The following is a 71,527-nucleotide window of genomic DNA, read 5'->3' on the forward strand; positions in this document are numbered from 1 at the left end:
ACTCTCAGAGTCCTTGCTCCCTTCAATATCAAGTCAGTGTCATCACAGTGGCCCCTTCTCATCCTTCAAATCAATGATTTCTGCTGGGGACACACGAGGCTTCCAAGGGCTCCCCTGACCTGTCTCCATCTACCGAGGGTAATCTCCCATCTCAACATCAATTGACTTGGGACCTCTGTCTTTGAGATCCCTTTGGCCATTTAACGGAATCTAATCACCAAATTCAATCTGATATTCATGGGTCCAAGATGTACGCAAGTGCAGGAGTCATGTGGAGATGAAGGCCAGTGAGCATCGCCTTAGGATTCTACCTCCCATCCCCCTAAATCCTTGTGATCTTGCTAGAGATTGCTATCTTGGCCCACATAAGGGCGTCATGAAGGCTCTCCTGTCCCTTAGCAGTGATGTGCGTGCCTGCCTGCTCAGAAAATGCTGCTTAAGAATGTTATCAGGCTTTGGATTTCTGCCAATCTGATAGGGGAAAAATGGAATGTAAATGTATTTTAAATTTGTGATTATCTTATGCATAAGAGTAAGCATTTCTTCAAGAGCATAAAAACAGTTTCCATTTCTTTATGGCTTCTAATTTTTAAATTTTTAAAAATGGATTTGTGGGAGGAGGTTGGAGTTTGGGGTGTACGCAGAAGCCAGAAGAAGAAGGCAAGAAGAAGCTATTATTCCTTTGAGGCAGAGTATCTCCCTAAACATGGAGCTCATAGTTTTGGGCTAGGCATGCAGCCAGCAAGCTGCAGTAATTTCCATAGCATGGAGGTAACAGACACATTCCAGATCAAGAAGTCCTGGCCTGAGAATGTCTGAGTCCGGGGACCTTCGGACATCCAGATCCGGGCTAACTTATTCATTACATACGGAGAAATCAAGTCTCAACGAGGTTACTACTAGGAGAGGGGAAGGAAAGGCTGGACCTGGCATGCGCCAGCCCTACGTTTACTGCACGGGTGTGGGGTCCAGATTCAGGTGCTCATCGTTGCAGAGCACACACTCTTAACCACCGAGTCACTTCTCCAACCCTAGTGTTGGGGTTTTATTGCTCTTTCTTTCGTTTATTCTTGCTGCTTTTATGTTTTATACGGGTGAGTGTTTTCCCTGATGTATATCTGTGCGCCATTTGCATGCCCGGTGCCCGTGGAAGCCAGAGAGGGCATCAGATCCCCTAGAACTGAAACTAGAGATGGTTGTGAACTGCAGTGCGGATGCTGGGAATCAAACCCTGGTCCTTTGGAAGAATACCCAGTGCTCCTAACTGCTGAGCCATCTCTCCAGCCAAACCAATGGAGCCTTGTTAGTTTTCAGCCTAGAAAGGCCTTCTTTCTAACTACAAAATTAAGTTATTTTTTCAGGCATATTTATTTTCTTTTATGTATATAAGTGTTTTTTTGTCTGCATGGATGTGTACCATATACATGTCTGATGCCCAGAAGAGGGTGTCCGATCTCTTGGAACTGAGGTTATAGAGAGTTGTGAGCCACCAGATGGTTGCTGGGAATTGAACCTGGGTCCTCTGCAGGAGCAGCCAGTGCTCTTAACCTCTGAGCCATCTTTAACTTTTCCAAAATTAATTTTAAAGAAAAGGAACCTGTCCTCTGTTTCCTTCCAGTGTTTTTTTTTTTTTAATAGTTCCATCATCTGCCTTTGAGACAGAGTCTCATGTAGCCCAGGATAGCTTGGAACTCACTACACAGGGCAGGATGTCCTTGAATTCCTGCGCCAGACCCTTCTGCTGCTGATTCTCCTGCCTCGGCCTCCCAAATTCTGGGATTACAGGCCCACGTGCCTGGTTTTATGTGGTGAGACTGAACTCAGGGCTTCCTACATATCATACAAGTGCTCTATAAACCGAGTTATGTCCCCAGCCTCTAGGTGGCTGCTTGGTTATAAAGCCTTGCTGCGTAGCCCAGGCTAGCCTCAGACTTCTGATCCTCCTGCTTCTGCCTCACAGGTGCTGGGATTAGAGGCCTGTGCTACCACGCCCCATTGGTTCCATTTTTTTTTTTAATCCAGTGCTTCCTGGAGCTTTCTGGGAATTTTTCTCTTTATCTTCTCAGCAGTGTGTGTAGAGCTGGACCTTAAAAGGTATGGGCTTTGAGAAAGAAGCAGCTGTGGGAAACTCTCTCAGTGATTTTGACCTCCATCAGGTCTGCCACACACCCAGCCCAACTCCAACTTCCCTTCCCCACGAACTCACTAAATCACGGGCTGGCAGAATGGGGCAGAGTTGAGGGAAACCCTCCCCTGCTTGGGAAGCCCTCAGCCTGGGGGAAGAGGCTAGCTCATGGCCAGCTGAGGCACAGGGAGGCCGGACTGCTGAAGCAGAAGGCAGTTTTGAGAGGGCTGTTGGGAGACTTCTGGTGGGGGGGAACCTTGGAGCTGAGCCTTAAGAATGAGGGGATGAGCTGAGTGTGGTAGCTCATGACTTTAATCCCAGCACCTGGGAGGCAGAGGCAGGCAGGTCTCCTGTGTTCAAGGCCAGTCTGGTCTACATAGTAAGTTCTAGGACAGCCAGAGCTACATAGTGAAACCCTGGAGAGAGAGAGAGAGAGAGAGAGAGAGAGAGAGAGAGAGAGAGAGAGAGAGAGAGAGAGAGATCCTGATGTGGTGCTGCACGCCATTAATTCCAGCACTTGGGAGGCAGAAGCAAGCAGACCTCTGTGAGTTTAAGGTTCACCTAGTCTATAGTGAGATCCTGTATCAAAAACTAAAAAGAGGGAATGGAGGAGACAAGTTTATCTCTATGGTGTAGGAGCAAAGACAGGCAGGTGTAAGAACCAATGAGAACTCTGGAAAGGGTTAACAGACCCCAGATCCTCAATGGTGGGCACAGATCCTCACTTACCTCTGTGTTAGAGGAGGCATCTTCCAGAGTTTGTTAAATGGGGTGAAATGGGGGAAATGAGGTTCTGAATCCTAAGCTAAATCATGTTCTCTTTATTCCCACAGCGGGAAGGAAGGAAGCAAAGACCACTAAAGCAGCCTGGGCTGCAGTCATCACAGACCGGGCTCTCACTGCACACCACTGCCACCTTGTGGGCGTCATGGAATTCTCCGTGACGAGCTTCCTGTGTCAGGTCTGTGTGGAACTGAAGGTGTGGCCGCGTGGCTCACAAAGAACTCAACCGCCAGGAAGCCCCGATTCGAGAATTTCTGAACTCAGTGACCTTCAGAGACTCAGCATGCACCGCCTTCCTCGTTAGGTATGGAGAAATCAAGTCTCAAAGAAGACACAAGGGACTAGGGAAGAAAAGGCTAGACCTCCATCTAAGCCAGCTGGAAGTTTACAGCTCTGTTTTTGTTTTGTTGTTTAATTTACTTATTTCTATTTTATGCACATTGGTGTTTTGATATGGGTGTCAGGTCCCGTGAAACTGGAGTTATAAACAGTTGTGGGCTGTTATGTGTGTACCAGGAATTGAACCCAGGTCTTTTGAAAGGGCAGCCTGTCAGTGTTCTTAACCACTGAGCCATCTTTCCAGCTCCTGTTTTTTTTTTTCTTTTAAAAAAAATTATTCACTGACTTTATAAGTATGAATGCTCTTCTTGCATGTATGTGTGTGCACTCACATGACCAATGCCTAGGGGGCTCAGAAGAGGATGCTCTAGGACTGGAGCTACAGTCTGTTGTGAAACGCCATGTGGGTGCTGGAAATTGAACCCAGGGTCTCTGGAAGAGCAGCCAGTGCTCTTGACCTCTGAGCATCTCTCCAGCCCTTCTAGTTTTTATTGGCTGGAAGAGCCTGGGCAGGTGACCTCACCTCTTGAGCTACAGTCTCCACCTCTGTAGAGACTACTCTTCCAGCTATATAGCAAGTTTGAGGCTAGCCTGGGCTACATGATATTCTTTGTGAACCCTGCCCTGCCCCCTCCTAAATGAGAAGACAGCTGAGAATGTCAGGGTTCTGGGCAGCCAGGGTCAAGGAGTTCTCAGAACAAAAGCAAAGGGAGGCAGTGGCCGACATAAGCCAAGCAGGAAGTTCTCCTTTTCTGTGACATTTATTGGACATTTCCTGGTTCTGGACAGCTAAGGCTGATGTTTTCATGACTCCACTGGGAAAGCAGTACAAATCAAAACTCAGAGTGTGGTGGTGCAGACCTGTAATCCCAGCACTCAGGAGACAGAGGCAGGTGGACTTCTGTGAGTTCCAGGGCAGCCTGGTCTACAGAGTGAGTTCCAGGACAATCAGAGCTACCTAGTGATATCCTGTCTCAAAAAAACAAACAAACAAAAATGTAATCACAAAATCTGCAGGAAAATGGATAGACTTAGAAGATATACTATTAAGCTAGGTCACACACTCTCAGAAAAAGCTATGTCCTCCCTCGTATGTGGAATCTAGCCCATAATATATGTATATGTGTAAGTAAATGTACATGTGGACACGGATGACATGTAGAAAAAAGGGAAGAAAGGCTGGACACTGGGGGATGAGGAAGGGGTGACTGACAGACGGAAGCTCACTGACCTGTGGAGCTTCCGGTCTGATTGATTTTGGTGTGGGATGTTTTTCAATAATGAACGCTTTGTAGTTGCTGTTTGGTTCTTGTCCAACAACAACAACAAAAACCTTCTAAAATAAGACAAAGAAAGGGTACAGGACAGGGAATAAGTGAGAAACACGTGCCACTGGCCTAACTGGAAGTTCAGGAGAAGGGGGAAGTCAGCCGTTGGAAGCCACACGCCCCCAGATAGTAATTCACTGAGTCAAAGAGTCAGACTAATCCCCGCCAAGTATTTGATTTTATTGTCATAGATGCACTGCGTCCATCGAGGATGCTGACGGGGAGGAAGGCTGATTATGGAGGGCGGTGGGACAACTCTGCACTCTTTCCCTTTATACAGCTCTTTACAAAGTCTGCTAATTAAGAAAAATGCACCTAGACACATCAGGGCGAAACCACGAAATACTAAAGACAAAGAAAACATCTTAAAAGTGTCCAGGAAGTAAAAAGATTATCTCCAGAGATCCAGAGATTTTTTGAACGAAGGGGTTGGCCACCTTGACTCAATTGACAGAGTCCAGATGCAGAATTTCAACTTCCGATGATTTATGAACATGGACTGTACCCTGTCGCCATGGAGAAGGTCAACAAACTCAGAGGGTGGACGCTTTCTGCACACACTGAGCTTTTGTGCACAATTCAGTTAAACTCGAAAACAATAATGGAGTACTAAATACTTGTAAATTAAGCAATGAGCTGTTAAATAATGCATGACAGAGTCAGGAGAGAAATTCTAATTAAGACAGAATATGGGGAATGAGCGGCTGTGACTAACGCGGCCTCATAGGGCAAAGCAGGTTTGGGTGATGTTAGGAAAACGAAAATTGAAAACGGAGTGGCAGCCCCAGCAGTGGAGGGAGGGTCAGCGACACAGAGAGTTCAAGGCAAGCCTGGGCTACATGAGACGCTGTCTCAAAGGTTAAGAAAAGAATAAAAAGGCTTTAAAAAAAGAGGAGTAAAACACAGAGTGAGTGAGAAGAAGGGAAAGGCTGGACATGTTGCCTCACACCTGTAAACTCAACACTTGGGAGGCTGAGGCAGGAGGATTGCCAGGAATTCCAGACCAGTCTGAGCTATGGTGTGAAACCCTGTCTTAAAGTAAACAAACAAATGGGTTAATTAATTAAGCAAAAAAAAAAAGCTTTAAAGTTCTTTCAATATAACTCATAATATGAATAAACCTCTAACAAGAATAAAAAGAGAAAAAAATCAGGGGCCTGGAGAGCTGGCTCAGCAGTTGAGAGCACTTGCTGTTCCTGTAGAGGACCTGAGTTCAGTTCCCAGCACCCACGCCAGGGCACCCTCTTCTGGACTCCTTGGGAACCCCCACACATGTAGTGCACGCACGCACACGCACACACACACACATCTACCAACAGAAAGAAAAATAAAAGGGTTGCACGTGGTGGCACACGGCTTGAACCCCAGCACTCAGGAGGCAGCGGCAGATGGATCTCTGAGTTAGAGGGCAGCCTGGTCTACAGAGCGAGATCCAAGGCAGGCAGAGCTGTGTGGTAAGACCCTGAGAGAGGGAGGGGGAGAGAGAAACAGAGACAGAGAGAACAGTGCCAGCATTGAGATGCAGGAGAGAACATTATTACAAACCCTAAACACAAAACACGAGAAGGAAATAGGACGAACTCATGTCACACAGTGAAACAACTTCAATCAAATAAATCCTTTGAAAGGAGTAACAGCAAAATCAACACAGGAGGAAAGGAAACCTGAGTCGGTCTTTGATCAACCAAGGTCACCCCAGCTCGAATGGCATTGCTGGTATTCCGACAATAAAAGAAAAAATACACCAATCTTACACAAACTCGGAATACAGAGGAAGGAGGACCATTTCCCAATATATTTTGAGGTCAGCATAATCTAACGCTAAAACCGCATTATTTTCAAACCACGGGGCAATATCCTACACGCGCACAGTGGCAGAAATCCTTAACAAAACGCTAGAAAACCAAGTTAGTAGTTCAGAAACAATAACAGAGAACAGGTGTAGACAGGGTTTGTCCTGGACTTTTAAGATTGTGGGCCAGCGAGAGGGTTCAGTGGGTCAGAGTGTTTGCTGCTAAGCCTGACAGCCTGAGCTGGACCCCTGTGCTGACAGCTGATCTCAGCTTTCTGGGCCTCCCAACAGGGACTGAAGCCCAGTGGCTCCCCAGGAATCCTCCAAGCCTTCAGTACCAGATTGGAGCTGCTGAGGCATGGCATCTCTTGGGCTGATCATTGGCTAGTTCTCAGCCTCTCCAGTGTGCAGACAGCCATGGTTGCAGTACCCATCCTGTATTGTGCAGCCAATCTATTAAATCCCCTCTACTATACATTTATTCTATTGGCCCTCTACCGCTAGAGAACACTAATATACTTGGGGACCACAAGCCCGGCCTCCAGCTGTGCGGGCCATTCCAGCTGACACCAGACATGTGCGGTAACTCATCTCTGATCTTTGCCTGGTCTACACCCACAGACTGCAGTCCATGCCATCCGTGGTATTGACCCAACTTCCTAGTTCCTATCACAGGACAATGAAGCAACACTTGGCTTTATTTTAAGCATTTTTTGGTGGGGGTCCCACAGGTTGTTGACACTTTGTGGAGGATGCACAAATGACCAATCAGTGCTCGAGAAGGAATTAGCACAATTGTCTGTTCAAATCCCAGAATCCTGGCCCTCAGAGGCCTGAGGCTGGAGGGGCTACAGGTTTGAGGTGGCCTAGTCTACATAGTAGGTGCTTGTCAAAAAAAAAGAAAAAAAATCTGTTTAGTTAAATGATGCAACAAGTATTATTTTAAAAAGCATAATGATTTAGTATTTCATAGAACTAAAATGGCTGAGAAGAAAAACAGCAATTTTAGCTTTGGAGCAACTAGGACTTTTGTACATCACCAGTGGGAGTGCACGTAAGTGCAAACTGTTAGACGTAGTCTTAGGAAGTTAAGCATTTATCAGCAATGTTAACTAGCAATGCCATTTATAGCTACTTAGCAAGGTAGCTGGTTCAGTTTTCAGATCTGCAGTAAGAAATTCACAATGAGAGAGGAGGAAGTGGAAGGAAGGGAGAGAGGGGAGGAGGGAGGGGAGGAGGGAAGGAGGGAGGGAGGGGAGGAGGGAGGGAGAGAGGGAGGGAGGAAGGGAGGGAGGGCAGGAGGGAGGGAGGGAGAGGCAGAGAGAGAGAACAATGTAATGGGTTTCCTGATGCTGAATATGCTCATATTGCTTAGGCTTGTCAAAATGGAAACAAAAAATCAAACTTAAATGGGATTAAGCCTGTAGTAACTATGCACCAGTGAGCAGGGAAGTCAGTCCCGGAATCCAAGCCCGGCGCGGTGGGGCTGCTCTTGGCAGCGACGGTGGGAAACCCTGACAAATGGCCTGTTCTCACTAACAAATGACTTACAAGAGGAAGAGAGCTAGAAAGGGAACCAAAGGCTAAATAAGATGCGAGCGTACATCAGAGCAAACACAACTCTAACTGTTCACGACAACGAGGGACCTGACACTGCCTTCCCCGGAGACTGTTTAAACCGCGCTCTAGCTTGTTCTCTCTGCTGCGATCAAACAGGAGCAAAAGCAACTTGGGGAGGAAGGGGTTTATTTCGGCTTACACTGCCAGGTAACCACCGAGGGGAGTCCGGGCAGAAACCTGGAGGCAGGGGTGGAGGCAGAAACTACCCGGAGCACTGCGCACTGGCTTGGCTCCCTCTGGTTCATGCTCATGTTCCACCTGCTTCCTTATAGAACTCAACCTAGGGGTGGCACCACCCACAGTGGGCTGGACCCACCCACGACCGTCCCCGAAGACACAGATTAATCTGATCTAGGCAAGCCCTCTATTTAGACTCCTTCTCAGGTCACTCTCCTCGGTTGTATCAAGTTGACAAGGAGGACTAACCAGGGCATTTGGGATCTGGAAATGTGGCTAAAAATGGTGTCTTTGTTGCGGATGGATGGATGACTGTAGGTTGGAAGGTTGAAGGTGTCCTAAAGCTGATCATGTTTTTTTTCATCATAAAAATCAAAATATAAAAGAACCCACAAGAAATAGGCAAAGTGGAATTGTGAAGATTAATAGAGAGTTTCAATATAGCAGCATCTAGGGTCTCCTAGGAGACAAGCTCTGGGCATGTCCACAAAGGAGTTTCTAGACTGGGTTGAGGTGGGAAGACCCACCCTAAATATGAAGTGCACTATTGCTTTGGCTGGGGTTCTAGACTGAATAAAAAAAAGTGAAAGCCAGCTGCACCGCCACAGTCTGCCCCCCCCCCGTTCCCCCCTCTCCGAAGATGCAGTCTGTCCCCCAACCCTCCCCCCACTCCCCACCGCCAGCTGCACAGCCGCAGTCTCTCCCTGCCACCTGACTTCAGCAGGTACGAGAACCAGCTGCCTCCAGCTCCGGCTGCCAGGCCTCCCCTGGAGTGATAGGCTCGAACTGTGAGCCAGAATGAACCCTTCCTTCCTCAACTTGTTTGTATTTGTCACAGCAAGAAGAGTGACTAACGCAGAAACTGTACAACACCACAACCACACACAGAAAACACAGGCACAAGAGAATTCGGGGTGATGGTTTTCCTTTGGGTACAGGGCTGAGAGCCTGAGAGGAGTACAGAGAGAGCATCTGAAGAAGATGGCAGTTGCCAGGCTTTGTCTTCAGACATGAGCGGCTGCCAGGATTTTTGTCTTACAGTGATTTTTTTTCTTTTTAAGGATTTTGTTTTAAATGCGTACATGCACCCACATGTTAGTAAGAGAGAACCAACTCCCACAAGTTGTCCTCTGAACTCCACATGCATGCCATGGTATATGAACACCCCTGATAAAATAAATAAACAAATAAATATAATTTAATGTTTAAAAATAAAAATTCTATTTGTAGGGTTTTTTTTTAAAGATTTGTTTTTATTTGTGTGTGTGTGTGTGTATGTGTGTGTGTGTGTGTGTAGTGTGTACCGCATGTGTGCACACACCACCTGTGTGGGAGTGCCTGCAGAGGTCAGAATAGGATGTCCCTGGAGCAGGAGCTATAGGATTTGTAAGTCACCTGGTGTGGGTTTAGGGATCTGAGTTCAGATCCTCTGCAAGGGCAGCATATAGTCTTAACTGCTGAGCCATCTCTCTAGTCCTTGGGTTTTTGTTTTAAATAGAGCCTTCCAGACTATTTGTTAAACATGCAGACTCCTGTCTCAGCTCCCAGAGACAGTGGGTCTAAATGAAGACCCCAAACATCAGCTTTAAGAAACTAAGATGTTTGACAGACAGGATGCATATTGGCAGATTATAGGTGCCGGAGACTGACCTACAGGGTCAGAAAAGATAACAAAGTTCTGCTAAGTAGAGAGGTGATCTTAGGGATGGGGGAGGAACACAGATTCAACAGATGTTAACAGAGGTTTGTTCAAAAGGAATCCCGAGGGGCTGGAGAGATGGCTCAATGGATAAGGAGCTTGTCAGGAAAGCACAGAGCTGAATTTGGGTCCCCAGTACATGTGTTAGAAGTGGCTGTACTGTAATCCCAGCACTGGACGGGGCAGAGACTGGTGGGTCCCTGGAGCACACTGGCCTGCCAGGCTAGCCCAGTGGATGAGTCCCAGGTTCAGGGAGAGACACTGTCTCAAAAAATATAGTGGAGAATCACTGAGGAAGACAACCAATGTCACCTCTGGTCTACACACACACACACATACACACACACACACACACACACACACTCACACACAGTCTCTAAATTCCCAGCAGATATTAATATAGGGATTCAGGAGTGAGAAGTCAAGAGTGTAGGTAAGTCCCAGAAATTTTTAAGACCATTTGTTAGTCTGTATTTGTGCAACACTTCATGTCTGTAATACTGGAGAAACAATTGACTATAACAATAATAAACAGCACACAGTCTTCTTTGAGAAGGTTATACACAAATTTCAGGCATTTCCCCCCCCCTTTTTTTACAAAGCTCCTATTGTGGGGTGGGTGTGGTAGCACATGCCTGTAACGCCAGTGTGCAGGAGACTGAGGCAGGAGGCTCATGAGGTCCAGGCCTTCCCTCTGATCTCCTAGATCAACTCAGACCTGTCAGACTCTCTGGTCACTGTTACTGCTCCCTTCTGGGCCAGGCTTCTCCCCAGTCTGTCACCAGAGGTGTATCCTCTGGTCACACACACACACACACACACACACACACACACACACACACACACACCCCGTCACCTCACCTTCTCTAGTCATTCTCTGAATTCCCTCAGTCATCCATCACATTCTCTATTGTATGTCCTTGTTCACTTCCTGTCTTCCTCCACCCCCACATGGAATGTTCTTGCTAGTGAAAAAAAAAAAAAAAAGAAATAAAAAGGAAAGGAAGATGACTGGTCCCCGGTTTCGGCATCAAATGAATGAAAAAAGAAAGAAAAGAAAAAGAAAGAAAAGAAGGAAGGAAGGAAAAGAAGGAAAGGAAAGGACATGACTGCTCATAGGTTTGGTGGAGGAAGTTCACTGCAGATAAAAGGAGGAGCATAGTCAGAGTCAGGAACATCTGATCTGGGACAGTCCCGAGTGGACATGGCCAGACTGAGCTGGGCCATGTGGAGAGAGGGGGAAGGGCAGGGAGAGGGGAGAGAAGGGAACCGGGTGCAGCAGCCAGGGGGCCAAGGGTACAAGGAGAGAAGGTAACCAGAATGGTTAGATTATCGGGGAAGAGCAGCCCAGTCCCCTGGACTGGAGAGTTCAGTGCAGGGGGTGGGTATGCCAGCCAGGAGGACCCTGTAACAGGTTGGGATTGAGGGATGCAGGGAGAACCTGTGACGGGTCTGCTCTGAAATGTGTCACCTCAGGCATTTGTCTCAAGTTTCCTGCCTAGTCCTGGTGCCCACAGCAGTGGGGACAGCAGACAACCACCGAAAGTCATCTCTCTGGACTCCCCTGTAGTTCCGCAGGAGGGAGCTTGCCTAGCATACACAAAACCCTAGACCAGAGCCCCAGAACTGGGGGGGGGTCACAAAAGAAAAAGAAAGGGGGGCTGTAAAATGGATCAGTGTGACTTGCCACTAATCTTGATGGCAGGGAGTTCAATCCCCTGAACCCACATGATGCAAGAGGAGAGAGCCATCTCCTGCAAGTTATCCTCTGACCATCACATGATCGCCATGGCATGCGCATGTCCCTTATAAACATACCCACACACATACAAAATAATAAAGGTTAAAAAATGGGGGGGGGAGAAGAAAAAGACAAAAAGAACACCGGTCCAGCCTTTTTCAGTGAGCCGTTGTTAGCTGGAGCCGGGGGAAACCCTGGGGGCGCTCAACTCAGGCTCAATTCCGATCACGGTCAGTAGGTGGCAGAAAGGCATCGTGGCTGAAGCCGAGATTAAGCCGAGCGCCGAATACCTGGGTTTACCCAAGAGCCATGCTTGCTGTGCGCAGGCCTTGCTGTGGGATGGAGGACACCGAGGACAGTAGACTTCAATGCCTGGTTGGCACTGGCCGGGTGACCCACGAAAGTTGCTCCATGTGGGTCCGGAAAAAGCCCGGAGGACTTCCGGGGCCGTGGGTAGAAGTCTGGATCTGCAGAGATCCAGCGGCCACCTCAGGCTTCAGCCTTGTACCTCCCGCAAGCTCCACCCACTGTGCCCCTGTGCCCACGGCGGGACACCGGTGAGGGCAAGCCGCCAGCTCGCTGGCTCCCGCAAGCCTCCAGCTGCCCCTGCACAACCCGCAGCAGCTCGCGGGTGCATCCTCTCCCAGCCTTGTTCGGGCTGTCGCGCCTGTTCCCGTCTGGGAATGCGGAACTCCTCCTGCCCCTTCCCTTCTCCACGACCTTGGTACTTGAATCACCGGGAAGCGAGTCTGAAGAAAGCGTCAGTGTTCCCCGACCCCAGATTTCCTCGGCCTGCTGGCTCCAGAGCTCTGCACAGGCGGCGCCCTCCACTCTGTCCTGCCTGGCTCGAGGGCCCAGCCGCTTCCTGCAGGACTTCGAAGCGTCCTCACCCATAATGGGTTTTGCTCTTGATATTCAAACCGTGGTTTCTCACCCTTGGTCCTCTTCTTCCTGCAGCCCTGCCTTCCTCCTCTGTAGCACACCTCCCTGAGAGACTGGGCAGCTCCTTCCTCACACTCCTTGGACCCTGCAGCCCTCAATGACATCAGAGTTCTTCATGTTGGCTTACTCACTCTTACCCCAGCAGCCTCGGACACAGCTGAGCGGCCTCCCCTTCCTCGGTCAGGACTATGAAGGACACCCAACACTGCTCTCTCAGAGACTGAGCCTCTAGGCCTCCCTTGGAGGTCTGTGTGTCTCCTCAAACTTGATGAAGCAGTCTTGATTTCCACCCTCCCAGTCCCCTGTCCATGAAAGGGCGGGCCTGGTCCGAAAGCCCTGGGTTCACTTCTACTTCCGCCCATCCCCACCCCTTCTTCTACAGGGCTGACAGGAGTCTCCCTGCCACCTCTGCCTCCACCTCTGTACTCTACCTTCACCTGCTCGAATTAACATAAAAACCCTGCCTTAGTAAGATGCTTGTCGGGCCAGCCTGGACTCTCTTCCTGTGGGCCAGCCTGGACCCTCTTCCTGTGGGCCAGCCTGGACCCTCTTCCTGTGGGCCAGCCTGGACCCTCTTCCTGCCTCATCTGAACCTCCCTTCTCTACTCACTCACATGGGTCGTCTGACCTTTATTTGGAGTTCATCACCCTGACCTTCAGACTTGCTCTTTTCCATGCAGGGTTCTCTTGGATGCTCTGCCACACTTCCTCTAGGCCTCTGAGAGATCACATCACCTGGCCCCTGAGCTGCAGGCTGCTCACTTACTCCTCTTCCTCTTCATTTTTCCTAAGCTCCCACGTCACTTTGCCATTAACCTGTGTGTTTGTTTATGCCGCTTCTTACCTGTAAGGCAAGGTTTTTCATCTCGTGTTGAACATGGGTCCTTTGGGTTTAAAACAGCACTAGGCTGGTGGACAGATGGATGGATGGAAGGATGGATGCATGGATGGATGGATGACTGATGGCTGGTGGGTGGGTGATAGATAGATAGATAGATAGATAGATAGATAGATAGATAGATAGATAGATAGATAGATAGATAGATGAATGGTGGATAATGAATGGAGGATGGATGGATGGATAGTGGATTGCTGGATGGATGAATGAATTACAGGTGGGTGACTGATAAATGGATGGATGGTTGATAATGAATGGATAGATGGATGACTGATGGCTGGTGGATGGGAGATAGATAGATAGATAGATAGATAGATAGATAGATAGATAGACAGATAGATGAATGGTGGATAATGAATGAATGATGGATGATGGATGGATGGATAGTGGATTGATGGATGGATAGTGGATGAACAGGTGGGTGAATGATAAGTGAATGGATGGTTGATAATGAGTGTATGAATGGTGGATGCATGATAGGTAGATAGATGAATGGATGAAAGATAGATGAATGTGGGTGGACAATGGTTGGCTGACTGCCTGGACGGATGGATGAATAAATGGGTGGATGGTAGATGAATGAATAAATATATATATGAGTATTCAGAGTTCTAGAGAATTACACCCACAGAACAAGCAGAATACACCAGCTCTTGCATCTAAATAGTTTTGTATTTTCACCAAAGCCAAGCCATATCTGTACTTTGGAAACTCCTTTGATAGATAGATAATGTTTCCACTCCCAATTTGTAAGCTCTGGAAAGGCCCAATGAGTAGCACAGCATCCTGAAGGCTGAGCCTTTCCAACGTCTGTAGGAGGTGTCTGCAACCCACATCTTCCATGGGTTGTCTGGGGGAGAATTCTCTTCAGTTCGAAGATGCTGGAAGATTCATTCAGACGGTGGAGCTAGGCTGTGACACAACCCTGGCAGGTCAGGAAAGCCTTAGCAGAGACTGTGGATCCCAGAAAGCCTCATCAGGAGAAGTTTAGAAAGCACACAGGAGGGGTGGGCTGTCCCCCACCCCCACCCCCACACGAGCTCACTGCAAAGCACTCTTTTTCCCCAGGAGACACAGTCTTTTTTTTCTTTAGATTAGGGTGCCTAGCCCTGAAGGGGGGTACTCCTGTGTCAGCGTAAGTCCTAGCCTCCCTGTCTCCCTTATCACCCCCACCATGGGGATTCCATTGTCTAGGGAGAGAGTCAGAAGGGATGCCAAGCCAGCCACCCAGGACATCCAGCGGGTACTTCAAGCCTGCTCAGGAAGGACAATAGCTTTCAGTGTGTAAAAGGGTCTTGCTAGTGCAGAAGAGGCTAGACCTCTGTTTCCCCCAAGGGCCTACTCCTCCGCCCTCTGACCTTAAGCCTTCCCCATTGGGCATACCATACCAGGTGCCTCTCCATTCTGGCCATGTCCTGGCCTAAGGTGCTGACTCCAGTAGGCTCCTGTGGAAAAGTTGTTATAGTTCAAGAGGTTCCCAGGGCTCCCCCTCCTCTGACGGTGAGTACTGAGCTGGGCAGAGCAGGCTCCCCAGGGCAGGGGTTCTTCTGGGGTACAATCCTGAGAATTTGGGGCACTATCACAAGCCACTAGAGCCAGGAGGGTTTGGGCCAGGGCACCAAGGGCTAGGTGGGTCCATAGACTGCTTGCTTCTACTCCCACTGAGACATCCACAAGGTGCAGCTGCCCAGACAACCTGACTTACCTGGGGAGAGACCAAGACCCAGTCAACCCCACAGACAGAGGTCTGTGGCAAAGTGAGGTGAGACCCACTAGGCCCTGCTAGGGTCAATGTGAAGAACAGAGTGTTTCCTAGGCCCAGAGCTCCCAAGTTCAGCTACCAGTTTACATTGCCAGGCCCAGAGAAAGCTCCCCACAGCTGCCGCCCCACACCCTTCCCCTTGGTCACCTGATCTGGGGGCTCATGGCATCGTAGACCGTTATGATTGGGAAGCCATTGAAGGTGGAACTCATGGAGCTCTTGTAGGCACCCATGTCAGGGAAAATCAGCCAGTCACCCACATCCAGCTCCGGCAGCTGCATCTCCTTCGGGAAGAGCCTGTCAAAGGCGTCACATGTGGGGCCATAGAGGGTGCAGGGGAAGAGGCGGGGCTCCGAGGGGAACTCCTGCAGGGGGAAGGAGATGAGGTCAGAGAAGGAAGGGTCTCACTGCATCGCTAGGATGTCAGGCACGGCCCTGGGAGACGTGTGGCCACCCAGCAAGGATGGCACCATTCAACCCCAGTGAACAGTGACAGAGTGGCCGTTCTGGCCAGCCTTTAGGACACGCTCAAAGGCCCTGCCTAGATTTCGCATCACACCAGGGTCATTCTCAACCTACCAGCTCACAAACGCATCACGTGTGCATGCTGAGGACCCAAAGACCGGGTCTCAGAATCCACTGCACACTGGAGTCACCTGGGCATTTAAATCTATTTATACATATGAGAGCATGGCCGGGCAGTGGGGACTTGGACAGCTTGGCCGGCAGCCCTAATGTGAAGAAGGAAGCTTGGGATCCACTACTCTCCAAGTCTCCCGCATCTCCAACATTCCAGAGCTCTAGAAACACACACACACACACACATACAGCACAGAGAGATGCACATGGAAGCATCCTGAGCTGATCAGACCCATGCAGCCTCCACAGACACACAGGCCTGCCCAGGCATGGATCACCAGGTGTGCCCTAGGAAACACAGATGTGTGCATGCAATGCCTTGCACCCATGCCCAGCATGACAACCTGCAGAGCATGGGTGACCTGAGACCCTGCCCCTTGGGTCAGGGGCTGGACTTGGTGGTTTCAGGACACAGAAGGTCCCCTTACCTTCACCACAATGGGTGTCCTGGGGACAGGCTCCCTGAGGAAGATTCGGAAGGCACCATAATAGCCCTCATTGAGATAGTATGCCAGCTTCCTTTGGCCTCCTGGGAACAGGGAGTGAACAGGATGAAGTGTGCTTAGCTAGGTCTCCCTAATGAGTCCCAACTCGCTTGGGAGAGGCCGGCTGCCCAGTGAGGCAGAACTCCTGCCTTGTCCTAAGGGTCTTCCCCAGCCCCCTCCTGTCATGGCTAGATGCATGGCGCTGGGCCCCACTGCCCTCCGCTCCCCACACAGGAACACTGAACAGCAGCAACTGATGTGACGATCTGTTTTAAGCTCCACGAGTACTCATGTGAGGAGTATATGAATCCTCTTGCCTACACTTATTGGATACCATGACCCCTGCACACAGTTGGAGAAATTGAGTCTTGCCAGAAGTCCACAGGAGTAGGCAATGCGCTGGGATTATCCCCAGACGCAGGTTCAAGTGCTTGGACTAGGTCCCCAAGTGCCTGTTGTGTGAGTCAGGACAGGAGCAGAGGCTTTTATTTGATGTCTCACTCAGACCGGGCCAGTGCATACATTTCCTTTCTTTAAGGAATGCCTTGTTAACTGCGTTTCCTACCTTCTTTCCTTCCTTCCTCTCTTTCTTATCTACATGGTGCTGGTGGATTGAACCCAGGGCCTGGCTTTTGCTAGGCAAGTGTTCTACCATTGAACTATATCCGCAGATCTTGGCTTTTGAAATGGGATCTCACCATGTAGCCCAATATGGCATTGAAGCTGTGACTTTTTGCCTCAGCCTCCCGAGTGCTGGGATTGCAGGCAGATGCCACCACACCCCGCTTTATCTTAGGTTTGTGTTTGTTGTTTGTTTGTTTGTTTGAGATAAACTCCCATAGCCCACACTGGCCTGTGTAGTGTAGGCTTGTCTTGAACTCACGAACTGCCTCCTCATCCTGGCATCGCAGGTGGGCACCAGCATATCTAGTCTTTGCATATCTATTCTTGACACTCTGACATCTGGGCTCTGCAGACACAGAAGTCTGACCTTCTCTGGATAACTAATTCCTAGAGGCAGTAATTGTCCCCACAAATGGCCTCCCTCCGTGTACAACCACCAGTCCAGCACCCAAGCGGCCATCAGCTTCCTTTTTAGATGTATTTATTTCACATGTATGAATATTTTGCCTGCATGTGTGTCTGAACACCACATTCATGAAATACCCATGGAGGCCAGAAGAGGGCGTTAGAACTGACGTTCCAGACGGTTGTGAGCCACCATATGGGCGCTGAGAATTGTCCTCTGAGGTAGCATCAAGTGCTCTAAACTGCTGACCCCCTCTCTGGCCTGCTGATTCATTTCGTGAGCTGTCCCTGTTCCAGCCACTTTCTCCTGGGGATTGTCACCCTGGGATGAGAGACCAGCCTTACACTCTGGAGCCGGCTGAAATCACCAGAACCAGCCAGAACAAAGCCTGTCTTGGATGCCCAACCTCATCATTCCCTCCCTCATAAATCACAATGGAGGTGGAGTGGAGTGTCTCACATCTGTAATCCCAGCACTCAGGAAGCTGGGGCAGGAGAGTTGCCACAAGTTCCAGGTCAGCCTAGACTACACAAGACCCTATATCCACAAACAAGCATCACAGCGAAGATGCCAGCCAGCTTACTCTCCCTTCTCGCCGGATCCACTCTGTGTGGATAATTCATGCAGGGACTCCTGTCTCTGGGAAACTGTGTAAAAATTGCTCGGAGACAGCTGTCTCCATGTAAGCATGCCTTGCCGTAGCTAATTAGAACAAATCCTTAGGACAAATCCTGGGTGTGCTATCAAATGGTGCCCAACTCTGACAGCACCTGCGGCTGCAGACGGCTCCCTCCCTCAGAACACTCGGCCTCTGTTGACGTTACTCAAACAAGCATGTGGCCGCTTTCCCCCAGCTCCCTCACACTCTTGTTCTATGACTCCCAGATCCCAGACACATTGGCCTACCAAGCCTGTTCTTCTCAGCCGTCTTAGTCTTTCTTCACAACACTCCCCCCGAGCCCGCATCCAGGACTCCAGTCAGACTCTCTTCACATCCGGGCAATCAGCGGCCATTTGGATGCTGACTCTGAGCACAGATTTTCTCACCTCCGGTTTTGGTACTTTCTCCTCCCTATCTCCTTAACCCCAATTCCAATGGTACCCAGACCAGTTCTGGATTGAGTTCGTCGTGATGCTAGGGATGAAGGGCACCAGCCCCGGAGTCAGGAAGACATGGGCTGGATGCTCTACTGACTGACTGTGCTGCCTTGGACAAGTCACTGGCCCTCTCTGAGTCTTGAGGTCTACATGTTCATTGGGGGGGACTCAAAGCTGTCTCACGAGATTGGTGAGCAGACATGAGGTCAAATATGTATTTCGGCTGTCATTGACTTCTGCAGATTGGCAGCTTTTGCTTCTGTTGATGTAATGAATAACGAGCCCCCAAATCCTTGTGATTGGCTGTGGTACAGTGACAGAAGACAGGTGGGCTACACCCCAGCATCCTCCAATGAGACACTTCGTCAAAGGACCAGGGGAGGGGACCAGAGTGACCGGTAAATATTTACACGCCAGTGTCACTCAGTTCCAAAGATCCAAGAGTGCTAACCCTGTGGCTGCAGACCTGGGAATATTCTCGATCTTGCCATAAAAAAACATTTCTGGTTCATTCTCTGGGAACATGGCAACCCCATCTCCCTCTCACACTCAGAGGCAAAATAGCTGAAGGGCTCTCCTGGGAGACACACCATGATGAGGGTCAAAAGTTCCTGTCACCAGAGGATGTCAGCCTTAGGGATGCGTCTGATCACGGCAGTCAGCAGCCCTGCTTTATCTGTCATGGGAGTTTGTACTCGAGTACTCTGTTAGTGATAGAAACTGTCACCTCCTGCACCCCAGGGGCTGCTCATGGTTGACTAGGTTTAATAATGGGTGTCGAGGGCCTTGGGGGCTGAACCTTGCCATTGTTCCCTCAGTGACGGGTAGACTTACCCACTACCAAGAAGAGCACCTTGGCTCTGTCCTTCACCGTCACCTTCCCCCTTCTGGGGACAGTAAGCAGTGCACAGACAGGGCCGGTCCAGTGCCCAGCTCTGATCTCACTTCCCATTCCCCAACCCACGGTCCAGCCTCTCCCTGAGTCCTGGGGACACCTGGACAGTGGCCACACCTGGCACCCACCTGGCTCCAGCGAGGCCTTCTTGGCTATGATATTCACAACAGCTGTGCATACAGACTCTGCATAGAATCGGCCAGGCTCCGCAATGACCTGGACACCAGTGCCCTCCGGGAAGTACTCGGCCCGGGCAGCATTGATCACTCTAGCCATCTGTGGAGACAGACCCAGCTCTCTGCTGAATCCTGAGTCTCTGCAACTGTCATGACCAGCACCCCCCCCCATCCTTTGCCCCTACAATAGCCATTCAGACAACAAGCTCACCTCCTCTTATTCAAAAAGAAACAGGTAGAAACGAAGCTAAGAGAGGCCAAAGTGCATACATAGCCTGCGTGCGGTCCTGGCACCCTGAGGGATGTGACATTGCAAATAATTGACGCATGGTCAGCAGACACAGAATGTCTCCATGGTCCCCTGAAGCTAAGGGACCATGAGTGTCCATCCACCAGGCCTAGCCAGGGCCAGCTGTGTCTAAAGAAGAACGCAGAGGCTGTAGGGGTAGTTTGGGGTATAACACCTGCCTCATGAGAGGCTGGAGATGAAGAAGAAGAAGACAGGAGGAGGGAGGAGAAGGAGCAGGAAGAAAAGGGGTAGGGATGAGAGGGAGACAGGAGGGGAGGAGGAGGAAGAGAAGGAAGAGGGAGGGGGAGGAGGAAGAAGAGGAGAAGGAAGAAGAGGAGGAGACCATTGTTCAATGTAGCTCCTGACCTTGGACCAAAGCTGTGAAGCAACAAAAAGACGTACAACAAGCAGGTGCACACACTCAGACGCACTCACGGCCACACATGTGGTCCGGTGAATCACACATGCTGTCAGAATCAAACCACAGAGCCCGCAAACAGACTCCCAGTTATGCAGGGTTCTGGGTCCAAACCACACAGGCGTGCGCACACACTTCTCCCCCGATCCCAAGCTGCTGTACCCCGACGGCCCCTCATGCCCTGAGGCCATCCATCTCACCTCCTCAAATTTAGCTTCAGAGCCCTCAATTCCAGGGAAGCCCCCACCAAGATCCAGCAGACTCATGTGGTGGCCAGCCCGGCGGCCCATCTCAAACACACGACGGCAGTCCGCGATGGCCTGCCTGTAGCTCTGGGGTGTCTGGCAGTCAGAACCCACGTGGAAGCTGAGCGTGGCCGTTGGTGTGGAAGACACACGGGGGGAGATTCAAGTCAGTGTGAGGACAGAGGCACTGAGGAACACCCACCCAGGGGTTTCGAGACCAATGCCAGCCAGTGCCAAGGTGATACTGGCCCACTTGGCACCCATAGATGTTTGTGGCCTTGGTCACACCAGGCGTCCTCATGGAAACACACATCCCATAGTCATCCAATCAGGGCTAATGACAAAGTAATGTTTTTCCTCAGCTGCCCACTCCCAACACCTTTGTTGAAGGGGTTCCCCTTCTCTTACCTAGAACCCCACAACCCGGTGCCCCCTGAAGGTAAACTGAGAAACCAATTCTGGTTAGAGGGCATGAAGTGAGTGAATATTTCTCGTCAGATGCAAAGCCTGGCTGGCCAGATGGCCCAGAGAGTAAAGGCACTCGCTGCCAACCCCTCCTGAGATCAATTCCTGAAACCCACTCGGCGAGAGAAAACTGACTCCTGAAACTTGTCCCCTGACCTCCACGTGTGCACCATGGCATGTGCACACACATAAACATAGTAAATAAATGTAAAAAAAAATTAATTAATTTTTTTAATAAAAAACATTGTAAGGGGCCATGAAAACATAACAAATGACTCTCTTTTTAAAAGTAGTATCTCATATAGCAAAAGCTAGCCTCCAACTTGTTATATAGCCAAAGATGACCTTGAACTTCTGACCCTCCAGCCTCCATCTCTGGAGTGCTGGGATTACAGGGTGCATACCAGGCAAGAACACTACCATCTAGCTATGTCTCTAGCTCTGCCCACACGCCCCCTTTTTTTTTTTTTGAGACCCAGTTTCCTGTTGTCCAGCCTGCCCTTGATCTTGTCACTCTCCTGCCTCTGCCTCCTGGAGTGCTGGGGTTAGGGCTGTGTGTCCACAAAACCAGGGCTCAGAATCCCTTAAAGAGTAAAATGAATGCACGGATCCCAGAGGAATGAAATGCAAAAAATTTCAAACCGAGACTCGATCTGTAAAGTGATTAGACCCCAAGGGAAGAAAGGAAATCAGCAACATCCATCCTGACTTCATTTAAAATTCCAATTTTTCTCATCATGGAGATTTTTGCATTTGTTTTGATTTTTTTTAAATACTGTTTGAAAATGTTATATATCTGGAGCGTTAAGTTTTTGATGTTTACTTCAATTTGTCCCCTAGGCTATTAGTGCCTCACACCCTCTAGGCCTAGAAAACGCACAAAGCAGAGGTGTCCCTGAGAGTCCTTGGCTGCCTGGGGACAGCAATAGAAATCAAGACAGGAAAGGCCAGTGCTCACTTACGAGGCCCCCACCACGGCCAGCCCCAGCTCTCTGGCAGCCTGGAGCAAGCGTCCGCATGCCTCCAACTGAGCGCCGAACTTGGCATTCAGCGGGAAGGTGCTTCCACTGTCCTGGGTCTGGATTCGAAGGACCAGCCTGGAGGGGGAAGGAGGGAGGGTGGCATGGGTGCACAGGAACCCCGAGGCCCTCCAACCTTCCCACCCACCCCTGCCTAGTTGCTCCCAACTACCCAGCATGGAGACCAAGGAGTAAAACATGTTATTTACAGAACTTTGCCAGGCAAGAACAAGTGAGATAGAATGGCACAGTTAAACTTTCTAAAGAGTCCGAGGTATAAGCTGGGTGGTGGTGGCACACGACTTTAATCCCAGCTCTTGGGAAGGAGAGGCAGGCAGATGTTTGAGTTCGAGGCCAGCCTGGTCTACAGAGTGAGTTCCAAGACAGCCAGGGCTATGCCGAGAACCCCGGCTTGAAAAACCAAACAGAGATGTCTCACACCTTTCCTGAGATCACACAGCATATGGCTGGCTAATGAATGTGAAATGTAGCTCCTGACCTTGGACCAGAGCTATGAGGCAACAAAAAGAAGTTTGGTCTGACTCTAGTACAAGTACTTTTCCTATGATGTCATGGATGCCAGACCTTCTCATGCCAAGCTCTGTCCAGTGCCATTGCAGAGACAAGGTCTATTTGGTACTAACGTGCTCCTGACAAGGTACTGGGCCTCCGACTGAACCCTTGGGCCTGCAGCCTGGCCATCTTGTTGCCCAGAGGTTTTCTTGGAGCCACCTTCTGCCTGGTTGCTGAGGCGCAGATCCATCTGTCGGAGTCCCTTGTACACTGTTTCCCCTTGTACCTCCGCCACCTCACCTAGCTCCGGGGTGGTGCTGGGCCACCTTAGTCAGTTCCTCCTCACTGTCGAAGGTCAGAAGCTGCACCCCACAGCGGGCTGCGTACTGGATGTGGGAGACGGCTTTGCAGGGGTTGGCGAAGATGATCCGTGAGGGGGCCACGCCCAAGCCCAGCACCTGCTCCAGCTCCCCCTGGCATGAGTGAAGGCCAGAGTCGGGGCTGCCCTGCTGTCCCTGCCTTCCCTGACTCTTTGGGGACAGGACCTTAGCTTGAACTAGTGGGGATACCTGCCAATGAACCTCCTTCTGGGACCAGGTCCTTCACTGGGAGAGTCAGGTCCCAAAGAAACCTCACTCAGTACCTGTGGCCCCTCCCAGCACCTCCCACCCTGCCCCCTACCCTGAACCGCTCCCACCCACCCAGAGCTGGGTTTTCTTCCCTTCCCCCAACTTCTGTTCCTGTATGACTCGGGCATTTTGTGTATTCGCTGTCTCGGTTCCATCTGCCCTCTTGGTCTTCTTGTCCTCCTCTTCTCTCTCTCTTCTCTTCCTCTTCCTCTCACTGCCCCTTCCCCTCCTCTCATGGCCCAGTCTATTCTGCTGGCCATGTTCTGTCTGGACTCTTCCAGATGCCTCGGACTGTTCTCTCCCTCATGTCTACAATAAAACCTTCTCCTCAACCATACCTAGGAGCCATCATGTCCTTGTTTTCATCCGGTGTTGCTCCCATTTTAAAGAGGGAGAAAGTGAGGCTCAGACGGGTGACTGGCTATGCCGGGAAGGGATCCGGTCCCCTAGTTTGGATTACCTGGTCTTGTCACATAGTCACGTGCAAGGCTGACCATGTCAATTTGCTCTTTTATTCATTTTAAAGCACCCAAGGGACGGGGCTACCTCCCCGCTACACTCCGCTCAGCTGGCGGAGTGATGTATAGTGTACACAAAGCCCTGGGTCCATCAGCACCCAGTGAACTGGTGGCCTGTGCCTGTAATCTCAGCACTGGCAAGGTAGACGTGGGAGGACCAGACGTTCAAGGTCATCCTTGACTATGTAGTGAATTCTAAGCTAGCCTGGACTACATTAGATTCAGAACAAATAAAAACCACTAGTGTGGGCTGGAGAGATGGCTCAGAGGTTAAGAGCACCGACTGCTCTTCCAGAGGACCTGAGTTCAATTCCCAGCAACCACATGGTGGCTCACAACCATCTGTAATGGAGATCTGGTGCCCTCTTCTGGCCTGCAAGCAGAACACTGTATACATAATAAATAAATAAATCTTTAAAAAAAAAAAACCCATTAGTGCAATAACAACAAAAAAAGCCTTGAGCCCTCAACATGGCAGCCACCATCTTGGAGGCCAGAGTCCCCCATTCCTGATCTCCTGAGCATTGGGCAGTATTTCTCCAGAAAGTGGCAGGCCCATAGGGAGGTGGTTGGCAAGCTGGCACAGGCTCACCTGACTGGCACAGTCAAAGCCAGTGCCCAGGGCAGCCAAGACAAGCAGCACCCTGGGCCTGTTATTACACTTCACTGCATAGAAGGGCTGGACTTGGGGCAGGGCCTGGAGGAAGGTCTGATGGCGGCTGGCCAGCACATCCAAGTCAGCCACCATGAAGGGGTCCTGGCGGCCCTGTTAGAGCAAGAACAAGAGAAGGAGATGAGGAGTGGGTCAGGTCCTGGAGTCCTCTCCACTCTATGACAAAAGCATTACTGTTCCTCTCATTCTCTTCCTCTCCTTCCATTTCACTTTGTGAATTTTTTGTTTGTTTGTTTTTTTGTGTAGCCCTGGTTGTCCTGGAACTCACTCTGTAGACCAGGCTAGCCTCGAACTCAGAGATCTGCCTGCCTGTGCTTCCCGAGTGCTGGGATTAAAGGCATGTGCTACCACCTCCCGGTGCTGTTTCTCCCTTTTTAAGGGCCAGGGAAAACAAAGGCTTGGTTGGAAAATCAGTGGCTTGAGGTCACACAGCAAGAACATGACAAAGAGAGAATTGATTTTTTTTTTTTAATAATTTTTTTTTCTTTTGAGACAGGATCTCTCTATATAGCACTAACTGTCCTGGGACTTGCTGTGTAGACCAGGATGGCCTTGAACTTATAGACATCTGCCTGCCTCTGCCTCCTGAGTACTGAGATTAAAGGCGTGCACCACCACATCGGGCAAAGAAAGGATTTGAACTCTGGTCTTTTTAGTCTCTTAAAACAGAGGTGCAGGGAGGCAGCTATCTGTAGACCAAAGCTGGAGACAGATGGCTTCAGCCCCAGACAATGGCTTGGTTGAGGGTAAAGCCCGAGTGTCAGGGAAGGGAAGGGAAAGAACAGCAGAGTTCACTCAGGACCCCGGTGCAGGCCCTGGGAAAGCCTGGTCAGATGGCCTCCAAGCTGTAAACCAGAAGCCTTCTTGGGTACCAGCAACAGAGGAGGTTGGACTCACCCTCTCTCCTTACCTCGATGGAGAGCTCCTGGATCTTCCTCAGGACCAACTGCCGGGCAGATCCCCCTGGTCCCAGAATGATGGGCTCTGACGGCCACAGGCTTCCTGAGGCTCCTAGCTGCTCCCTCGGGTCTCCAGGGTGGATGCTCATCCCCGAGACTCCAGCTGAGGTGTTCTCTGGGCACAGTTCTGACATCCTAGAAAAGACAGCTCTGTGGACCCAGTCTTCCTTCCTCAGGCCCTGCTGCCCCTCCCACAGCCAAGTCATTGATGCCTGGGCCCCATTCAGCGCCAAGAACTCCACCAAACTCTGTGATACTTTCAACCTTTACAGCAGGCTACTGATGGCCCATGGCCTGAGTCATGGATGCCAGTGACAAGCAAGACACATCAGCCATTCCCTCAGAACAGAAGCATATGACTCTCCCCCCAGGCTCCTTCCCACATGCTCGCCACTCAGGATGAGAACCTGAGACTCAGTAGAGCGATTGAGTCCAACTGTATATCATAGGACATTAGAAGTGAGACCTGTGACCACTCCTCAAGGAGTGTCTCAGATTGCATGGGACTGTGTCTATGACCCTTCCGCACATGACTCACCTTGTGGACATTATGACCTGCTTCCTCAAGTACAGCGCAGGAGAGCTGGGGTGATGAGAAAATATCTGTGGGGAAATCTGGTCCCAACAAGATCTCAGGGTGCAAGAAGCCTACCTTCAGCCCAAACCTCCGGGAAAGACCTTCCAAGGAACACCTACCAACAGGTGTTCAGGATGGGGACACCTGTGGAAAGCAAGCACTGGCCACCTTTAGAAGCGGGAGAGCCCCGAAAGCCTTTCAATCCTCCTCTTCCCCAGAGGTGTCCAGATCACTCCATACAGGGGTGGGTCTGGGTAGAATCTCGTCTCCAACACTAGTCGGGTGGCCCTGGAGGCTGGAGCAGGTGCTGGGCTCTCAGGGTATCTCTTGCTTTCTGCTGCCAATTTAACTGGGATGCCGAGCCTGTTTGTGTCACTCCATCTCGCTCCACCCTCCCTCTCCTTACCCTCCCTTTCTGGGAGAGCCTCTAAGGCTTCCCTGTGACCTGATGACCATCCCAGGATGGAACCACCACCTTGAGGCAGGGCCAACTCTAGGATGTCAGCTGTCAATTTTTGAAGGCTTACACCCCCACCTGCAAGCTACAATCCAAGAAGATCCAATATTATTCCAGCAAATAATGACCAGGCTCCTATTCATGCGACCCCTCCTTCCTGGGCAGAATGGGTACACCAGGGGCAAGCTACACAAGGGGCCAGGTCTTCCTGTGACAGGAGCGCTAGAGACATGGTCTGTCTTAACCCAGAAATCAAGCCCACTCATTAGTCCCTTCCTATAGCCCACCTCCTGCCTGCAGCCTCTCTGTGGTCCTCCCTCTGTGGGACAGCAGATGGCAAAGCCGCCTTCCCACTCTAAAAACGTGGCCGTGGGTGCATCAGCTGACTGTTCTGAGCTTCAGTTTCCTCATCTGGAAAATGGGATCTCGGGGAACAAGAGGAGAAATCTGTGGAATAAGAAGCATACAAGGCCTTGCTGCCACTGCTACTATCCAATGCCCATTGCTGCAGAATGCCTGGCTTGAGAGGAACACGCGCGTGCGCGCGTGCGCGCGCGCACACACACACACACACACACACTGACAGACAGACACACATGCACACACTTGTCTTTTGAGGTCATAGAGTCTCCTGTGTTGATTAAAATGAGAGCCCAGTAAAAACGGTGTTTCTCACAACCCACAGGACCTAGCATGCTGTCAGGATCATGAGAAAGAATGAATGGGCCGAAGATGGACTCTGAGCAGGAGGCTTCAGCCACTGGCCAGCAAGGACAGGCTCACAGAACAAACTGTGGGTGGCACAGAGAATAGCTTGTGCCAATAAAATTGATGTGAGATTGTTCAGAAAGCGAAATGTGTGTGTTTTTTTTTATGTCTGATGTTTTGCCTCTGTGTGTGTCTATGCAACATGTGCATGCTTGGTGCCCACAGAGGACAGAAGAGGGCACTGGGTCCCCTGGAACCAGAATTACAGATGCTTGTGAGCCACCATGTAGATGGTGAGAATCGAACCTGAGTCCTCTGAATGACCAGTCGGTGCTCTTAACCACTGAGCCATCTCTCCAATCTCTAAACATGTGTTTTTAAACGAGCCATAAAGCATACGTAAGAAAGCAGAAGGAGATAACATGCCTATGGGGCTTACCTTTTAAGCTCACATATGACCAAACAGAGGACACTGTGAAGGACTGATTATATCAATTATGAATAGCACAAATTCACCATTATAGAACCCAATGCTTCTTGCCATCTCGAGATGTAGGAGTTGGTTCTTGCTGAGCTTTGACTTGATGGTGGTATGGATTAAGTAGGAGTGCCTTTGATTTAGAAAGGTATTATTTTGATATCTCAAATCTCAGGTCCTGTGGCTTCTTGGCTTTTGGGTTGAGAGTAAGTATAGTATTGAATCTTTCTGTAGAAGATGTGTTTTATTTATTTAACTGTGTGTATGTGTCTGTGTTAGTATATGCACATGTGTGTGTGTGCTTGGGGTGCACATGCCTGTGCAGGTTGAGGTTCCGTGCAGGTGAAGAAGTCAGATGATGATGGATCCTTTGGAGCTGGAGTTACAGGCATTTGCAGGATGCCTGACTGGTGACATGGGTGCTCAGATCTGAAGTCCAGTCCTCATGATTGCAGAGCAAACACTCAGCTTCTGACCCATCTTTCTACCCCTAATATTGAATCTTATTGATTCCAAGAAGCCAAGATTGGATGGGGACAGGTGCCTAGTAGCAGCAGACTAGCAGGTTCCCTTGGCCACTAGACAGGGTCCGGGTGTTCCTGTGGGCTGAGGAGATCCTCCATCCCCTTCCTCTCTCATCAGGGGCCAAAGCCCCCAGGCTCCCAGGGACTCAGAAGTCAAAGCAGGGCCAGCACGAGGAACCCAGAGTTGAAGGAGGATGTTCAGTGGATCGAGAGAAGATCCCTGAGCCACCAGGGCCTCCTGAATTCCACTGTCAAACCATGGAGGGGTTGGCTCCAAACAAAAAGGTGAAAAAGCACTTGTTTCCATGGAGATAACATCATCTCCAACCAGTTGACTCTGGAAAAGGCTTTCTCTAGCTCTGCACCTCCCCTGTTAGACCCTGGGAGGTGTTTTTGCCTCCAAAACCTCAGTTTCATCCTCTACATCACAGGAAGGTCCTGAGGATGGGTTGGGAGGGGATGGGGTGGGGATGGGCTGATGTAAGATAAGGTGGGAGGGAAAGGGAAGGAATAAAATGGATTAGGATAACATGAAATGAGAGGGAAGGAGAGGAGAGGGAAGAGATGGGGTGGGGTGGGATGGGATGATGTAAGATAAGGTAGGAGGGAAAGGGAGGAAATAAAATGGATTAGGATAACATGAAATGGGAGGGAAGGAGAGGAGAGGGAAGAGATGGGGTGGGGTGGGGTGGGATGGGGTGGGATGATGTAAGATGGGAGGGGAAGGGAGGGGAAAAGATGGGTTGGGATGACATTAAATGGGAGGGAAGGAGAGGAGAGGGAAGAGATGGGGTGAGGTGGGATGGGATGGGGTGGGATGGGATGGTGTGATGGCTAATGTTAATTTTCAACTCGATAGAGTCTAGAATCATTGAAGAGACAAGCCATGGGGCGTATCCAAGAGTGATTTTCTAGATTAGGTTAATTGAGGTACGTAGATCCCACCTGAATGTGGGCGGCACCATCCCATGGCCTGGGATCCTGGACTGAATGAAAAGGAGAAAGTGAGCTGAGACCAGGGTCCACCTCTCTCTGATTCCTGACTGTGGGTGCGATGTGACCCCCTGCCTCACACTCCTGCAGCCATGATGGACTGTACCCCAAACTGTGAACCAAAGGGGACCTCCTTTCCTTACGTTGTCTTCATCGGGGGCGGGGGTGTCATAGCAATGAGAAAGGTAGCTACAACAGATGGGATGGGACGGGGTGACATCGAATGACAGGAGGTGACACAAGCGCTCACCTGTGAGGAGCTAAGTGCCCGGTTCTAACTAATAACCAGGACAAAGGATTTGATGGCTAGGCAAACTCTTTACCATTGAGCTACACTTCCAGCCCCAAACTTCATTTGATTTTTGATTGACACCTAAACAATTACTATGGAATACAGTGTCATTTTTATTCATGTAAATATCACAGAATAATAAACTTGGAGTCATTAGCATGTCCCTCACATTAAATGGTCACTGTTCTTTGTGATGAGAACATTTCAAATCATCTCTTTTAGCTATTTTATTCTCTAACTTTAAATTTTTTCTATTTATTATTATGGTGTGTGTGTGTGTGTGTGTGTGTGTGTGTGTGTGTGTGCGCCACTGCCCGCAGGTGCAGCCAGAGGGTAACTTTCAGAAGTAGGTTCTCTGCCTGCACCATGGGCTTTAGAGATCGGAGATGGGCTCACTCTTGCACTTTGAGTGTTTCTACCCACTGAACCATCTTGTCTGCCCTCTTTCATCTGTTTAAAAACATATGATTTGGGCTGGAGAGATGGCTCAAAGGTTAAGAGCACTGGCTGCTCTTCCAAATGACCCCGGTTCAAATCCCAGCATTCACATGGCAGCTCACAACTCTCTGTAACTCAAATTCCAGGTGATTTGGTACCCTCACACAGACATACATGCAGGCAAAACCCCAACGTACATAATACATAAATAAATAAATCTTTTTAAAAATATGGGGTTTAAAGTATGTCCTTAACACTGTGGCTGGAGTTCAATACTTGAAGCTGCCTAAACCAAGCATGATGGCTCCTGCCTTAATCCCAGCACTTGGGAGGCAGAGGTAGGCAGGTCTCTGTGAGTTCGAGGCCAGCCTGGGCTACAGAGTGAGTTCCATGTCAGCTAGGGCTACATAGAGAGATCTTGTCACAGAAAGAAAGAAAGAAAGAAAGAAAGAAAGAAAGAAAGAAAGAAAGAAAGAAAGGAAGGAAGGAAGGAAGGAAGGAAGGAAGGAAGGAAGGAAGGAAGGAAGGAAGGAAGGAAGGAAATTTAAAAACAAACAAACCAACAACCCCCCCCCCCCAGAGTCTAAGGCCAGCTCAGACCACATGAGACCCCATTGCAAACAGACAGACAAAAGCCCTCTGAAGCCTTGTGGTAACAGAACCCCAGAACATTTGCCTTCTGTGCTGCTGTGGTTAGGTCCTAGCTGCCCAACATCGGCCCTTTCCTCATCACCGCGCCCCCCCCTCCCCCCGCCCCTGTGCTCTGGGATCCTCTGTTCCAGCCGAATGTCTGTGAGCCTGACTCTTAAGATTCCACAGATAAAGGAGATCCTGTGATAGGCACGCCTCTGGGCTTGGCTTATTCCACTTAGCAAGATTTATCCATGCTGTTGCAACTGACAAAACTTTCCAATTAAAACGCCCATGTTGTGAAAAACTCCGTGGTTTTTGTTCCTTTGCTTGTTTTGTGGGGAACTTTGGGGGGTAATTTTTGTCTTGCTGATTTTTTTTTTGTTTTGATTTTTGTTATTTTGCTTTTGTTTTGAGAGAGAGAGAGAGAGAGAGAGAGAGAGAGAGAGAGAGAGAGAGAGAGAGAGAGAGAGAACATGAAGTTGGGTGGTAGGGAGGATCTGGAGAGGAGTTGGAGAGGCAAAGGATATGATCAAAATACAATGTAGGAGAAAAATTTTAATAAAAATGAATAAAACTCTTTGTGTGTATATGTGTGCTGCATACATGTTTGCATGCATTTGTGTGCATTGTATGGAGGTCTGAGGTTGACATCAGGTGTTTTCCTCAACTGTTCTCCATTTTTATTTCACTGAGGCAGGGTCTCTTGCTGAGCCTGGAATGTACCAGTTCTGGCTGGTCAGCTACCAGTTTGCCCATGACATACCTCATCTTTACTTCCCAGGCAATGGGATTGCACTCGGCCACCATGTCTGCCTGACTTTTTTTTTCTTCCAAATAGGGTTTCTCTGGGTACCAAACTGGCCTCGAACTCACAGAGATCCGCCTGCCTCTGCCACCCAGAGTGCTGGGATTAAAGGCTGCGCCACCACGGCCTGGCCTGCCTGACTTTTAGATGGGTTCTGAAGATCTGAACTCTTATGCCCATGTTTGAGCTGTGAGCGCTTTATCCAATGAGTTGTCTTCCCAGCCGCTTACAACACATTTAAAGCAGCTCATCAGTCTAAGAAGAAAGAAGAAAATTCACAGTGATAATCAATGGATGAGAGAAATGAAAGATAAAGGCACAGCTTACTGCTTACATGGGATGTGCACACCAACTGCTCTATCTGGGTAACTCACAGAGTCTCCATAGGAACACGGTGAGGCAGGGCCTGTCTGGGGCCCGCTACACAGTGGACAGGACTCAGAGCATCGACAAGGAGCAATATCTAAGATACAACAACCTTAGCACCAAGACAGACAGTAAGCAAGAGGGTCCTCGTGGGTTTCCTGAGCAACACTCTGTGATGTTCCCTTATGACATACAGCAGGACAGCTGTCACCTGGCCCAGCCTGAAGAATCTGTGGATCCCTAGCCTCTTGGCCTCAGAGAGACAGATATGGAGGGAGCTAAGCTAATCCAGATCCTTGCTTGGATTGTCTCTCTTTGGCCTGGAATTCGTCAATTAAACTAGGCTGGCTGACCAGTGATCCCCATGAGTCTCCTGTCTCTGTATTCCCAGCAATGAGATTACAGACATGCACCACTATCTCCAGGCCCTATGAAATTGTCATTCTTTAGAGCAGGACTGTAAATCAGTAGAACCACTGTAAAAAACATGCTGATAATACTCACAAGTTAAATGCTCACATACCCTACAGCTTAAGAACTCTACTTCTACCTTTAATCCCAACACTTGGGAAAGTAGAGGCAGGCAGATCTCTGAGTTCAAGGTCAGCCTGGTCTACAGAGCAAGTTTAGGACAGCCATGGATACACAGAGAAATGCTGTCTCAAAACAAAACAAAACAAAAAACCTCTACTTCATAGCAGATGTCTGTTAGAAATAAGTGTATGTGTCTATCAAAAACATGCACCAAATGATTGAAAGCATGAACGACACTGTTTGGCCAGCAGAAAAGTCACGGGCCATGGCTACCAAAGTTAGAAAGAGCTTTATTAGAAAGAAGAGGGCATAGGAGGGAGGAGCCAGGCCTGGCGGGGGAGGGAAGTGGGGCAGAGCAGACAGCAGAGAGGAAACAGAAAGAGAGGGTGGGGGTCCGTGTCCGGCTTTTTAAGGCAGGGACACAGTCGCCTGCACCCCCCTGATGATGTAAGACATCAGACCTGGAAGAGCGAGAGCAGGATCCTAACATTCCAGACTTTTGCTTATTATAAAAAAGCAAGTAAATAGGAATAGGGGTGTCGTTTCTCCCAGAAAAACTGCTTCCAGCTGACTTGGTGGGCGTTGGTTCACTCTTAGGGGGAATAGGGAAGGGGGTCTTCCGAGGTAGACAGGCATCCTGGGATGGTGGGTAAGGCTGTCCTGCTGCTCTGGAGCTGTCCATCCCTCTTGGCTTGGCACCCTGGCCACTTTTGTGTCTGACAGGATGCTGGTGAGACAGAGAAAGCCTGAAGTAGATCCGACCTCTCCAGATGGATTTAAGCTGGTTTCTGGAGCTTGGGAAAACTTTTGAACATGTTAAGAAGCAGCCATGAGGCCGGGCAGTGGTGGCACTCGCCTGTAGCTAGAGTTTTCCGGCCTTGCCCACAGTCAGGACAAATCTCTGTCACCCGCCAGTCCCACAGCCGCTCAGACCCAACCAAGTAAACACAGAGACTTATATTGCTTACAAACTGTATGGCCGTGGCAGGCTTCTTGCTAACTGTGCTTATAGCTTAAATTAGTCCATTTCCATAAATCTATACCTTGCCACGTGGCTGGTGGCCCACCAGCATCTTCACATGCTGCTGGTCATGGCGGCATCTGGCAGTCAGTCCTTCTGCCTTCCTGTCCTTTTATTTCTCCTCTCTGTTAGTCCCGCCTGTCCTTCCTGCCTAGCCACAGCCGATCAGGTTTTATTTATTGATCAATCAGAACAACTTGACATACAGACCATCCCCCAGCACAGCCAAGTGCAGACCATCTCAGACACCTGCACTCAGGCCCATGGTCCTAATCATCCTCTATGCGGACCTGCTGGGTAACGCCACAAAGAACCCAAGAAGGGCTTCCACAGGACATACAGAACATCCCACAGCACTTGCCTTTAATCCCAGCACTCAGGAGGCAGAGCCAGGCGGATCTCTGTGAGTTCAAGGCCAGCCTGGGGTACCAAGTGAGTTCCAGGAAAAAGGCGCAAAGCTACACAGAGAAACCCTGTCTCAACCCCCCCCCCCAAAAAAAAAAAAGAAGAAGCAGCCATGAGAAACCATGGTAGCATTTAATACTCTGCTTATATTGGTTAGTGTTAATGGGAGACAGAGAAATTGGAACATGTTTTTAAGCTTTATCAGAGACAGATTGTTTAAGGCACCTATTTCTTTTACTAGTTTAGCATCCAGGAGACACAAGTGATCAATTGTTGAGAGCATTTAACAGTAATGGATGGTTATATTAAAGCCTGGTTTTGCAGAGCCCAGACACTTTTGAGTCTGGGGGTGTAAATTCCTTTTAGCTGTAATAGTTTCTTCCTTGATGATCTCTGGACTCCGGTTCTGTGGTGGTCCCGTACCATTGGCTGAACAGTGAGTTAGAAGAGGGAACTGGGAAGAGAAAAGCTTGTGGTGCATGAGAACTTATTTCTTGGAATTAGGAACAAGGCAGAGATCAGGGCCCTGTCTGTGTGCATGAGGAGGAGAAGCACTGTGACAGGTCTGGAGTGAGGCACATGGAAGCTCCTATCTTAGCTGGAAATCTTTTCCCATTAAGTAATCCTGAAAGTACAATTAAGTCTGGTGAGGTGGGTAAGGCTGTCCTCCCTACACCAACAATAGGGAAACGATGAGAGGTGACACCCCAAAACTCCCAGGACCAGGTCAGTGGCTCTGGTGTCCAGAAGGAAAGAAATGGATCACTCCCATGCTGCATTCTGGATTCCCTGCGAAGGAGCCTGTGGACAAGCCTAGGTCTGCTGGAGGTCTTAGCTTGATGTTCCAGCGCCATCTTGGTGCCTGAGGGCAGTCAGCTGACCGGTTGTCTTTCTAGGTGGCACTTTCAACAAGGCTCAGCTGATAGCCTGGCAGAGCACTCACTAGCCTGCATGGCCTTTTTTTCCCCCACACTTAGAACAGGGACCCAATGGCTTTTGGGAGACAACGTGTGCCAGCACTTGGCAATTTTGTTCTCAGACTTTTTTCATCTCTCTCTGGTACACCTTGAATGCCGCAGATGAAACTTTCGCCTGTGGGGTCAAGAGTCTTGCTCTCCAGATGCCTATGTCAGGGAGGTAGACCTGCCAGGAGGCAGGCTATAAACTGATCTCTGGCTTAAGAGCCATCCTGATTACTGTAAACTTATTTGCATGGATCCTAGCCCGCTTCCAGACTTTTCTGTGCCTCTCATGGCAGCTTGAGAATGAGTGAGAGAAGTTAAGGTGAGTTAAAGTGAGAATCAGCAGAAGCGGCCCACCCACTGCCAGAGAGCAGAAGGTGGACAGATAGACAGAAATGGTTGCATGTGGCAGGAGGCCGTAGGGGGAGGGAGGAGGGTTCGGAGCTTCAGTAGAAGGCTTGGGGATAAGGTAACTCTTGTTATTTGCCCGTTCACTGGCAGAAGTTCCCGTGAAGCTGTTATGCAGCCAATTTTACTGGTATCTGCCAAATTTACTGGTATCCACCCTTATGTCTCATGGATGCAGCCAAGAGAGAAAAATGAAAAAATTAAAATAACAAATTGAGATCCTAGGCTCCTTTCTCAAGCATCCCTGAGGTAGAGGAAGGATCAGGTTATTCCTGCCTTCGTCAAGAGAGGAGTAAGAGCTGGGAGCCTAGGCAGCACGTGGACCACCCAGTGGTCCGACAGCATTGACCTCCTCATCAGGAGAGAAAATGTGTCGTTGCAGCGCAGCCCGAGGACCACCTCCATGGGGTCCAGCACACGAGGAATATAGGTCAGACTGCAGTCTCGGGAAACGGGACTCACCAATCAAACGTGCAGTGGAGAATGCCGCACCAACAGGCGGTCGCAAGCACAGTCCCAACACGATACCGCGGTGGTGGGCAAATGCGTGGTGGGCGGGGCAGTCGCAGGCCCTCGGTTAGACGGTGCTGGTTGGTCGGCTAAAAAGTCATGGGCCACGGCTACCAGAGTTAGAGCTTTATTAGAAAGAAGAGGGCATAGGAGGGAGAAGCCAGGCCTGGTGGGGGAGGGAAGCGGGGCAGAGCAGACAGCAGAGAGGAAACAGAAAGAGAGGGTGGGGGTCCATGTCCAGCTTTTTAAGGTGAGGATGCAGTTGCCTGTGCCCCCGATGATGTAAGATATTAGATCCGGAAGAGAGAGAGCAGGATCCTAACAATGATCAATCATAGGAAGGACATTTATAATATCCTCAAAGCGAAAACCAGCCAAAAATCCGTAAGCAGTAGAACTTTATAAAAAGATTTATTTATTTATTATGCATACAGTGTTCTGCCTGCATGTATGCCTGCACACCAGAAGAGGACACCAGAGCTCATTATAGATGGTTGTGAGCCACCATGTGGTTGCTGGAAATTGAACTCAGGACCTCTTGGAAGAGCAATCAGTGCTCTTAACCTTTGAGCCATCTCTCCAGCTCCAAGCAGTAGAATTTATAAGCAAATTATAGTCTGCAAAAATAGTCCTCGCCATTTGTAGTTTCTCTCCTGAGCCCCTGGGAAGTATTAATATTAAGGCTGGTCCCTCTAATTATTATACAAGACCTGGCACCCTTGGGTACCCAGTCTCAGGAAGAGTAATCAACCAAGCACACTCAAAAAGCAGTGGTGTGCTTGGCAGAGGCTGTCCAGAGAAGAGGCAGTCTCTCCAGGGAGTCATAAAGGTGACCCCTGAAGTGCCAGCTACCAGCTACCCATGGACCACACCAAAGGTGCTGCAGACCTGGAGGAACCCCAGGCCTCTTTGTGGTGAGTAGTTGAATATCTCCCTTCCCTATTAAGAATCTTTCTTGCACCATGAGTCAGAACAAGTCTAAAGAGAATCAGCTTCTGATAGAAGTTACATGACACAGGCTTAAGACAAAAGGCATTTCAGTCAGCTCCAGTCAGTTTACAGGCTTAGATAAGGAAACAACAATCTATCTTAACACCATAAGGCCTCCTAAAAAACATAAGGAAAGATTTAGGAGACCCCTAAAAGCTTCCAACCTTATGAAATTGATTTACCGTCAGACTATGATAAGCGGCAGAGATTCTAACCCCTCCCTTTTAGGGAGAAACCTGCCGTTACTTCATTCAGGGTCTTACAAGGAGGTAAAACAATATTATTACACTACCAGACCTCCTAAGAACGTTAACCAGAGCTAATGAAGTTCACTATGTTCTCCATAGTAGCAGCGTCCTGCAACAAACAGCCTTTTTTGCTAAAACTAACTGGATCTAAAAGCTAACTTGAGCCTTAAACTTCTAAATTAGGAGCTCACTCCAGCAGCCTTCATTTAAATAACAATGCAAGCCTCCCAGCCAGAGTCAGTTTATAAACTTATGGCAACTCTCAGCTCTCCTAAAAAAGTGTCCTTTTCTCTTTCCTCTTTTTTGGTTGACTTTTAAGTTCTTGATAATTTACAAAAATACCGGCCAAGTACAAGAACTTCAGGTAACCTATTGCAAAAGAACAGGTCCTGGTTAGGGGACGCCTTACTACGACCTGTATGGATTCATCAGACACCCCACCAAAACGTTTGGGGGTTGGAATCCTAAACCTCTGCCTTCTTCTTCTCTCTGAACCTAACTATCTGCTATGCGCATCTCAGCCTGTGTCTCCACCCTTCTCCTCCCCTTGCCATTCCCGGGGGCTATCTGGCTTGATACAGACTGGACTAACTGGCTGGCTGCAGCTGCTACCAAAAAAAAAAATTCTCCTCCGTTTTAGTTTGGGTTTTTTACTATGCTTATCTTATTTCATGTTACACCTTAAAGGATTTATTTATTAAATTGTTACTGTCCTTATATACTATATTTTTTAATAAGAGTTCCTGTTTCTGTATTAAAATAACTTCAGTACAAACTTAATAATTTTAAGGCTAAACCTGACAGGCATAAAACTTAAATTCTAAGCTTATAAGGACAGCTAACTTATAAATTGCTCAGAACAAGTTTACCTTAATTAAAGATAATTAAGAAATAAAACTTATTGATTGATTGGCCGACCTGAAGTGTAAACTGTTAAGGATAAGTTGTACTTAAGCTATAACCTAATAGAGATAATTATTAGGATACAAATTAAAACTTGATCATCTTATGAATGATCAAATTCTCTAATGTATACAAAATCATATTGATATACATGCTAAGTATGCTAAATTTCATATAATCAACTCATTACTTAGCCCCCTAGCATTTAAAATGTTTAAGCTTTGGACAAAACTGCCATATCCCTTATCACCAGGGTTTTGTCCAGACTATGCTTTGAGATCATTTAGATTATATCCCCATTTACCAGGCCTAAAAGATAATTTGTCCAATTTCAAGTAAAAGATAGCTCGCCTAACAGATTTCAAAATGACCTTCTACTGTTCCTTTATTAAAAGAAATTCACTTTACACTGGCTATTCTCAATAATCAATCACTTATTTCTCCTGATGAATTTAATACGTAGATGCTTTTGGATGAAAAATTTTTATAAAGGTATGAAAGTTTAGATATAGAGAATGTTTAGGAAAGTTTAAAAATAACTTATGATATATGAATTGCCAGTTATTGGGATAGATAAATGTAACACATAAACATCTAGATATGTTATAAATGATACATGAACTCAATAAATAACCTAGAGATACTGAGGGTGTATGCCTAAGTTAGATCTATGGATAAAGTTTTTATTAAGGTCTGAGGTATATAAGCTTTAGGAATGGACTTATATGCCTTAATAAAAGAGTCTCTGGACCTCCCCAAAAGGGACACTGGGCCTAAATATAGGCTGTAGCTCCTCTGCTGTACAAGGTATAAAAAATTGTCCCAGGAAAGGTTGATCCTGACTTTACTGGAGAGATTAAGATCATTGTACAACCCCCTACAAAAACAATTCAGATTCATTCAGGGAGACACCTAAGGGAGCTGCTGGTGTGGATTCCAGTGACATGGCCTTCTGGGTTCAGGAAATTAAATATTCCAAACCAACTAAACACTTAAAATACAGGGAAAGAAAATAATTGGCTTGCTGGACATAAGCACGATGTTTCTTATATTTCAGGAAAAGATTGGCCAAGTACTTAAGATGACTATTACTCCTTCATCTTATAGGCCTAGGTCAACCTAATATTATTGCTAGCAGCTCAAAAATATTAAGATGGTCAGATAGATAAAATTATGGCATATTCTGCCCATATGTCATCCTCCTATGGGAAACCTAACACACTATGGGAAAGAGGCATACTGTAACAAATGGATGTACCATTCTTCTCTGCTGTGGACTAATATCATCTCAAATGCTACAGATGGGTTTTAAACTTAAAGGAACTTGAGTAAACAAGCTCAAGGCATAATTGAGCCCATTATTCCGAAATTATAAATAACAGACATGGCCTAGGTTATCAGGATTTTTCCTAGGAACCACAATCCCCCTCACTGCTGACCACATTTCAGGAAAATCTACTGCTCCTATCTGGATCAAACAATGGCCTTTGAATACTGAGAAAATTGTAACTGCGACCTGTCTGGTGGAGGAGAAACTTAGAAAGCCTCCCACCAGCCCTTGAGTCACCCCAATATTTGTTGTTTAAAGAAAATCAGGCTTATAGACTGTTACAAGATCTTAAGAAATTAAATACAATTCATTAAAGCCAAGGGGATTCTCAGCCTGGCTTGCCATCTCCCACAGCCATGCCTAGGAATCAAAATAACAATTGTTATAAATTTACAAGATTGCTTCTTTGCCATACCTCATCACCCTAAAGATTGTCAGCATTTCCCTTTTAGCTTGCTGCTCACCCTGCCATGATGGAGGCCAAAGCTGGCATACAGAGCAGGAAATTCGAGTTCTGTTATCCAGGACTCATTCATTGAGCAGAGTTCCTCATTATATATACAGATTGACTATCAGAACTGACTGTCAATTATAGCTTCCTCACAATCCCCAACCTAATAAAAACAATATATGTATGTATATATGTACGTGTATATGCATATATATTACAATACATTTATTGCACAGATGATACTATATTTATATCAAACTATGAAACTTAGGAGTCTATAGAATGGCAAATAGCTCTACAGGATATACTGGCACCTTTTCATATGTCTGTCCAACAATTCCAAATTCTCTCCCTATGGAAGTTCACCCATGAGGCTTACATCCTTATGATTTATGGTTATGAAATAAGAAGTAATACACCATTTATTTCACTGCTTTTCAATTTTAGGAATGCCTAGAGCTTATATATAGACGACGGCCTTACATATACTTCAAGATCTCTTAAGAATTGGTGCTTAATTTTTCATATCCCCCACTACAGGTATTCCTTATTACCCCCAGGCCAAGACACAAAGTTACACCTAAGTCACTACGATCTTCTCACTGGTATTTGAAAAGGTCCTGATGTTTTCATAACATCGGGAAGAGGATACATGTCTTCACAGGACATTGACTCACCTTTATGAATCCTGGATTGCCTGGTCACGCCATACGGCTAGACCGCTACAGGACAAAGGCGCTCACTTCTAGCGGCAGTATGATTACAAGCTGTTATTTACCTCTAGGTTCTTAAATATTGAGCTTTGAATATGAATAAATAGATACAATTCCTTTTGAAGAACTGTTCATCAATGATATAAAACTTATAGAAATATGATTAGAAGTAATAATTCTGTTCTAAATGTACTTTATTAATTTTGGTCAAAAGATAAACGAGACTTGAGATATATATATATAAATGACACATTTCAGATTTATTCTCTGGCCATCCTGATATTTTGTTGAGGCTCCAAGGATTCATAATTTTGCTCTGACAAAATTTGTCACTGTTGGGGCTGGAGAGATGGCTCAGAGGTTAAGAGCACCAGCTTTTCTTCCAGAGGTCCTGAGTTTGCCGGGCGGTGGTGGCGCATGCCTTTAATCCCAGCACTCGGGAGGCAGAGCCAAGCGGATCTCTGAGTTCGAGGCCAGCCTGAGCTACCAAGTGAGTTCCAGGAAAGGTGCAAAGCTACACAGAGAAACCCTGTCTCGAAAAAAAAAAAAAAAAAAAAAAAGGTCCTGAGTTCAATTCCCAGCAACCACATGGTGGCTCATTAACCATCTATAATGAGATCTGGTGCCCTCTTCTAGCCCGCAGGCATACATGCAGGCAGAACACTGTATACATAAATAAACAAATTTTTTTAAAAAAATTGCCATTGTTATATTGCTAGCATGTCTAAGATTTTGTCTATTTTTTTTTTTTTTTTTTTTGGTTTTTCGAGACAGGGTTTCTCTGTGTAGCTTTGCGCCTTTCCTGGAGCTCACTTGGTAGCCCAGGCTGGCCTCGAACTCACAGAGATCCGCCTGGCTCTGCCTCCCGAGTGCTGGGATTAAAGGCGTGCGCCACCAACGCCCGGCTAAGATTTTGTCTATTAAGCTCTAAGAGATCAACCTTTCCAATGCTCACAAGCCAAGAAGGACTGGAAGAAATGCAACCTAACTACAGTTTTTATCTCCCACTTACAAAATTTATTTTTCTTCTCTGGGGGGGGGGGGAGGGCTTCCCTCTCCCTGGCCTGCTGTCCCCTTCTCTCATCTGCTAACCATATTTAATATTCCATAGGTACACCTAAGAGAAAAAGTTTCCTCTTTAAAACTCCTCGGCTGCATGTTCTACCATTAATACACATATTTGTTTCCAGCAGAAATTCTAACCATTTAAGGAGTTACAGTTTTCATCCTCTGGACCACGGACATGCTGTCTAGCTGCAGGTCTGCATCCCACCCTCCAGGCCACACTGATGAGCTGTCCGGTTCAGCCCTGCATCACGCCCTGCAGTCCACGAGACAAGAAAGCCTGCTGCATGTGTCTCACAGACACAGAGCCTAAAACAGCCTGCGCTTCCTGGGTTTCCACTGCATCCCAGGCCTCAAGACCCCCAGCTTTGCCCCCATATCAGCAGGAAGTAACCATGAGAGATTTCTACCGCCCCCTTTGTCACATACCCTTCTTTCTGAACTGAACTCTCCAGCCCAGGGGCTGGACTGCCCTTAAAAAATGCTCTGTTATTAATTGTATGAGTTCTGCCCATGATCCTCAAATGTATGTACTCCCAGACATTCTCCTCATATACTTATGACAATTGTTCTGTATGTAAGTCTTGCTAAGTATACCCTGACACAGGTTTTTACTGTTTTTTCATAGCTAGTGGTTTAATATTGCATTGATTACAAAGTTAAACTAGGTAATTTTCAGCTGCAGCCTTGGTCCCACAGATTCTCATGACTCAGGTAACTTATGCCTCCTTAAAATACAGGTTAGCCAAATTAATACCACTAACCAAAGATTAATAGATAGAGTTAATGTTCCAAACTAACCATTTCTTTTTGATAAGTCATAATCATAGTATTCAGACACTTTTGACCATATTATGCCATACTAGCTAGATTTTTTTTTTATGTTACTCCTCTGCTCCCCTTTTGAGACAGAGATATTCTAACTATATCCAATACTATTAGATGGTTAAACTAATTCTCAGACTATTGATTAAATATCAATATTAATTAACCATTACTTATCATTTTCCAGTCATCTCCAAATTTAAATTTATCCATGTTTTTCACTACCCTAGAAAGAATTAAACATTCTCCTTTTTATTAAAAGAAAAAACCAGAATTGCTGCAAGCCACAGGAAAACGTAATGGAATTCAGCTACTATCACAAAAGCTACTACTTGGAAAGGCAAGGACTTCTCCAAATGTCAAGCCGTGGTTTAAGCAGTCTTGGTGATATTTTAGCTTTTGTATATATATTAGCTGGTTCCTAAAATGATTTTCTTGTGTGCTTCCAAGAACTCCTAACAGTGTATTTATCTAAAATGCCTATCAAGCATCCAAGGCCATATGAAACAACACCTGTCTCCTAGGTCAGGTGGATCGCTTTATTTCTTGTGCAATTTAGGGTGAGACCCTCCTTTCTTATACAACCTTACTAATAGACCCCTAACTTCTTACCTAACCACTTCTAGGAATGTGGACTGAGCACACAGATCCCCTTTTTCATATACTAACGGTCATTAGCACTCAGGTGACCTCTTTCACCATTCCCATTTTGGGTTGTAAAAGAAAGCCTGGTGGTCACTGCCTGAGGAAAATTCTCACCTGCCTTTATGACCCCGTAGAATTCAAGCCTGGTGACCTTGCTTGACCAGGAGATTGCTATTGCTTGGGTTTCTAACTGGATTCCTGGGAGACTTAGGAGAAATGTGGAGAACTTAGAGACTGAGAACAGAGAGGAATAAGGAGGATTTTGACCAGAGAGTACGTGTGGACGAGATGGAAGATGAAGAAGAGTCAGATGGGGAAGGATTGCTGGGTAAGAACGAGATGAAAAGGACCTAGATGAGGCAGAATTAAGACGAGAGAATTAAGATAGAACTTAGAGGGAGCAGTAGATAAATATAGAGAGAAATCAGGCAAGAAAGGAGCTAGGCACGAGAACAGAACTGAAGCTGTGTATAAAGGATGTTATCCCAGAGGAATTAAAGCAAGTGGACTATAGAGCTTGGTGTGCTGAGATTCTATTCCCCCAAAATAGTCCTTGCCATTCGTAGTTTCTCTCCTGAGCCCCTGGGAAGTATTAATATTAAGGGTGGTCCCTCTAATATTATACAAGAATAGTCTATTCTATGGACTCATATACAGGAATGAAAAGGAACACGCCAATGCTAAATGTAAAAACATGAGTGAATCTTGAACATAATTTTGAACCTAAGAAGCCAGGCTCAATACTACTACTTCTACTACTACTACTACTACTACTACTACTACTAATAATAATAATAATAATAATAATAGCTGCTATACATAGATACTTGCTATAATACTTTGTAATTCTTTCTCTTTTTCACTTGCTAGGTAAGCACTCTACCAACTGGCTGACATTATCAATTCTTCATTTAAATATTTTTATTTTGAGTCGGGCACAGTGTCACATACCTTTAATCCCAGCACTCAGGAGGCAGGGGAAGGCGGATCTCTATGAGTTGAGGCCAGTCTGCTCTACACTGGAAATTCCAGGACAGCCAAGGCTACAGAGTCAAGGTCTTACTAAGTTGGCCAAACTGGCCTTGAATGCTCAGTCCTGCCTTTGCTTCTAGTGTACCTAAGTTTTCACATGGCCAGAATGTATGGTATTTTTAATATGAAGTTCAAAACCAAGCCAGCTCTATGTTAAGAAGAGTCTTTACCTCTGGGTAAGACCCTATTGACGACGAGGGGACACCAGGGAGCCTTTTAGGGTACTACAATATTCTGTGGCTTATATCTTGTTCTGGGTGGTATTATACAGATTATATTTTCATTGAGTTGAATCCTCAAGATTTAAAAAAAAACTGTTTAGGGACTAGGAAGATGGACATCAGTGGAGTGTGGTCACACAGCATGGAGACCTAAGTTTGGGTCTTCAATGTCCACATAAAGAGCAGTCACCACAGCACATGCCTCTAATTCCAGCTCAGGGAAGGCAGGGACAGGAGGATCCCTGAGGCGCGATGGCAAGCTAGCTTTGCTGACATGCTGAGCTCCAGGCTCAGTGAGAGACCCTGGTTCAAAAAGTACAGTGGAGAGCTGTAGGGGAAGACACTTGATGTTTGGCCTCTGATGTACACCTGTACCTGCACCCACGCATAAACACATATTTGTGCATGCAATCACACATAGACATGCAAAAGAGTAAACAAAATTTTTCCACAGATTGTCATAACAGACCCTTGGACTCTTATATGAAATCAGAATTGACTTGGTTGGCGGCACCTCGAGATGTATAATGTGGCCATTTGGGAAGATTTACAGGCCTCATGAACCTCTAGCCCACAGATCACGTCACGTCTCCTTTGTCAGTACAATTAATCTTCTTCCCTGGGTGGGTGAGCTGTTTCTAACTCTCTAAGTGCCACGCTGTGACCTTGTAAAGAGCTGTGAGTGACAGCCGTTCCCTCCCGGCTACCCCCCGTCACCCCTCCTCTTCTGGGGATCTATGAAGGCAGTAACCACATCAATCCTAGCCGGGAAGGCTGTAACTCGGTAATTGCAAGCTTTATATAATTTATGTTAATAAGTCCCTGCGGGATCGGAGGCTGTGAACACTAAGGAAACCAGACCCAGGGGCTGGTTAAACCAGACCCCTTCCTTCACAGAAGCTCCGTCACTCAGGTTCTGCCTGTTAAATGCTGGCTCAGCCCTTGAGAAAGGCTCTGTCTGGCGTGTCCAAGCAAGGGCCTGTGGACCACATGAGGATGAAGAGACCATGAATGTAACCCCAGCACAAATCTGTGAACTCGATGAAAACATTATACTCTCAGTGACTATGGGTTTGTTTTGGTGTAGACTACCAAAACAAACCCATGATGGTGGTGGTGGTGGTGGTGGTGGTGGTGTGTGACTCAAGTGCATGTTTCTCAAAAATGCCATTTATGGGTGACAGCATCCAGTGGCAATGTCAAAGGGGTTGGACGTGCCTACTTGAATCACTTGCTCAGATGACCAGCTACACCTTGACTGAGTAGTGACCTGGAGTGAATGAAGTCAACTGGCTTCAATTTCCCAGCACGAAGGGACACAAGCATACGGGGAAACTATTCCAGCAGCCTGGTCACCACCGTGTCTCTACACAGACTCTGAAGTGAAGCTTCTCTGGGTGTCCTGCTTAGCTTTTGTTAACTTGACACAAACCTAGACATCTGTGAAGATGGAACTTGATTGGCCTGTGGGCACATCTATGGGACATTTTCTTGATTAAAGATTGCTGTGGAAGGGCCCAGCCTCCTGGGGTCATCGGTGCCACCCTGGGGAGGTGGTCCTGAGTCCTATAAGAAAGGAAGCTGACCAACCCATAGGAAGATACCATGGGCCCTTGAAGACCCGATCATTCTGATTTCAACTGCGTCTGGCTGGCCATCATGGCAGCAGCCACCCTGCCTCTGGGGCCGGGTGCCTCTCCTGTTCAACAGGCCCTCACCTTCCCTTTGACGTTAAAATCCGTCTGTTTCAGGCATGGACTCTCTTCCCTCTGTCTAGTACACAATACTTGTCAAAGACGTGAGGCCTCCCTGAACTGATGTGAGCCTGGTACACCTTCCCCAACGTCCTGCTTCGACTTCTTTTGCTGTGATTAACACCACACTGTGTTCTGGCTTACTTAGGAATCATCAATAAAACTCTATCTAATGAAGTTGCCTGTAATGTTCTGATATACACACACAATGAGAAACGATTTTTCTCTCTTGAGCTAATTAAATTTCCTACAGTAGGCATCACCTCCCACACTGTGTGTGTGTGTATGTGTGTGTGTGTGTGTGTGTGTGTGTGTGTGTATGTGTATGTGTGTGTTGCATAACTTTGCTTGGATGCATGTGAACACTGTCTATCCACTCCAGGTAGGGGCCTGACGACAGACCAAAGGAGTCTGCCCTGGTCCGGCTTCGTGAATCAGTGAGTCTATTGGGGTTCTTCATAGACACGTGGATGAGGGTTACTCACAGGAGCACAAGCGACTGGGAGGGCTGCATCACTGAGGAACCCACTATGGTGTGTGACCAATCACAAAAGTCACATCACCTGAGCTCTCTACCCAACTCCGTGGAGGACTCTGCTCTCTCCGACCATTATTTACTGTGTATATAAACCCAGGAAGGGGCCTTTGAGTCTTGAAACTGTCTTGTGAGTTTTGTGAATGTCCCAGCTTGTCCCACAGTGGAATGTTGAAAACTGGAGAGACAGGGCAGGGAGATAGATGAGAACATTTCAGACCATTCTGAGCAAATTTCAAATACACAGTCAGCACCGTCACCATCATCCTATGCAGTGCGCTAGGTCTCCAGAGCTTATTCACCCTACGGAACTGGAAGTCTGCGGCCCCTCCTCATCCCTGCACTCTCCCCCCCCCCCCCCCCCCGCCTCTCCACCCCTAGTCATGTGACCCTGTGTCTCTGACTTGAGTTTTTGAATTCTACATCTAAGTGATGCCCTGCAGTGTTTTGATGACATACTTCACTTAACCTAACAGCCTCCAAGTTCATCCACACTGCACACAAGGGGGCTGCCCTCTTTTCTGGGGATGAGGGACATTCCACACCACTTATTCATCTGTAGACATCCAGGATCATTCCCATGGCCATTGTGAAGGATGCTGTGATGAGCACAGGTGAGCAGACGCACCTCAGCATATAACGTCATTTCCTTTGAACACACCCAGATGTGGGATTGTGGGGTCACACTGCAGTTCCGTTTTTAATGTTTTGAGAACTTCCACGTTGCTTGTCTGCCTCTACTGTTTACATCCTCAGGGACGTCTCCTGTGAGAGGCGGCTTCAACTGTGTTTGCTCTCTTTTGGCTTTTTGATAATGGCCTGTCTAACAGGTGTGAGGTGATATCTTCCTGTGGTTTTAAGTCACATTTTCCTGGTGACTAGTGGTAATGAACATTTTTTAAATAAAATATTTTTTGAGATTTTCTTCGGTTTCTTTTATGTGCGTGGGTGTTTTGCCTACATGTATGTCTTTGCACTACATTCATTCAGTGCCTTTGGAGGCCAGAAGAGGGCGTCAGATCCCCTGGGACTGGAGTTACAAATGGGTGCTGGGAACTGAACCCCAGTCCACATGTACAACGTCTCCCTGCAATGCTTAAAGTGGTCGTGAAGCAGCATTGCAAGTGTGGACTCAACCACAGAAATGCAAAATGGGAGGCTGGAGCTGAGTTGGCAAAGCCCTGGGTTCAAGTCCCAGCATCACATAAACTAGCTGTGGTAGCTCAACGATGTAAACCTAGGACTCAGGATGGGGAGAAAGAAGGGTCAGGAGCTCAAGGTCATCCTTGATTACATAGCTTTGCACAACGAGACCCTGTCAGAGAAAGAGAGAGAGAAAGGAAAGGAGGGAGGGAGGGAGGGAGGGAGGGAGGGAGGGAGGGAGGGAGGGAGGGAGGGAGAATTGCAAAATGCTCTTAAGGGAGACCTCTGGGAGAAAAAAAAAAAACAAAAACAAAAGGAGAGGAGATAGGGATTAGGATTCTGTTTGTTGTTTTGTTTTGAGACAGGGTCTCTCTACTGTCCTGGAGCTTGCTGTGTAGACCAGGTTGGCCTGGAACTCACAAAGATCCATGTGCCATGGGAGTATGGAGATAGCTCGGATGGGAAAGGGCCTCTGCACAAGCATGACACCTGAGCTTGGATCCTCAGCACCCACATGAAAGCTCAGTGTTCAACTTCATGCTTCAACTCACTTAGGAGGGAGCAGGAGACTTTGGTAGATCCCTGCAGCTCATTGACCAGCTGGGACAGTCAAATCAATAATTTTCAGGCTCAGTGAAAGATCATTTCCCAAAAATAAATGTGGATTGGGGCTGGAGAGATGGTTCAGCAGTTAAGAGCACTGGCTGCTCTTCCAGAAGACCCAGGTTCAATTCAGACATCCACACAATGTCTCCCAGCCCCAGGGAATCTGTTGCTGACGCTCTCTTCTGGCCTCTGAGGACACCAGGTATTCAGGAGCGTATAGACGTATCTGCAGGCAAAACACCTGTACACGCAAAATAAATAATAAAAATAAAAGCAAATAAAGGTGGAAAGCCATCAAAGGGAGACACCTGATGTGGACCTCTGCCTTACACACACACACACACACACACACACACACACACACACACACACACACACACCAGTGAGAGCTTTGTAGAGCTGTGTTCTCCTTACACATACCCACCACACACAGCCTACAGCACTCTGCAGATGGGCCTTTCTCCAGCCAAATCAACTATTTCCCTCCCATGTGGAGATGATGTAACTCACCCAAGGTCACACAGTGTGGCTGCCGTAGTTCAGGGACTGTCATGGCTCAGGGCTCCTTTGACAGCAGAACAGTGGCCCTCTCAGGGTGATGCCTGTGAGTTTCACTGTTGTGACTCAGTTTCCTGGATGACTCCAGGGGGGCTGGTGAAAATCAGAAGTCTGTGATTCATCACAGAAGAACTACCCCACACCCACTTCCGACTGAGGATGGGGCAGAACCAACCCTCCTCACTCTACTCAAAGCAGGACGTGTACCCTGACCTCTCTAAGCATGCTCCAGCCTGTTATGGAGGCCCCTTCCCCATCCACTTTTCAGATCAGCAAGCCGAAGCTGAGAGAGTGCAATGACTCACTTCCACGGCTGGAGTTAAGCACAATGACTCTGTTTTGTAAAATGTGGACCAAAAGCAACCGTTTCGTGAGGTGACTATTAAGTCTGGATGAAGTAGGAATCAGGCTGATGGGAATCTGTACACTGAGTCACAAACCTGACCGTCGAAGGGCAGTAAGGGGTGGGGAATGACTGTCCATATCCTACAACCTGGAGTGGCACCGTGTGCCTGCAGTCCTGGCATTCGGGGAGTGAGAGCAGGGGGATCAGAAGTTCAAGGGCATTGTCCACTACATAGTGACTTGGAGACCAGCCTGGGCAACATGAAACCCTGCCTCAAACAGCATCGCCTCCACCACGCACGCACGCACGCACGCACGCACGCACGCACGCACGCACGCACGCACGCACGCACGAGAGCAGTGCAAAAGACAAAGGCTTCTCTGCCGTGTCCCTGTAACTCCCTCCAGGGGTAACGACGGACGCCTTATGTGTGAATGTTCACAGTACTGACAAGTTGCTCCAGGAAACTGTTACATTGGCATTGGAGTCCCATTATGGAAAAGCCATTTCCTCCCCGTCGGTGAGAGTTAATGAAGTTGGGCCAGTCACCTGGCTAAGTGATTGCACCTTAAGAAGGCAGATTTTCCCAAAGCCATACTAAAGAGGCAGGATGAATAATTAACCCTTTAATGAGTTAGCGAATTTTCCTTCCCAGAAACCCCACCCTCTGTCCAGTCAGCACAGAGCGGTTCTCAGACTCGGATGGGTCCGCCCACCTCTCCGAGCCCTGACTCGGAAAGGTGTAAATTCTTTTTGCTGCTTCTTCCCCATTTTCTTCCTTGCCCTCTCTATCCTGAGCCTGGCTGTGCCCTCGAACCCTGGGCTTCCTTCTGTCTCTGGAGCCCCGCCCCTTGGTGGGGCTTGTTTGCCCTGGGACTGACTTCCCAAGCTAGAACACAGAGGCTTACCTCAAATTTCTAGGCTTTCCCTCTTCCGGGTCTCTGTCTCCTTTCTCTGGGAAGCTGCCAAGGCTTACAGCTTGTTTGCCCTGCGGTTTTTCTTTTAAACACACACTTAAGTGGCCCCGACTGATGGAAACTGTCAGCTGGAGATTCTCGGGTCCAGAGTCTGAATTGGGGCATGCAGCGGGTGACATGGCTTACCAGTGGTCCTCAACCTTCCTAACGCTGGGACCCTTTAATACAGTTCCTCTTGTTGTGGTGACCCCAAACAAAATTATTTTTGTTGCTACTTCATGACTGTAATCTTGCTACTGCTATGAATCGTTAATAGAAATATCTGCTACGTGACCCCAGCGGGCGACCCTCAGGTTCAGGGTCACTGCCTTAGATAAACAAGGTCAGAAGAGACTGAATGAGAGGCGGAATTTAAATCCTGGTTTGTCTAACTTCGGAACTTTTCCTCGTCACAGGCAGGAGGCTGAAGAATGGGTTTGGCCTAGAATTCAGTGTTGGACTCTGGGCTGCTCCCCTGGCCCTTCAGTCCTGTGGATGGGGATAAATAGAGATAAATGGAAGACCTTCGGGACCAGAGAGGTGACTGAGCAGTAAAGAGCACATACTGCTCTGGCAGAGGTGTGGTATTGTGTTCCCCCAAATATTGTGCGTGCTAATAAACTTATCTGGGGTCAGAGACAGAACAGCCACAATATTAAACATAAAGGATAAATAAGAACTTTTAAGATTCATGCTACAAATCAGAAGTGACAGGGAAGGATATTGCATACTCATTAAAGGAAAAATCCACTAAGAATTAAAAAAAAAAAATCAACAATTTCCAGAATTTAAAATCCTGAATCATGACAGGACACTAGTGGAATTCAGGTGTTTCTGGTACTTGGACTGCTCTCACCCAATGTGAGGTTGAACTGTTGACCTTGTGTACATCCTACTTCACAAATGAGTCTGTCAGATACGCTAAGCCTATAGGCTGAAGATGATGCCCCAACACTGCGGAGAAACCTCAGGTGACTGTCCAGGCAGCTGGCTGTTTCTGTCAACTCACATTTTTTTTTTTTTTGGAAGCTGCTTGCATGCACTTCCTGTTTTTATTTTTTATTAGGTAATATTATTTCCTTCTTGGGTCTCTGAGGGAGTTGAAGATTAGTTAGTTATAGTTGAAGATTAGTTAGGATAGAAAGTGAATTAGGTACATTTTAGACTTACCAAAATAGGATAGATAATGGAATTATTTTTTCTGAATTTGTCAAATAAAAATGGACTAGACATTGTTTAGGTATTTATTACTTGTATATATGGTATATAGTTATTGTACTTTTGTATATAGTTTTTCTTATGTTAGTTATAACTTTTTTCCTTTTTTCTTTTTATTAAAATAGAAAGGGGAAATATGGTGATATTTTATTTGTATTGAAATGTGATTTTATTTGTATGTTAATAAATAAAGTTGCCTGGGGGTCAGAGCTATTAGCAAACCATAGCAGAAACTGGGCGGTGGTGGTGCACGCCTTTAATCCTAGCATTCCAGAGGCAGAAATCCATGTGTTCAAGGATACAGCCAGGCATGGTGACTCATCACGACTTTAATCCCAGAAAGTGAGCCTTTAATCCCAGGGAGTGGTGGTAGAAAGCAGAAAGCTATATAAGGCGTGAGGACCAGAAACTAGAAGCATTTGGCTGGTTAAACATTTGGCTGGTTAAGCATTCAGGCTTTTGAGCAGCAATTTAGCTGAGACCCATTCTGGATGATGACTCAGAGGCCTCCAGTCTGAGGAAACAAGACCAGTTGAGGATCAGGGAGATGAGGTAGCTGTGGCTTATTCTGTCTCTCTGATCTTCCAGCATTTCACCCCAATACTTGGCTCCGGGTTTGATTTTATTAATAAGACTCTTTAAGATTCCTGTGAGGACCCATGTTTGGTTTCTAGTGCCCACACTGAGCAGCTCACAACCACCTGTAACTCCAGGAGATCCAACACCTCCCTCTGACCTTCAGTGACATCTACATACATATACAAATAAAATGAATCTTTAAAAAAAAAAAAAAAAACTTCAAAAGGACCGGTGTTGGCTGGTTTTATGTCAACTTGAGCCAAGCTAGCGTCATCTAAGAGAAGGAAATTTCCATTGAGAAAATGCCTCCATAAGATTGGGCTGGTGGTCCTGGGTGCTGGAAGAAAGCAGGCTGAGGCAGCCATGAGGAGCAAGCGCCACAGCATTGCTTCAGCTCCTGCCGCCAGGTTCCTCCCCTGAGTTCCCACAATGACAGACGGGACTGTTACCAGGAAGTGTAAGCTGAAATAAACCCTTTCCTCCCTAAAGGGTTTTGTTTTTGGTCAGCCGTGTTTTATCATAGCAATAGAAACTCTAGCACAGGACCATTTTAAAAATACAAACTTTCCCACATCTTTCTATTTTCACAACTCAGACTGAGACCCACTCAGATCTAATGCTGACTCATTGTAACGCATTCTGGGCTGAGGAGAAGTAAAATGTATCTAACTGTATCCATTTCTCCCGCCCCGGAGGCTTTCCATTGGCTTCCAGTTTTGATATGAACAATGCTGAGCGGCAGCATCTTTGGTATTTCCATCCCGCAGTGCTTGCGTGTGTTGCTTTTCTGTCTGCTTAGGGCAGCACCTGAATCTGCTGGGATTTTCACTACCTTCTGCGCCCCCACGCCCAGACACCCAGACCTCAAGGCCTAGTAGGGTTTCCAGTCCCGCCGGCACTGGCTCAGCTGCGGCCGTAGCCATGCAGCCCTGAAATGTTGTTTTTATCTAAGTTGTCTTATTTACCAATAAAGTCTTGGGAGTCAGGTGTTGGGGTGAAAACTTACTAGATCAAAGAAGCCGAGAAACAACCAACTGACCTTTCTTTTTGGCCAGAGACCCAGCAAGAGAGAGAGCATCTCCACACCATCCCTAAAGAGACCAAGAATCTCTATAAGTCCCTATCTACTCCTCCCTGTGTCTCTCTATCCACATTGGTGAGTGCTCGGTACTCTCTACGGCTAATTCTTGTCCACTAATCACTAACTCCGCCTCACGCCCCATGCATGGTTAATTTCATTAACACAGTCTGGGAATTTCACAGTGTGATCAAATATCCCACAAGTGTGTGTACCTGCATCTGGTCATGCTGTGTGTATACCTGCATCCTGCCATGCTGTGTGTACCTGCATCTGGCCATGCTGTGTGTGTACCTGCATCCTGCCATGCTGTGTGTGTGTGTGTACTTGTATCCCGCCATGCTGTGTGTGTGTGTGTGTACCTGCATCCTGCCATGCTGTGTGTGTACCTGCATCTTACCATGCTTGTGTTTTATACCTCCAGCCTTCCATATTTTTGTTTTGTTCTATTATTAGTATTACAGAATTTTCTTGGAAAGCACATGGGTGGCTTTCATTGAATCAGTATTGTAAGATTGCTATGGCACTCACTATACAATAAGTTCAAGGCCAGTCTGTGCAACTTGGTAAGATCCTGTCTCAAAATAAAAAATAAAAGTGAAAAGGGTAGCTTGGTATATATATCCCAATAGTAGAACACTTGCCCGGTCTGCCAGAAGCCCTAGGTTCATTCTTTGATACCGAAAACAAAATTGCTTTGAAAATACTGAAGAAAAAAATTGCTTTGGCAATTGTAACGACCGAGTGCCACCAGCAATGGTCATAGATCCTTCCTCTGCTCCTCATCCTGACTGTCTCAGCCTAAGGCTCTCCCTGTCACACTCTACTGGCGGAGGTTGCTTTTGCTCCACCTGGATAGAAATTGTGGATAGATATAGTCTATAAACGCTCCTCCGGGGCGGCTTCCCATCCCTTTGTGTTTGGGCTGCAGAGAGCCATACCAGCAGACAGGCGTAAGCAGCGGTAAGGAGCGCCCTCTAGTGTTAGACTTGCTGTGCAGGCTTCGGAATCAGGCCTGGGTCTCTGTATCAGTGGGCGACCCCCATGCCCTTACCAGCACAGCCAGGGCAGGTTCAGGTCTGCGGGTGCACCTAGTGGGTGGTTCTGAGTCCTCCACAGCCGCTACTTCAGCTGTCGGCTGTATCAAGTTCTCCAGATAATGGACACTGTGTGTTGAGAAGCCAGGGCCTTGGGCTCAGCAACCAGATGCCAGTCCCAAGCAGGGCTCTTTAGAAGCCCAGCTGCAGAGATTGAAAGCTAGGTAAGAGGTGCCAGGACTGCTCCCAAGGCCACCAGGACCTCTATACGTGTCAAGCAGCTGCCCTCGCTCTCTTCAGACTGTCAATCAGGCGGTCGCCGCTTCAGCTACCAGGCCGCTGGGCATTGCTGCTGTTATAACGATGGCGCCAGCTGCCTCCGCTGCTGCCGCTGCCTCCGTGTCACCAGCGGGGCCTGCGGTACTGGAAGCAGGCAACTCCAGAGATGCCTCTACCGCCACAGTGTTGCAACCTCAGGAACGCATCTCCCTGCAGACAGGCCAGCGAGCCATTCAATCACAGCACTTGTTTGGTCCAGTCACAGCGTGGCCCCTGTAGCACCAATCAATCACAGGTCTTTAAAGCGTGTGTTTTGGTGCAGTCATGACCTTGCCTCTTACACAGACCCTCCATGAGAAGGGCTCCTCCTCTGGGCCAAGTTGGAAATGGTTGCAGGGTTATCTAGAACACCACCATCACCTGCTCCTCCTCCTTCGACTCCCCCCCCCCCACTCCTCATCTTCATATTTGATACAGAGGCTCATGTAGCCCAAACTTGACTCAAGCTCATTAAGTAGCTAAGGGTGACCTTGTACTTCCCATCCTCCTCTCTGTACCTGCCAAGTGCTGGGATTACAGATAGGCACCACCAATTTTATTTAGTACTAAGGGTGAAACCCTGCACTCTGACAACTGAGCCACACCCCAACCCGAAAGTGCAACTTCTTTTGTGTGTGTTTAATTTTTTTACATTTTAAATATTTTATTTTATACGCATGAGTGTTTAGTTTTCATGTAAGTCTGTGCACCGCGTATGAACCTGGCGCCCTTAGGAACGAGCAGAGGGCATCAGATCCCCTGAGACTGAAGTCACAGATGGTTGTGAGCTGCCTTGTGGGTGCTGGGAATTGAACCTGGGTCCTCTGTAACAACAAGTGCTCTTAATCGCTAGGCCATCTGTCCAGTCCCCAACCAAAGCTTCTGGAACTTCATATGGATTTCATAGACTTCCATATGACTTCATATGGGATCGCATAACTGAATAGGGAGGTCATAAAATATTTAGCAACGGTAAAAGGTTTCTGATTGGGAAACAATCAAAACTTAATTCAAAATCAAATGCATGATGAATTCGAGTTGTTTCTGGTATAGCTCGCCTGTGTTACATCGTGAGGCCCTGCTGCAGCCTGCCCAAAGCACACCATCAGGCCACACAACCCCAGGGCTGCCTGAAAACCTCAGCTCAGACTCGAAACTGTTGTATGTTAGGAACTGCAGCCTCTTCACTGTGCACACAAAAATATCCTGCTCGCTGGGAGACGGTGGTGCACACCTTTAATCCCAGCACTCGGGAGGCAGAGGCAGGCGGATCTTTATGAGTTTGAGGACAGCCAAAACTACACATAGAAAGCCTGTCTTGAAAAAACAAAAACAAACAAACAAACACCTCCTGTTCTTAAAGAAACAGCCTTGACCACCCTTCCTATACACATACCTTCTTATACCATTCTATACTGTGTATTGATGTGAGCTCTGTGCTCAGCATTGACAATTATAAAATCAAAATGTGAACTGACTCTGAAAAACGTTGAAAATGCTTTGTGTCCTGTCATCTCAAAATTTAGCCTTTATATAAAAATAAACACAGCTATTACATTGGTATGCAAACCTGTTTTTGTTTTAATAATTGGAAAAGTATATATATGCAAATAACTGTTTTAAAAATAATTGTTATATAAATGTTGAGATATATATATATACATATATATGAAACACAACTATATAAGTAGAGTCAAGTACACTCGGGAGGCAGAGGCAGGCAGATCTCTGAGTTCGAGGCCAGCCTGGGCTACAGAGTGAGTTCCAGGACAGGCTCGAAAGCTACACAGAGAAACCCCATCTCGAAAAAACAAAAACAAAAAGGTGGTGAATGGAAAAACTGTAGGAAGGCTTAATCTAGACTTATACATCAAGCCTTGTTAGAGCAAATAGTCTGGTACAAATTGTTCCGAGCAGCCCTGGCTAGGACTGTGCCCTCAGGAGCCAAGGCAATCAGCTGCCGTCTTTTGTACAGTTGTTTGAGGCATCTGTGCTGGCATAAGGGCAGTCAGGCTGGCTGTTTGCTCAAGGCAGCTGGGACAACAGGCAAGTTCAATAGCTGCTAATTAGGGAGTCAAGTTGCCCGTTCCCAGTATCTTGGCCAATTTGAAAGGGAATGAATATCAGAAGGGGTGGCCCCAACAAAACTTGCCACTAACACTAACCATGATTTTTTTATTTTTATTTTTATTTGATTAGATTTTATTAAGCTTTATTTATTTATTTATTTATTTATTTATTTATTTATTTATTTATTTATTTATTTATTTATTATGCCTGCATGTGTCCCTGCAGGTCAGAAGAGGGCACCAGATCTCATTACAGGTGGTTGTGAGCCACCATATGGTTGCTGGGAACTGAACTCAGGACCTCTGGAAGAGCAGTCAGTGTTCTTAACCACTGAGCCATCTCTCCAGCCCCCCATGATTTTTTTAAAACTTTAATTTTTTGTTTTACCTGGATGTAATGGCAATACCTTTAATCCCAGCACCTGAGAGGCAGAGGCAGGAGGATCTTTGTGAGTCTGAGGTCAGTCTGATCTACATAGTGAGTTCCAGGACAGCTAGGACTAAGAGAAACTCTAACTCAGAAAAAAAAAAAAAGTTGGTTTTGTTTTGTTTTGTTTTGAGGCAGGGTTTCTCTGTGTAGCACTGGCTGTCCTGGAACTCACTCTGTAGACCAGGCTGGCCTCGAACTCAGAGATCCACATGCCTCTGCCTCCTGAGTGCTGGGATTAAAGGCATGTGCCACCACTGCCCAGCTTAATATTCTATTTTTAAAGATTTATTTTTATTTTTTATGTGTGCAGTTATTTTGCCTGCATATAATGGCTGTGCATTGCCTGCATACAGTACCCAAAGAAGCCAAAAGAGGGTATCACATCCCCTGGGACTGGAATTACAGATCACTGTTAGCAGCTATGTGGATACTGGGAATTGAACCTGGGTCCTCTGGAAGAGCAACCAGTGCTCTTAACTGCTGGGCTGTATCTCCAGGCCCCCGTTTATTTAATTTGCAACAGAACCCCACTGTGAAGCCTTGACTGTCCTGGAATTTACTGTGTAGACGAGGCTGGCCTGGAACTCTCAGAGATTTATCCACCTCTGTCTCCTGAGTGCCACCACTCAAGACCTTACTTTATTTGTTTGTATGTATGTGCCTGCTTATCTCGTATGTGCACCACATACATGCAGTACCCACAGAGGCCAGAAGAGGGTATTGTATTCCCTGGAACTAGAGTTGCAGGCAGTTGTATCGCTCAGTGTGGGTGCTAGAAACCAAACTCAGGTCCTCTGCAAGAGCAGCGAGTGCTCTTAAGCCCCGGTCTACCTCATAGACCTCTACCCTTCTTTAAGACTTAAGGAACAAAACACAAAAACAGGCTGGAGAGATGGCTCAGAGGTTAAGAGCACTGGCTGCTTTTCCAGAGGACCTGGGTTCAATTCCCAGCACCTACATGGTGGCTCACAATAATCGTAACTCCAGTTCCAGGGGAACCGACTCCTTCTTCTGGCCTCTGTGGGCACTACATGCACACAATGCACAAAGATACATGCAGACAAAACACCCAGACACATAAAATAAATATAAAGAAATCTTTAAAAAAAACAAACAAACAAACCACAAAAGCACTCCACAAAATCATTGCACCCATCTCTGGGTCTCACATGAGGCTGGAGAGCAGAAGGTGTTATATAGGTCTGTGCTTCATTTGCTTTATGGAAAATCAGGCTCTGGTGTGAGAACAGCTGGAAAGAGCCTTGAGGCCATCTGCGGCAAACATGGGCATCCTGAGTGCTGCTGTCCCTGGGGACCAGAATGCCCAGTGCCGAGGTCTGATGGAGGCTGGGCCTCCAGGAGAATAAGAGGCATCAGGAACCTATTCCTAGGACTGCAGGATAACACCATCGGGCATCAGCAACATTCTGGCTCCGCCTGTTTGTTTGCCCTTCACAACAACATCCCGGCTCTTGGTGTCTAGCTGTGTGATGGTTGCAAAAATTAATGGTGTTTCCTGGATGGGCTCTATTCCCTCTGCACACCCTGGATCCCCTCCTGCCTGAAATTCTTCTAGTAGAGCAGAGATGCAATTGCAGAAAGAGCAGGCATTCCAGGCTCAGGGAAGGCCAGCCTTCATCTGGGCTTGTTGGCTTTTAACTATGCTCTCTGTCCTGGGTAGTTTTGTTTTCTTTTTAATTGTTTTACTTACTTATATTCTATGCATGAGTGTTCTGCATGTATGCATGCTCTGCAGGCCAGAAAAGGGAATCAGATCCTAATATAGATGGTCATGAGCCACCATGTGGTTGTTGGGAATTGAACTCAGGACCTCTAGAAGAGCAGCCAGTGTTCTTAACCCCTGAGCCATCTCTCCAGCCTCTGTCCTGGGTAGTTTTTAACTGTCAACTCAACACAACCAAGAGTCACCTGCAAAGAGGGGTTCTCAACTTAGGGGTTGCCCAGATCAGACTAGCCTGTGGCCAAGTCTGCGGGGAGCTGTCCTGACCCATGAATGATGTGGAAGGGCCGGCCCACTGTGGGTAGTGTCATTGGGGCAGGTGGTTCTGGGTTCTGTAAGAAAGCTGGAAGAGCATGAGGCAGATGAAGCAAAATGGTAAGCAGCCTTCTCCATGGCTCCCATCTCCAGGTCCCTGCCTTGAGTTCCTGCCCTGACTTCCCTCACTGATGAACTGCGACCTGGAAGTGTAAGCCAAATAAACTTTTCCCCCATAAGCTGTTTTTGGTCCTAGGGTTTTATCACAACAACAGAAAAACAAATTCCAACATCACACACACACACACACACACACACGCACGCACGCACGCACGCACGCACGCACGCACGCACGCGCACACACACACACACACACACACAGAGAGAGAGAGAGAGAGAGAGAGAGAGAGAGCTTTCTTCAGTTGCTCTTTCTCAAATGAGTTGAAGATCAAGTCTCTAACAAAAATAAATTAATAATAAATATGTTTCTAAATGTGTTAAATCCTTGTGTGGTCATGAAAATTCCTTGGTCATAGATTCTAGACAGTTAAAACAATTTTTTTAGGCTGGGCGGTGGTGGTGCACGCCTTTAATTCCAGCACTTGGGAGGCAGAGACAGGCGGATCTCTGTGAGTTCGAGGCCAGCCTGGTCTACAGAGTGAGATCCAGGAAACAAAGCTACACAGAGAAACCCTGTCTTGAAAAACCAAAACCAAAAACAAAAAAAAAATTTTTTAAAGGTGAAGTTCATATAACATAAAATCAACCATTTTATTTTCATTACTTTTATTTATTTATTATTTATTTATTTTGGTGGGGGCACATGTGCCGTGGCATGTTTCTGAAGGTCAAAGGACAACTACATGAACCTGACTCCCTTTCACTGTGTGGGTCCCAGGGACTGAACTTATGTCTCAGGCTTAGCAGCAAGCACCTTTACTCACTGAGCCATCTTGGGGCCCCAAATAAACTATTTTGAAGAGTACAGTTCCACAGTGCATATTTTGCAGTGCTATCCCATCACCACCTCCATCTGGCTCCGCAGAATGTCATCACCCCAAAGGGAAACCCCTGCCTGCTAAGCAGTCACCCCACACCCTCCTCCCAGGTCCTGGCAACCACAAATTGGCTTCCCCTCCCATTGGATCTATCATTCTGGGTGTCTCAGACCCAGGGAACCAGACAGCAAGAGACCATTTGTTTGTCTATTCATTATCTTGTAGATGTAACCAATCGTCTTATTAAAATAAGAAACACAGAGCCAATGTAAAAGAGAAAGCCGAGAGGTCAGAGCTCAGAGATAAAAATCTTACCTCCTGCAGTGCTCCTAGCTTCCCCGAGAGAGCTACTTCCTGTTTGTCTGTGTTTAAATAGTCTTTCTGTTCTGCCTTCTCATTGGTTGTAAACCCAACCACATGACTGCCTCATCACTGCCTGTAAGTACCGCCCTCCAGGTCTTAAAGGCGTATGTCTCCAATACTGGCTGTATCCCTGAACACACAGAAATCTACCTAGCTCTTCTAACCACCATGCTCTTGCTATGGCTCTAATAGCTCTGACCCCAGGGCAACTTTATTTATTAACATAAAATTAAAATAACATTTCAGTACAAATAAAATATCACCATATTATCTGTTAAAGACTATTTGAACCATTTCTGCTTTAAAAAATAACTTTGTAAGCTGGGAGGTGATGGCACACGCCTTTAATCCCAGCACTCGGGAGGCAGAGCCAGGAGGATCTCGGTGAGTTCGAGGCCAGCCTGGGCTACAGAGTGAGTTCCAGGAAAGGCACAAAGCTACACAGAGAAACCCTGTCTCGAAAAACAAAAAAAAAAAAAAAAATTGTGTGGGGGCAGAAGAGATGGTTCTGTGGCCAAGAGCACTGGCTGCTCTTTCAGAGAACCCAGATTCAGTTCCCAGCATCCACAGGGCAGCTCACAACTCCAGTTCCAGGAAATCTGGTGCCCTCTTGTGGCCTCTGTGGGTACTGCATGCCTGTGGGGCACATACATGCAGGCAAAGCACCAAACACAGAAAATAAATAAATCAATTTTTAAAAAAAGAAGTCAGATGGTGGTGGCACACACATTTACCCCCAGCAATTTGAAGGCAGTGACAGGTGGATCTCTGTGAGTTTGAGGCCAGCCTCTGTGAGTTTGAGGTCTACAGAGCAAGTTCTAGGACAGCCTGGGCTAAAAAGAGAAAAAAAATCTTTGTGTGTGCAGAGCTCCACAGAGCACATGTAGAGGTCAGAGGACACTGGCCACCAGTCTTCACCTTCCGCCTTGTTTTAGACAGACTGCTTGTCATTCACTGATGTCTTTTCCAGGGTGCCTTCCCACAGAACTTCAGGGATTCTCTGCCTCCACTTCTTGCTCAAAACCAAGCCCTGTTCAATGTCAATCCTAAGGACTTGAACTCAGGACCTCACAGTTGTACATGGAACACTTTTACCCACATGTTACCCACCCACTTCTACTTTTTAAAAAAGTCATTTTGTGTGTGTGTGTGTGTGTGTGTGTGTGTGTGTGCTCTCACTTGCTCGTGGGTTCCTGCACAGATACATGTGGGTGCCCAAGGCCTAAAGGGGGTGCTGATCCCCTTGGAGCTGGGGTTATGGCACCCAACATGGGGTGGCAGGAATCAAATTCAAACTCTGGTCTTCTGCCAGAACAGCACACACTTTTAACCATGGGACACTCTCCTGCCTCGTTGGTAGACTTGGAGGAAGGATTTGCAGGATATTCTAAACTGGCTGTTCCTCCTATCTTAGCCTCAAGTGTAAGGCTTACAGGCATGCACCACCTATGGCAGGCTCCCCCCCTGTTCATTGGTACAGTGGACTTCCACATACTCTGCCAGTCTCAGCTTCAAAGTCATTTCTTGGGGAAGTCCTCTGGCCTTGTAGCCCTCAATAGCAGAACTTGGGGTTCCTGACCTAACGGAACCCTTCACTCTTTCCACAGCTTTCCCGTGGCTGTTCCAGAATCAAACAGTGCTCATTCAACTAACCTGACTTGTTCTGAGTGCTTCTCATCATCAGGCTCTGTTCTAGGTCCCAGGAGAGCCTAGAGCTCACTACCGGCCTTGGGGAGAGTTGGACCACACAGTGACGGTCACACAAGTAGATCCAAGGGCCATACAAGAAATAAAAAGAGCACTAGGAGAAATGTGTACTAAATTAGACTCAAGGTCAGGGTCCTTTTTGCTATTCTTGTTCTCTCTAAAGTTAATGGCCAGTTAATTCTATTAGTTAATGTGGTGATTTGAATGAGAACAGCCCTCACAGGCTCACAGGCCTGAATGCTTGGTCCCCAGTTAGTGAACTGTTTGGGAAGGATTGGGAGGTGTGGCCTTGCTGGAAAAGGTGAGTCACTGGGAGTGGGCTTTGAGGTTCCAAAAGCTCATGCCAGGCCCAGTCTCTCCCTCTCTGTTCCTGACTGCTGCCTGGGGATCAGGATGTAAAGCTCTCGGCTACTGCTCCAGTGCCATGCCTGCCTGTCTGCCATGATGATCCTGAACTAACCCTCTAAACCTGTAAACAACCCTGTTAAATGCTTTCTTCTATATGAGTTGCCTTGGTCGTGGTGTCTCCTCACAGCATAGAACAGTGATTAAGACAGTTCGCAATGTATTCAGCTACACGCAGCTGATACCTAACAGACTTAGATATACCGGGGTTGGTTTTCTTCATGTAAGTGAAGTTGGAGCCAGGCACAGCAGAGCTCCAATGGACATCAAGGATCCAAACTCTTCCTGTTCTCTTAAGGCAGATTTCCCATAGGTTTGTTGTCTCATTTTTCCAAGAAGGTAGCTACAGGCATCACTTTGAGTTAAAAGACAGACAGAGCAGTAGCTTATAAGAGGAAGGCAAACACGTTCAGCATTCCCCCTTATATATGATTAGCTCAGAGCAGCTGTAATACGACCAGGCAGGAAAGGGAAAGGGGGGGGCTAAGGATGTCTATTGTGTACCTACTGTGTGCTAGGACAGGGAGAAGGGACTAAGGATGTCCACTGTGTACCTACTGTGTGCTAGGACAGGAAGAAGGGACTAAGGATGTCCACTGTGTACCTACTGTGTGCTGGGACAGGAAGAAGGGACTAAGGATGTCCACTGTGTAACTACTGTGTGCTAGGCAAATGCAAAAACACTTTATGGCTTACAATACAGCTACTGTTGCCACGCCATGAAAACTACGTAAGGCCCAGAGAGGACAACAACTTGCTTCAGATCACACAGTGAAATACCCTGTCAGACAGAACTAGCCAAGCCCAGAGCTCTCCAAGCACTGCCTGTTTCCAACCTTGACCTACCAGCTTTGCATTTACTTTGCCCACATATCACTCCACAACCGAAGTCCAAAGATGCTACAGGCAGGTGGGACTGAGGGACAGCAGCCTGGGCCCGGGGGCAGGACAGTATAGGTCCTTGGACTTAAGGACAGCTCCTTCCCAAGTCCATGTCCAGCAAGGAAGCACAGCCTACCAGGGGCTTGCAGGCAATGGAGCTGGTACCCCACAGGCCTCTCCTGCAAACGGACAGAGGAGGGGAAATGACGAAAAGGGAGAAACAGTGTACAGGAGAGAGGGTGTGGGCGGTGGGAAGCAAGAACAGAGGAGGAATGGGCAGAGGAGGGTGGAAGCCAGATCTCTGGGCAGCAGGAGAGGAGGAGACACCTACAGACAGCTAAGCAGGCCCCTGCTCTGGTGGGTGGGGACAATCCCACGTCCCCCAACTCAGTCACCACCAGGCTAATGAGTGTGACAGCACCTCGCTTCAGGGGAGACAAAGGGAAAATCCTTCACCTACCTGGAGGGACAGGTGTTTCTCTGCTCTGTGCCCCCTGGCCCTCTGCTCTTCCTGACACACACACCACCACCAGAACGGCCCAGCCCAGCCCAAGGCATGCAACACACTAGGCGCATTGTTGACTGAATCATCTGGGTTATAACAAGCCTACAGATCAACCACTTCTGCAAATGCCAGGAACACGCTGGGAGTTTTTGATCCCACAGGAGAAACAAGAATAACAGGTATACTGCAGGATGCTCCGACCACCTCATGGAGAGGGGTCTCCAGTAGAGAGGCACAGGGACCAAACACACCCTCCAGATCCATCCCTAGTGAGAGAGCCTTCCTCAGTGTCACCCAGTCTGGCCCTCCATCTGCCCCACCTCACCCAGGAAGATCTGTCTAAAACACAGTGTAACTTAGACATCTGGGACATGCCGCATCAGCTCACAGGCATTCTCCTGGCTCAGCACCCTGGTGGCTCCCCTCTGTCTTTAGGATAACCTAGTCTCCCCACAACCCCTGGAGGTCTGTGCCATCTTCTCACTCTCCTCTGACCCCACATGCCCTCTTGAGCCTCACATCCTTGGGCTTGTGTACCTCCAGCAATTATTTCCTGTTCTTTGGGCTGCCACTCCTCTTGGCCCAACACTTCTTGTTACATTTATTTCTAGGATGTCTGTTTCATCCCTGCACTCCCTGAAACCCCGTGGTACCTGAGAGGTGGCTGCGTCTGTAAAGATTGATTGATTGATTGATTGATTGATTGATTGATTGATTGATTGACTGATTGATTATGTATACAGGATTCTGCCTGCATGTATGCAGATCTCATTACAGATGGGTGTGAGCTGCCATGTGGTTCCTGGGAATTGAACTCAGGACCTCTGAGCCATCACTCCAGGCCCCTCAGGTGGCAGAGACTATAACTGGCACCCAACCAGACTATCAAATAACTACCTACAGGCCACACCCATGAGTGGGTGGGATAAATGGCCTGCACTGGAGTAACAGGAGTCTGTCTGTGACCCTCTGTGGAGACCCACAGAAGTTTCCTAGTGAGAGCCTACTCAGGATCCAAGAATCTGAGCTTGCTTTACCCAGCAGGGATGCATAATGGGGTGATTTGACCACGGGCGTGGTTACCAGGTGTTTGGAAGGGTCTACACTTGACTGTGCAGTGTGCTTTGATCTAGCGAGGGGGAGGTCTTTTGCCCTACCCTTTGGCATTGTTATAAAAAGCCCTTTTGAAGAGGCAGAAGGGGCCACTGGGTTTTGATCCAGTTCCTCCTGAAGCTATCCTGTGTTTCTGTCTCTCTCCTCTTCACTATCTTTCTACCTAATATTTTCTTATCCCTCTCTCCTCCTTACAGGAACCCTGGAAAAGGTGGGAGCCGGCCTCCCACAACCCTCACACCACTGAGCATCTCTGGCTGAATCTGCCGCACAGGCCACTCCTTGAACCATCTGACCAACCAGGCAGCACCCCGCTCCTCTCATCCCTGAGGAGCTAGGTGCCCCAGCCTGCTCAGAATAGCAGAGGCAGGGAGGCTTGGTGGCTTCAGAGCACAAGCCCTTCCCTAGGTGTCCCAAGGCCTGGGGATGCTCTGGGTCTTCTCTGGATTCCCACGGCATCAAGCCCAAAGACCATTGCAGCAAGAATAGAAGAGGAGAGCAGAGGGCAGACGCTGGAAAGCAGGGAGGGTCCTTGAGCCCAGCCCTTTTGGCTCCCCGGTATAACCCCTGCTCTCTATTCTGCCCACCATACTCTCCAAGACCCTTATTCCCAGCCATGGCATTCTGCTCCCTACCCCCAGGTTGGCTAAGGAGGTATGGGACCTCACACCAAGGGTGAGTGAGGAGCACAGGACATGGGAGGCACACACATGTACAGGCGTGTTTATTGGGTGGAGTCTTAGAGACTCAGTAAGGCACGTGGTCTAGGAAGGGGGTGGGCTCTGGAGGCCTGGAGCATAGGCCTTGGTGTGAGCACCCCAGCGGGGTGGGTACCCCCTGCCAGCTGAGCAGCTCTGGGCCACTCTCTCCTTCAATGGCCTCTTCTGGGGACCCTGAGAACAGGGGCTACTTCTGTCCCAAGGGTGAGTGTGCACAGCCATGGACAGGGGTAGGGGGGTTTGGTCAGAGCATAATGTCCCATCGTCCCTGGAGGCACCCTGGAGGGTCCTGACTTGGGCAGGTCCTGGAAGAGGGTGGGTAGGTGTGGCCAAGGGTAGGGGGCCCTTGTTGAGCCCCAAGGCACCAGGTGGGCAGGCTGCAGGGCCTTCTCAGCTGAAGTCTCTGTTGCGCAGGAGCAGGGGGGCCACCAGGGTCCACAGGTAGAGGAACAGCCCCGCCCAGCTGGCACAGATCTTCACCCACACGGAAGTCCACGTGCTGATCATCTTCCGGGTCTCGCCGGGGCTGGAACACATGATCCGGCTCATGAGCCTGGCCCCCGATCCTGTGACCTCAGTCCTGTTCCCTGACTTGGTAAGCCAGCTGAGACATCTAAATCCAGCCCTGGCTCTTACCCCATACCTCCAATCCCTGCGTCTCACACTGGAAAAACCTTGGCCTTAGGACTCTGGACCACAGAACCAACCTTGACTTCAATTCCAATCTGGACTGTACCTCTGGGCCTTGACTTGACCTGTCTCCTAGTTCCTTACTTTGTCATCCTGAGCCAGATACAGTGATGCACACCTAAAAATCCTAGCACTTGGGAGGCAGAGGCAAGAACAACAGGAGTTCAGGACCACCCTGGGCTATATCGTAAGTTTGAAACCAGCCTGGGCTACATGAGACCCTGTATCAAAAGCAAAACAAAAAAAGTCCAAGGGCCAGTGGCCCAGGCCTGTGATCCCAGCCTCTCAGGGAAGGGAGGCAGGAGGGTCTCAAGTTCAAGACCCGCCTGGGCTACACAGGAAACCCATCTGTAGGACTTCATCATCTAGTTCTTTGGCCTCACTCTTCATGCCTGGGGACTGATGGACTCCTGACTAATCGTGCCTGGCCTTGACTCTGATCCTTCATGACTCAGCCTTGGCCTCTGACTTCAGCTCCTTGGCCCTCTACTGGCTTGATTGCCCCTGGACCTCAATATTAACCAAACGACCGAGTCCCAGTGTATGATGCTACACTACTGCTTCCCAATAGTCCTGACCAGATGCGACTCCCCATGGTCCCAACCCCCCAACTCTGGGCCTCTCGACTCCAACTCTTAATTCCGTGACTGCAGTTCTGATCACTGTACCCTAGTCCTGCCCCTCCATGTACCCCACACCGGACTCCCACACAACCCAACCCCGATTTGCAAACATGGTCACCCTGCTGAAGACACGCTCCACCTCCTGTTTGTCCCTTTGGGTCTCTTAGCAAAAGTGTGAGAAGCTGGGCTAATGAAGGCCCAGAAGGGAAACTAAGGCAGAACATGGGTGGGCTTTGTGGGGGTCTAAGACAGGCCCTGCCACCTAGGTTCCCAAGGCTGAGCAGAGACCAGAGACCCAGGAGGGGCCTGAGGAAACACACGGTGAGTCCACCCGGGGCTGCCCGGGTCTTCCAGCCCACCAGGCTGCCACAGCACACCTGTACCAGTTGGTAAGCGTCATCATGACGTGCAGGGAGGCCAGCACCAGGCAGAAGTGGAAGAAGGAATAGCTGTAGGTGACGCCATCCTGCTCGTTGTCGTAGGCTTGGCCCCCACTGACGGCCACCTGCTGCTGCTGCTGCACAGTCTCCCCACACTCCTCGGTCTGCATCAGGCTGTTCACCTGGCGGTGGTCGGAGGATCGCAGACTGCAGGAGAGGAAGGAAGGCGGTCAGCGCCACCAACAGAGATGGGCAGACGTGGCAGGGCGGGACCCTGTGAGCCAGGGAACTGGTCACAGCACGACTCAGGTGGTCCAGGTTCCTTGGAGCCAACAAACTATTCGGACTCTCAACTCTACCCCAATCCCTTAGGACCCTGAGTAAAGCACACCTCCGTAAACACTTGATTCCCTCAACGTGCCTCACAAATGCCCAGTACTGGGTAAAGCTAAATCGTCACTTCACCATTTCTAGAACAGGTGCTGATACGGAGTACTAAGTACTGAGTACCAGGTACTGAAGCATCAAACCAGGAGTGTAATCCACCAAGGTTTTGCTGGTTAAGTTTTTGTCACAGTCTAGGGTCATCTGAGAACAGGGACGCTCAACCAAGGAATTCCATCTGTCAGACCAGCTTTAGGCGAGTCTTTGGGACGTTATCCTGTAGTGGGTAGCCATTCCAGCTTTGATCTGGAAGTTCCAACCCCCATCGAGGCTTTGACAACTGTCACGCCTGCAAGGCGGGGCCAAGGGAGGACCCTGGAGACCTGAGATAGGGATTGGCAAGTGCTCTCTCTCTGTTCTGGGACCCTGGACACCCTAGATAGTGGAGGTTGACTGAGCAGAGCTCCAGAGAACACTGCTGGACTGCGATACACCTTCCCCAGACTCTGCGACCTACCTATCTCTTCATTTGTAAGTTACCCACTAAATAAATCTTCCTTTTAACTACGTGGAGTGGCCTTAATAATTTCACCAATATTATGCTGATTAATTATTGACGTAGGAGGCCCAGAGGACACAGCTCAGGTGGGCGGTACCACCCTGGACAAGTCGTCCTGGGCTATGTTAAGGAAGCTGCCGAGCAAGCCTTGGAGAGCAAGCCAGGAAGTAGTGGTGCTCCGTGCTCAGCTTCAGTTCCTACTTCACGGCTCCAGCCTGGAGTTCCGTGATGGACTGTGTGCTGCCTGGAAGTGTGAGCCGAAATAAATCTCTCCTCCCAATTTGCTTTTGATCACGGTGTTTATCATGGCAACAGGAAGAAAATTAAACGGGTTGATTTTTGGGTGGAGGATATATGTGTATCTGTGTATGTACGTAGGTGTCCTTGCCTGTAGGGACATGATGTATGTGTGTGTATATAAACATGTGTATATGTATGTGTATGCATGTGTTTGTTTATGTGTATATGTGTATTATATGTGTGTATGTATGTGTGTGTGTATGTCTGTGTGTGTCTAGGCATGTGTGTATGTGTGCATGTGTATGTGTGTGTATATGTGTGTGTCTGTGTGTGTCTATGCATGTGTGTATGTGTGTCTATATGTGCATGTATATGTGTATGAATATGTGTGTGTGTATGTGTGTGTGTGTATGTGTGCATGTGTATGTGTGTCTATGTGTGCATGTATATGTGTGTGTATATGTGTATGAATATGTGTGTGTATGTGTATGTGTGCATGTGTAGGCCAGAAGATAATGTTAGGTTTCTCCCTCAACTGCTCATCCACTTTCTTTTTTGATACAGGGTCTCTCACTGAACCTGGAACTTGACATGTCAGACACACTGGCTGGCCAGCAAGCTCCTGAGACCCTCCTGTCTCCACCCTGCAGCGTTGGGGTCACAGTAGTGTGCTGTAGGTGTGTGCTGTAGGTGTGTGCTGTAGGTGTGCTGTAGGTGTGTGCTGTAGGTGTGTGCTGGGGTCACAGGAGTGTGCTGTAGGTGTGCTGTAGGTATGTGCTGTAGGTGTGTGCTGTAGGTGTGTGCTGGGGTCACAGGAGTGTGCTGTAGGTGTGTGCTGGGGTCACAGTAGTGTGCTGTAGGTGTGTGCTGTAGGTGTGTGCTGTAGGTGTGCTGTAGGTGTGTGCTGTAGGTGTGTGCTGGGGACACAGTAGTGTGCTGTAGGTGTGTGCTGGGGTCACAGTAGTGTGCTGTAGGTGTGTGCTGGGGTCACAGTAGTGTGCTGTAGGTGTGTGCTGGGGTCACAGTGTGTGCTGTAGGTGTGTGCTGGGGTCACAGTAGTGTGCTGTAGGTGTGTGCTGGGGTCACAGTGTGTGCTGCAGGTGTGTGCTGGGGTCACAGTAGTGTGCTGCAGGTGTGTGCTGGGGTCACAGTGTGTGCTGTAGGTGTGTGCCGGGGAGCTAAACTCAGGTCCTCCTGTTTGCACGGTTTGAACTTCCCCCTGAACCACCACTGCAGCACTCTGGCTGTTTTGTGTGAACCTCTCATGTAGTCCAATTCAGTCACTATGTAGCCCAGGTTGTTCTGAAACTCACAGCAATCCCCCTGCCTCTGCTCTCCAAGGGTGGGAATTAAAGGCATGAGCCACGTCTGGAAACTTAGCTTTGTTAGTCTTAGGTATTTAGCATTAGCAATGGCTTTCATGTTTATGAAAAGAAAGCAGAGGAGAGGTCAGTGCCAGAGCATTGGTCTAGCACGTGCAAGGCCCTGACCGGACTCCAGCACTGAAAAGACCAAAAAATGCCTTGGGTCAGCCAGGCGGCTCAGTGATACAAGTTCTAGCCATACAAGCCTGCTGACCCTCACAGTTTCATCCTCATAACCCATGGAAAGGTGGAAGGAGAGAAATGACTTCACAAACCTATCCTCTGACCTCTACATATGTGCCATGGTACATGTACTCACACACACACACACACACACACACACACACACACACACACACACACACATCATGCGCACATACACAAGAATAAATTTTAAAAGCCTGGTATTTTATTATCTGGGTGCTGGCCTTTCTTGGGCTCTTAGTTAGCTAATGAATGAATCACTACATTAGACATTTTGGAGTTTTACTTGGAATTGTTTTTTACAGCTCCTTGAGATGGACTGTGACTGAGATATGCAATCTCAATCCAAATAGACCTTTTCCTCACCATGTTGGTTCTGGTCATGGTGCTTATCACAGCAATAGAAAGCTCCCCAGCCCTCCCTCGCTCCCCCACTCAGAACCCCCACCACCACCACCACCACCCGGAGCCCAAGCCCATGGTACCTAATGAAGAAGGTGCACAGGATGAAGATGATGAGGCCCACGATGCTCGGGGCATCCCACCACACGGTGCTGTAGTCTTCCAGGTCCACCTGGCCTGTTCCATTTTTAGTGGGCAGGTGCGGGTTGCATTTTTGGTCTGGGCAAGGAACACAGACGACACATTTAGCCTTAGCTGACTGTATCTCGGAGTCAGGGAACTCTGGGGATAGGCAGCGAGCTGACCCAAGAGGACAGACACACAAACACACATGCGACCCTGGAAGGCCCAGCAGTAGACAGCAAATGGCAGACACAATGAAAGACAGATAACTCAGGAGCAGATGAGACACTCCTGTCCACCCCCCAAGACTGAGCCTCTGGGTGTCCCGGACCCCTGTGATGTCCCTTCAACAGGCCACTACTGAACCAGCCGCCTGTCTCACACTCACCGGGGACGTTGGACAGGGCCGACCAGGTGACAAACATGGTGTACAATGTGATGACAGAGGCCTGCAGCAGTCCTGAATTAGGCTGGGCGTCCTGGCAATAACAGTCCACAGGTAAGAGCTCAGCCATTCACCCCACCGGATCACCCACCACTCCTACCTACCCAAAACCAGAGCCCTGGTTCTTTCTCTTGACCCCCGAGATCACCAGCCCCCTTTCTTCTGCAAACGTTCAGTCAGCCTCCTCAGGCTGCTCAGCTTCACCCGCCCCTACCCCACTGTCCCGCTCCAGACACTGCAGCCTCCTCTGCAAACCTGGCCCACCTCAGCCACTTTGGAAGTTGGCACATCCCCGGGGGAGGGGGGGCTGGAGAGGAGGAAATAAGGCCCTGAGCCCCTGCTGCGGAAGCTCCTGCCCTCACCAGCCCCTGCCTTTGCTCCACAAAGCTCTGCAACCAAACTTGCTTTCCTCACGGTGTGCACGAGCTCTCGGTTCAAATCCCAGCTCCGCTGTGTACTACTAGCCTTGGCTAAGTCTCTTCTTCTTTTCGTAGATGTGTGAGTTCGTGTGTGTGTGTGTGTGTGTGTGTGTGTGTGTGTGTGTGTGTGTGTGTGTGTATGCACATGAGCATGGAGGTCAAAGACAACCTCATTTGTCATCCCTCAGGAACCATCTCCTTTGTTTTTTGAGAGACAAGGACTCTCAGTGGGACCTGGTGCTTGCCAATTTGGCTAGGCTGGCTGTCCCTACCTCTTGTCCCCAGCTCTCGGATTATAATTTTGATATGGGTGCTGTAAGAATCAAAGTCAACCTGCGAGCCCCACCTGCCCAAGAACCAGGTAACTTCCTGGAATGCTGGGAGTTGTAGTTCTTGGAAAATAACAAAGTCACATGGGAAATATAGTGGCCATATGGTTTTGTCCTTAAAAAGCCCTTACAACCGTCCGCCCAGCCCCTCGTGACTCCTATAAGTCTGTTTGCTCCTCAGTGGATCCCCTCAGTGGGGATGACAGTGCTGGGGGAACAAGAGACACAGGTGACAGGCGCCATAACGGTTGGCTGGCTC

The 71,527-nt window shown here is 48.2% G+C and overlaps 2 protein-coding genes across 2 annotated transcripts in view; both read right to left on the reverse strand.

Annotated features, from left to right (window-relative positions):
- Positions 1 to 14,099: 14,099 nt before the first annotated feature.
- On the reverse strand, positions 14,100 to 26,738 carry LOC102924211 (ornithine decarboxylase 1-like). Its single transcript, XM_006975686.3, has 12 exons — positions 26,579 to 26,738; positions 25,796 to 25,978; positions 25,209 to 25,392; positions 24,218 to 24,391; positions 22,779 to 22,951; positions 21,909 to 22,043; positions 20,437 to 20,602; positions 19,482 to 19,629; positions 16,274 to 16,374; positions 15,354 to 15,571; positions 14,833 to 14,889; positions 14,100 to 14,398 (listed from the first exon to the last, which is right to left on the reverse strand). The coding sequence occupies exons 2-11, from the start codon at positions 25,804 to 25,806 to the stop codon at positions 14,865 to 14,867; spliced, it is 1,335 nt and encodes a 444-aa protein (XP_006975748.3). The 5' UTR covers positions 25,807 to 25,978; positions 26,579 to 26,738; the 3' UTR covers positions 14,100 to 14,398; positions 14,833 to 14,864.
- Positions 26,739 to 65,083: 38,345 nt separating this feature from the next.
- Positions 65,084 to 71,527, reverse strand: part of Serinc2 (serine incorporator 2) — a 24,555-nt gene continuing 18,111 nt past the window's right edge. Inside the window, exons 7-10 of the mRNA XM_006975550.4 lie at positions 70,464 to 70,554; positions 70,036 to 70,171; positions 66,797 to 67,006; positions 65,084 to 65,632 (exon numbers count right to left, since the gene is read on the reverse strand). Coding sequence (XP_006975612.1) covers positions 65,497 to 65,632; positions 66,797 to 67,006; positions 70,036 to 70,171; positions 70,464 to 70,554 — 573 coding nt within the window. The 3' untranslated portion in view covers positions 65,084 to 65,496. The remainder of the gene's footprint in view (positions 65,633 to 66,796; positions 67,007 to 70,035; positions 70,172 to 70,463; positions 70,555 to 71,527) is intronic.

This window comes from Peromyscus maniculatus, chromosome 2, assembly GCF_049852395.1.
Source record: "Peromyscus maniculatus bairdii isolate BWxNUB_F1_BW_parent chromosome 2, HU_Pman_BW_mat_3.1, whole genome shotgun sequence".
Lineage (NCBI taxonomy): Eukaryota > Metazoa > Chordata > Mammalia > Rodentia > Cricetidae > Peromyscus > Peromyscus maniculatus.

Coding starts and splice junctions, on each gene's coding strand:
- LOC102924211 (XM_006975686.3), bottom strand. Junction 24,392..25,208: donor TCCAGGAGCTCTCCATCGAG/GTAAGGAGAGAG, acceptor TTGCTCTAACAG/GGCCGCCAGGACCCCTTCAT. Junction 22,952..24,217: donor GCTTTGACTGTGCCAGTCAG/GTGAGCCTGTGC, acceptor CACTCATGCCAG/GGGGAGCTGGAGCAGGTGCT.